The following is a 72,089-nucleotide window of genomic DNA, read 5'->3' as shown; positions in this document are numbered from 1 at the left end:
GCAAACATATAATTGATCAGAAAATAACCTTAAATACTTCATTTTCAATCATCTATTTGTTTCTCGTTAAAATACTGAGTAAGATATTTAAAAGGGGAGAAGTTCTGTTTTTATTGCATATATCGACGTTTCAGCCGGATTAGAACGGTTTTTCGTGTACATCTTCCATCGGTAATATAAACCGAAAACCAGGAACATTTTAGTTAATTTTAATGAAAACACATTGATTTTTATCATTTGTATTGGAAGCAACAACTTTATACGTCTTTTCAAGGGTCTAAAAAACACGAAACCTCGCTTTATGATTCGAAGTTAAAATCCTCAAATTTGGCATAATAATGACTTTTTCACGTTTTTCATGTAGTTTGATATTACGTATATATATATTCATTTTTACCAATATTTCGATACTATTTCATGTAGTATCACGATATGTGATTTGGCCTTCAAATCTCAGATTTTCGCATAATATTGCATTTTAAGCAAGTTTTCTTGCATTTTGCTTCGTACTAAAAATCATCGAATTCAGCAATAGTTTGACGTTTATCATCCCCTTTTCCTTTATGTGATATAAACAAAATATCATCGAATTAGGCAATATTTTGCTCTTTTTCCACGTTTTTGTGAATTTTCAGTTTATTGGTATTAATTCATTAAATATACGATAAAAATGATGCAAACACATAATTGATTAGATAATATCCTTAAATACTTCATTTTCAATCAACTTTTTGTTTCTCGTTAAAATCCTGAGTAAGATATTGAAAAGGAGAGAAGTTCGGTTTTTATTGCATATATCGACGTTTCAGCCGGAATAGAGCGGTTTTACGTGTACATCTTCCTTCGGTAATATAAACGGAAAATCAGGAACATTTTATTTAATTCTAATGAAAACACATTGATTTTTATCATTTGTATTTGAGACCTTAAACACCTTCATTTTCAATCAACTATTTGTTTCTCGTGAAAATACAGAGTAAGATATCATATATCATATATCTTTTCTTGGATCTAAATAACACGAAACCTCGCTCAATGATTTGAAGTCAAAAACCTCAAATATGAAAATATAGTGACTTTTTTCACGTTATTCATGTAGTGTGATTTTACGTATATATATTCGTTTTTACCAATATTTCGATATTACTTCATGTTTTCTCACGATATGTGATTTGGCCATCAAATCTCAGAATTTCACAAATTATGCATTTTTAAGCAAGTTTTCTTGCATTTTGTTTTGTACTAAAAATCATCGAATTTAGCAATATTTTGACCTTTAGAATCCACTTTTCCTTTATGTGATTTAAACAAAATATCATCGAATTAGGCAATAATTTGCCGTTTTTCTACGTTTTTGTGAATTTTCAGTTTATTGTTACTAATTCATAAATATACGATAAAAATTATGCAAACACATAATTAATCAGAAAATAACCTTAAATACTGCATTTTCAATCATCTATTTGTTTCTCGTGAAAATACAGAGTAAGATATTGAAAAGGGGAGAAGTTCTGTTTTTATTGCATATATCGACGTTTCAGCCGGATTAGAACGGTTTTACGTGCACATCTTCCATCGGTAATATAAACCGAAAATCAGGAACATTTTAGTTAATTCTAATGAATCACATTGATTTTTATCATTTGTATTGGAAACACCATTGTCAAGTGTCTTCTCTTGGATCTAAATAATACGAAACCTCGCTTTATGATTCGAAGTTAAAATCCTAAAATTTGGTATAATAGTGACTTTTTCACGTTTTCCTAGTAGTTTGATATTACGTAAATATATTCATTTTTACCTATATATCGATACTATTTTATGTAGTATAACGGTATGTGATTTGGCCTTCAAATCTCAGATTTTCGCATAATACTGCATTTGAAGCAAGTTTTCTTGCATTTTGTTTCGTACTAAAAATCATCGAATTCAGCAATATTTTGACGTTTATCATCCCCTTTTCCTTTATGTGATATAAACAAAATCTCATCGAATTAGGCAATATTTTGCTGTTTTTCTACGTTTTTGTGAATTATCAGTTTATTGCTATCAATTCATTGTAATAATGGAAAGGGGAGAAGTTCTGTTTTTATTGCATATATCGACGTTTCAGCCGGATTAGAGCGGTTTTACGTGTACATCTTCCATCGGTAATATAAACGAAAAATCAGGAACATTTTAGTTAATTCTAATGAAAACACATTGATTTTTATCATTTGTATTTGAAACAACAGTGTCATATGTCTTTTCTTGAATCTAAATAATACGAAACCTCGCTCAATGATTTGAAGTTAAAATCCTCAAATATGGTAATATAGTGACTTTTTTCACGTTATTCATGTACTGTGATTTTACGTATATATATTCGTTTTTACCAATATTTCGATACTACTTCATGTTTTCTCACGATATGTGATTTGGCCTTCAAATCTCAGAATTTAACAAATTTTGAATTTTTAAGCAAGTTTTCTTGCATTTTGTTTTGTACTAAAAATCATCGAATTTAGCAATATTTTGACCTTTATCATCCATATTTCCTTTATGTTATTTAAACAAAATATCATCGAATTAGGCAATATTTTGCTGTTTTTCCACGTTTTTGTTTAATTTTCAGTTTATTGCTATTAATTCATTAAATATACGATAAAAATTATGCAAACACATAATTGATCAGAAAATAACCTTAAATACTTCATTTTCAATCATCTATTTGTTTCTCGTTAAAATACAGAGTAAGACATTGAAAGGGGAGAAGTTCTGTTTTTATTGCATATATCGACGTTTCAGCCGGATTAGAACGGTTTTACGTGCACATCTTCCATCGGTAATATAAACCGAAAATCAGGAACATTTTAGTTAATTTGAATGAAATCACATTGATTTTTATCATTTGTATTGGAAGCAACATCTTTATACGTCTTTTTTAGGGTCTAAAAAATAACGAAACGTCGCTTTATGATTCGAAGGTAAAATCCTCAAATTTGGCATAATAATGACTTTTTCACGTTTTTCATGTAGTTTGATATTACGTAAATATATTCATTTTAACCAATATTTCGATACTATTTCATGTAGTATCACGATATGTGATTTGGCCTTCATATCTCAGATTTTCGCATAATATTGCATTTTAAGTAAGTTTTCTTGCATTTTGTTTCGTACTAAAAATCATCGAATTCAGCAATAGTTTGACGTTTATCATCTCCTTTTCCTTTATGTGATATAAACAAAATATCATCGAATTAGGCAATATTTTGCTGTTTTTCCACGTTTTTGTGGATATTCAGTTTAATGTTATTAATTCATTAAATATACGATAAAAATTATGCAAACACATAATTGATTAGATAATATCCTTAAATACTTCATTTTCAATCATCTATTTGTTCTAGTTAAAATCCTGAGTAAGATATTGAAAAGGAGAGAAGTTCGGTTTTTATTGCATATATCGACGTTTCAGCAGGAATAGAGCGGTTTTACGTGTACATCTTCCATCGGTAATATAAACGGAAAATCAGGAACATTTTAGGTAATTCTAATGAAACACATTGATTTTTATCATTTGTATTGGAAACAACATTGCCAAATGTCTTTTTTGGATCTAAATAATACGAAACCTCGCTTCATGATTCGAAGTTAAAATCCTCAAATTTGGTATAATAGTGACTTTTTCACATTTTTCATGAAGTTTGATATTACGTAAATATATTCGTTTTTACCAATATTTCGATACTATTTAAAGTATTATCACGATATGTGATTTGGCCTTCATATCTCAGAATTTCGCAAATTTTGCATTTTTAAGCAAAGTTTCTTACATTTTGTTTTGAACTAAAAATCATCGAATTTAGCAATATTTTGAACTTTATCATCCCCTTTTACTTTTTGTGATTTAAACAAAATATCCTCGAATTAGGCAATATTTAGCTGTTTTTTCACGTTTTTGTGAATATACAGTTTATTGTTATTAATTCATTAAATATACGATAAAAATGATGCAAACACATAATTTATTAGATAATATCATTAAATACTTCATTTTCAATCAACTATTTGTTTCTCGTTAAAATCCTGAGTAAGATATTGAAAAGGAGAGAAGTTCGGTTTTTATTGCATATATCGATGTTTCAGCCGGAATAGAGCGGTTTTACGTGTACATCTTCCATCGGTAATATAACCTGAAAATCAGGAACATTTTAGTTAATTTTATTGAAAACACATTGATTTTTATCATTTGTATAGGAAGCAACATTTTTATACGTCTTTTCTAGGGTCTAAAAATTACGAAACCTCGCTTTATGATTCGAAGTTAAACTCCTCAAATTTGGCATAATAATGACTTTTTCATGTTTTTCATGTAGTTTGATATTACGTAAATATATTCGTTTTTACCAATATTTTGATACTATTTAATGTATTATCACGATATGTGATTTGGCCTTCATATCTCAGATTTTCGCATAATATTGCATTTTAAGTAAGTTTTCTTGCATTTTGTTTCGTACTAAAAATCATCGAATTCAGCAATAGTTTGACGTTTATCATCTCCTTTTCCTTTATGTGATATAAACAAAATATCATCGAATTAGGCAATATTTTGCTGTTTTTCCACGTTTTTGTGGATATTCAGTTTAATGTTATTAATTCATTAAATATACGATAAAAATTATGCAAACACATAATTGATTAGATAATATCCTTAAATACTTCATTTTCAATCATCTATTTGTTCTAGTTAAAATCCTGAGTAAGATATTGAAAAGGAGAGAAGTTCGGTTTTTATTGCATATATCGACGTTTCAGCAGGAATAGAGCGGTTTTACGTGTACATCTTCCATCGGTAATATAAACGGAAAATCAGGAACATTTTAGGTAATTCTAATGAAACACATTGATTTTTATCATTTGTATTGGAAACAACATTGCCAAATGTCTTTTTTGGATCTAAATAATACGAAACCTCGCTTCATGATTCGAAGTTAAAATCCTCAAATTTGGTATAATAGTGACTTTTTCACATTTTTCATGAAGTTTGATATTACGTAAATATATTCGTTTTTACCAATATTTCGATACTATTTAAAGTATTATCACGATATGTGATTTGGCCTTCATATCTCAGAATTTCGCAAATTTTGCATTTTTAAGCAAAGTTTCTTACATTTTGTTTTGAACTAAAAATCATCGAATTTAGCAATATTTTGAACTTTATCATCCCCTTTTCCTTTATGTGATTTAAACAAAATATCCTCGAATTAGGCAATATTTAGCTGTTTTTTCACGTTTTTGTGAATATTCAGTTTATTGTTATTAATTCATTAAATATACGATAAAAATGATGCAAACACATAATTTATTAGATAATATCCTTAAATACTTCATTTTCAATCAACTATTTGTTTCTCGTTAAAATCCTGAGTAAGATATTGAAAAGGAGAGAAGTTCGGTTTTTATTGCATATATCGACGTTTCAGCCGGAATAGAGCTGTTTTACGTGTACATCTTCCATCGGTAATATAAACGGAAATTCAGGAACATTTTAGTTAATTCTAATGAAACACATTGATTTTTTTCATTTGTATTGGAAACAACATTTTTAAATGTCTTTTCTTGGATCTAAATAATACGAAACCTCGCTTTATGATTCGAAGTTAAAATCCTCAAATTTGGCATAATAATGACTTTTTCATGTTGTTTGATATTACGTAAATATATTCATTTTTTCCAATATTTCGATACTATTTCATATAGTATCACGATATGTGATTTGGCCCTCATATCTCAGATTTTCGCATAATATTGCATTTGAAGCAAGTCTTCTTGCATTTTGTTTCGTACTAGAAATCATCGAATTCAGCAATATTTTGACGTTTATCATCCCCTTTTCCTATATGTGATATAAACAAAATATTATCGAATTAGGCAACATTTTGCTGTTTTTCCACGTTTTTGTGAATTTTCAGTTTAATGGTATTAATTCATTAAATATTCGATAAAAATGATGCAAACACATAATTGATTAGAAATTAACCTTAAACACTTCATTTTCAATCAACTATTTTTTTCTCGTGAAAATACTGAGTAAGATATTGGAAAGGGGAGAAATTCTGTTTTTATTGCATATATCAACATTTCAGCCAGATTAGAGCGGTTTTACGTGTACATCTTCCTTCGGTAATATAAACGGAAAATCAGGAACATTTTAGTTGATTCTAATGAAAACACATTGATTTTTATCATTTGTATTTGAAACAACAGTGTCATATGTCTTTTCTTGGATCTAAATAATACGAAACCTCGCTTTATGATTCGAAGTTAAAATCCTCAAGTTTGGTATAATAGTGATTTTTTCACGTTTTTCATGTAGTTTGTTATTACGTAAATATATTCATTGTTACCAATATTTCGATACTGTTTCATGTAGTATCACGGTATGTGATTTGGCCTTCAAATCTCAGATTTTCGAATAATATTGCATTTTTAGCAAGTTTTCTTGCATTTTGTTTCGTACTAAAAATCATCGAAGTCAGCAATATTTTGACGTTTATCATAACCTTTTCCTTTATGTGATATAAACAAAATATCATCGAATTAGGCAACATTTTGCTGTTTTTCCACGTTTTTGTGAATATTCAGTTTATTGTTATTAATTCATTAAATATACGATAAAAATGATGCAAACACATAATTGATTAGATAATATCCTTAAATACTTCTTTTTCAATCAACTATTTGTTTCTCGTTAAAATCCTGAGTAAGATATTGAAAAGAGAGAAGTTCGGTTTTTATTGCATATATCGACGTTTCAGCCGGAATAGAGCGGTTTTACGTGTACATCTTCCTTCGGTAATATAAACGGAAAATCAGGAACATTTTATTTAATTCTAATGAAAACACATTGATTTTTATAATTTGTATTTGAGACCTTAAACACCTTCATTTTAAATCAACTATTTGTTTCTCGTGAAAATACAGAGTAAGATATCATATATCATATATCTTTTCTTGGATCTAAATAATACGAAACCTCGCTCAATGATTTGAAGTCAAAATCCTCAAATATGATAATATAGTGACTTTTTTCACGTTATTCATGTAGTGTGATTTTACGTATATATATTCGTTTTTACCAATATTTCGATACTACTTCATGTTTTCTCACGATATGTGATTTGGCCTTCAATTCTCAGAATTTCACAAATTATGCATTTTTAAGCAAGTTTTCTTGCATTTTGTTTTGTACTAAAAATCATCGAATTTAGCAATATTTTGACCTTTAGAATCCACTTTTCCTTTATGTGATTTCAACAAAATATCATCGAATTAGGCAATATTTTGCGTTTTTTCCACGTTTTTGTGAATTTTCAGTTTATTGTTACTAATTCATAAATATACGATAAAAATTATGCAAACACATAATTGATCAGAAAATAACATTAAATACTGCATTTTCAATCATCTATTTGTTTCTCGTTAAAATACAGAGTAAGATATTGAAAAGGGGAGAAGTTCTGTTTTTATTGCATATATCGACGTTTCAGCCGGATTAGAACGGTTTTACGTGTACATCTTCCATCGGTAATATAAACCGAAAATCATTAACATTTTAGTTAATTTGAATGAAATCACATTGATTTTTATCATTTGTATTGGAAGCAACATCTTTATACATCTTTTTTTAGGGTCTAAAATATAACGAAACGTCGCTTTATGATTCGAAGTTAAAATCCTCAAATTTGGCATAATAATGACTTTTACACGTTTTTCATGTAGTTTGATATTACGTAAATATATTCATTTTTACCAATATTTTGATACTATTTCATGTAGTATCACGATATGTGATTTGGACTTCATATCTCAGATTTTCGCATAATATTGCATTTTAAGCAAGTTTTCTTGCATTTTGTGTCGTACTAAAAATCATCGAATTCAGCAATATTTTGACGTTTATCATCCTCTTTTCCTTTATATGATATAAACAAAATATCCTCGAATTAGGCAATATTTAGCTGTTTTTTCACGTTTTTGTGAATATTCAGTTTATTGTTATTAATTCATTAAATATACGATAAAAATGATGCAAACACATAATTTATTAGATAATATCTTTAAATACTTCATTTTTAATCAACTATTTGTTTCTCGTTAAAATCCTGAGTAAGATATTGAAAAGGAGAGAAGTTCTGTTTTTATTGCATATATCGAAGTTTCAGCCGGATTAGAACGGTTTTACGTGTACATCTTCCATCGGTAATATAAACCGAAAATCATTAACATTTTAGTTAATTTGAATGAAATCACATTGATTTTTATCATTTGTATTGGAAGCAACATCTTTATACATCTTTTTTTAGGGTCTAAAATATAACGAAACGTCGCTTTATGATTCGAAGTTAAAATCCTCAAATTTGGCATAATAATGACTTTTACACGTTTTTCATGTAGTTTGATATTACGTAAATATATTCATTTTTACCAATATTTTGATACTATTTCATGTAGTATCACGATATGTGATTTGGACTTCATATCTCAGATTTTCGCATAATATTGCATTTTAAGCAAGTTTTCTTGCATTTTGTGTCGTACTAAAAATCATCGAATTCAGCAATATTTTGACGTTTATCATCCCCTTTTCCTTTATATGATATAAACAAAATATCCTCGAATTAGGCAATATTTAGCTGTTTTTTCACGTTTTTGTGAATATTCAGTTTATTGTTATTAATTCATTAAATATACGATAAAAATGATGCAAACACATAATTTATTAGATAATATCTTTAAATACTTCATTTTTAATCAACTATTTGTTTCTCGTTAAAATCCTGAGTAAGATATTGAAAAGGAGAGAAGTTCGGTTTTTATTGCATATATCGACGTTTCAGCCGGAATAGAGCTGTTTTACGTGTACATCTTCCATCGGTAATATAAACGGAAATTCAGGAACATTTTAGTTAATTCTAATGAAACACATTGATTTTTATCATTTGTATTGGAAACAACATTTTTAAATGTCTTTTCTTGGATCTAAATAATACGAAACCTCGCTTTATGATTCGAAGTTAAAATCCTCAAATTTGGCATAATAATGACTTTTTCATGTTGTTTGATATTACGTAAATATATTCATTTTTTCCAATATTTCGATACTATTTCATATAGTATCACGATATGTGATTTGGCCCTCATATCTCCGATTTTCGCATAATATTGCATTTGAAGCAAGTTTTCTTGCATTTTGTTTCGTACTAGAAATCATCGAATTCAGCAATATTTTGACGTTTATCATCCCCTTTTCCTTTATGTGATATAAACAAAATATCATCGAATTAGGCAACATTTTGCTGTTTTTCCACGTTTTTGTGAATATTCAGTTTATTGTTATTAATTCATTAAATATACGATAAAAATGATGCAAACACATAATTGATTAGATAATATCCTTAAATACTTCTTTTTCAATCAGCTATTTGTTTCTCGTTAAAATCTTGAGTAAGATATTGAAAAGGAGAGAAGTTCGGTTTTTATTGCATATATCGACGTTTCAGCCGGAATAGAGCGGTTTTACGTGTACATCTTCCTTCGGTAATATAAACGGAAAATCAGGAACATTTTATTTAATTCTAATGTAAACACATTGATTTTTATTATTTGTATTTGAGACCATAAACACCTTCATTTTCAATCAACTATTTGTTTCTCGTGAAAATACAGAGTAAGATATCATATATCATATATCTTTTCTTGGATCTAAATAATACGAAATCTCGCTCAATGATTTGAAGTCAAAAAATCTCAAATATGATAATATAGTGACTTTTTTCACGTTATTCATGTAGTGTGATTTTACGTATATATATTCGTTTTTACCAATATTTCGATACTACTTCATGTTTTCTCACGATATGTGATTTGGCCTTCAAATCTCAGAATTTCACAAATTATGCATTTTTAAGCAAGTTTTCTTGCATTTTGTTTTGTACTAAAAATCATCGAATTCAGCAATATTTTGACGTTTATCATCCCCTTTTCCTTTATGTGATATAAACAAAATCTCATCGAATTAGGCAATATTTTGCTGTTTTTCCACGTTTTTGTGAATTATCAGTTTATTGCTATTAATTCATTATAATAATGGAAAGGGGAGAAGTTCTGTTTTTATTGCATATATCGACGTTTCAGCCGGATTAGAGCGGTTTTACGTGTACATCTTCCATCGGTAATATAAACGAAAAATCAGGAACATTTTAGTTAATTCTAATGAAAACACATTGATTTTTATCATTTGTATTTGAAACATCAGTGTCATATGTCTTTTCTTGGATCTAAATAATACGAAACCTCGCTCAATGATTTGAAGTTAAAATCCTCAAATATGGTAATATAGTGACTTTTTTCACGTTATTCATGTACTGTGATTTTACGTATATATATTCGTTTTTACCAATATTTCGATACTACTTCATGTTTTCTCACGATATGTAATTTGGCCTTCAAATCTCAGAATTTCACAAATTTTGAATTTTTAAGCAAGTTTTCTTGCATTTTGTTTTGTACTAAAAATCATCGAATTTAGCAATATTTTGACCTTTATCATCCATATTTCCTTTATGTGATTTAAACAAAATGTCATCGAATTAGGCAATATTTTGCTGTTTTTCCACGTTTTTGTTTAATTTTCAGTTTATTGCTATTAATTCATTAAATATACGATAAAAATTATGCAAACACATAATTGATCAGGAAATAACCTTAAATACTTCATTTTCAATCATCTATTTGTTTCTCGTTAAAATACAGAGTAAGACATTGAAAAGGGGAGGGGTTCTGTTTTTATTGCATATATCGACGTTTCAGCCGGATAAGAACGGTTTTACGTGCACATCTTCCATCGGTAATATAAACCGAAAATCAGGAACATTTTAGTTAATATGAATGAAATCACATTGATTTTTATCATTTGTTTTGGAAGCAACATCTTTATACGTCTTTTTTTAGGGTCTAAAAAATAACGAAACGTCGCTTTATGATTCGAAGGTAAAATCCTCAAATTTGGCATAATAATGACTTTTTTCACGTTTTTCAAGTAGTTTGATATTACGTAAATATATTCATTTTTACCAATATTTCGATACAATTTCATGTAGTATCACGATATGTGATTTGGCCTTCATATCTCAGATTTTCGCATAATATTGCATTTTAAGCAAGTTTTCTTGCATTTTGTTTCGTACTAGAAATCATCGAATTCAGCAATATTTTGACGTTTATCATCCCCGTTTCCTTTATGTGATATAAACAAAATATCCTCGAATTTGGCAATATATAGCTGTTTTTTCACGTTTTTGTAAATACACAGTTTATTGTTATTAATTCATTAAATATACGATAAAAATGATGCAAACACATAATTTATTAGATAATATCCTTAAACACTTCATTTTCAATCAACTATTTGTTTCTCGTTAAAATCCTGAGTAAGATATTGAAAAGGAGAGAAGTTCGGTTTTTATTGCATATATCGACGTTTCAGCCGGAATAGAGCGGTTTTACGTGTACATTTTCCATCGGTAATATAAACGGAAATTCAGGAACATTTTAGTTAATTCTAATGAAACACATTGATTTTTATCAGTTGCATTGGAAACAATATTGTCAAATGTCTTTTCCTGGATCTAAATAATACGAAACCTCGCTTTATGATTCGAAGTTAAAATCCTCAAATTTGGTATAATAGTGACTTTTTCACGTTTTTCATGTAGTTTGATATTACGTAAATATATTCATTTTTACCAATATTTTGATACTATTTTATGTAGTATCACGGTATGTGATTTGGCCTTCAAATCTCAGATTTTCGCATAATACGGCATTTTAAGCAAGTTTTCTTGCATTTTGTTTCGTACTAGAAATCATCGAATTTAGTAATATTTTGACGTTTATCATCCCCCATTTTCTTTATGTGATTTAAACAAAATATCATCGAATTAGGCAATATTTTGCTGTTTTTCCACGTTTTTGTGAATTTTCAGTTTATTGGTATTAATTCATTAAATATACGATAAAAATTTTGCAAACACATAATTGATCAGAAAATAACCTTAAATACTTCATTTTCAATCAACTATTTGTTTCTCGTTAAAATACTGAGTAAGATATTGAAAACGGGAGAAGTTCTGTTTTTATTGCAAATATCGACGTTTCAGCCGGATTAGAACGGTTTTACGTGTACATCTTCCATCGGTAATATTAACCGAAAATCAGGAACATTTTAGTTAATTTTAATAAAAACACATTGATTTTTATCACTTGTATTGGAAACAACATTGTCATATGTCTTTTGGAGCCAAATTCTTATTTGGCTCCAAATATTAATATTTATTTATATTCTTATAAATTCAAATATTTATTTATATTCTTATAAATTCTCCAAATTAAATTTTGGAGCCAAATTCTGGCTCTCTGCAGGTATTCGCAGTTTGTAACTACGACTTTTTATACCGAAAATATGCCAATAACTAAAAGCGGCGATGGATCACATTTTGCCCAAACCCTCCCAGCAGTTTTCAAAATATTCCAAACATCCCAAATTCGATCCTTGAGCCATATTTTGGAGCCAAATTCTGGCTCTCTGTACATATTCGCAGGTTGAAATTACGACATTTTATACCGAAAATATGCCAAATACTGAAAGCGGTGATGGATGACATGTTGCCCAACCTGCAGTTTTCAAAATATCCAAAAAATCCCAAATTCGACACTTGAGCCATATTTTGAAGTCAAATTCTGCCTCTCTGCAAGCATTCGCAATTTGAAACTACGATTTTTTACCCAAAATATGCCAATTACTAAGAGAAGCTATGGATCACATTTTGCCCAAACCCTCCCTGCAGTTGTCAAAATATCCCAAACATCCAAAATTCGACCTTTGAGCCAAATTCATGCTCTCTGCACATATTCGCAGGTTGAAATTACGACATTTTATACCGAAAATATGCCAATTACTGAAAGCAGCGATAAGTCACAATTTGCCCAAACCCCCCTGCAGTTTTTAAAATATCCCCAACATCCCAGTTCGACTCATGAGTTATATTTTGTAGACAAATTCTCGCTCTCTGCACGTATTCGCAGTTTGAAATTGCGACTTTTTATAACGAAAATATGCCAATTACTGTGAGCGGTGATGGATCACATTTTGCCCAAACCCTCCCTGCAGTTTTCAAAATATCGCAAACATCCCAAATTCGACCCTTGAGCCATATTTTGGAGCCAAATTCTGGCTTTCTGCACGTATTCGCAGTTTGAAATTACGACTTTTTATACCGAAAATATGCCAATTACTGAGAGCAGCGATAGGTCACATTTTGCCCAAACCCCCCCTGCAGTTTTCAAAATATCCCAAACATCCCAATTTGACGCTTGAGCCATATTTTGGAGCCAAATTCGGGCTCTCTGCTTGTATTCGCAGTTTGAAATTACGTTTTTTATACCGAAAAATGCCAACTACTGAGAGCGGCGATGGGTCACATTTTGCCAAAACTCTCCCTGTAGGTTTCAAAATATCCCAAACATCTCAAATTCGTTGCGTGAGCCATATTTTGGAGGCAAATTCTGGCTCTCTGCACGTATTCGCTGTTTAAAATTACTAATTTTATACCGAAAATATGCCAATTACTTAGAGCGGCGATGGGTCATATTTTGCCCAAAACCCCCTGCAGTTTTCAAAATATCCCAAATATCCAAAATTCCATTTTTGAGCCATATTTTGGAGGCAAATTCTGGCTCTCTGCACGTATTCGCAGTTTTAAATTAGGACTTTTTTTACCTAAAATATTCCAATTACAGAGAGCGGCGATGGATCACATTTTGCCCAAACCATCCCTGCAGTTTTCAAAATATCCAAAACATCCCAAATTCGACGCTTGAGCCATATTTTGGAGCCAAATTCTGGTTTTCTGCACGAATTCGCAGTTTGAAATTTCGACTTTTTATGCCGAAAATATGCCAATTACTGAAAGCGGCGATGGATCACATTCTACCCAAACCCTTTTCGCAGTTTTAAAAATATCCGAAACATCACAAATTCGTCCCTTGAGCCTTATTTTGGAGCCAAATTCTGGCTCTCTCTACGTATTCGCAGTTCGAAATTACGACTTTTATACCGTAAATATAACAATGACTGAAAGCGGATAAGAATAACATTTTGCCCAAACCCTCCCATCAGTTTTCAAAATATCCCAAACATCCCAAATTCGACCCTTGGGCCATATTTTGGAGACAAATTCTGGCTCTCTGCACATATTCGCAGGTTTAAATTACATGTTATACCGAAAATATGCCAATTACTGAAATCGGCGATGGATGACATTTTGCACAAACCCTCCCTGCAGTTCTCAAAATATCCCAAAGATCCCAAATTCGACACTTGAGCCATATTTTGAAGCCAAATTCTGGCTCTCTGCACGTATTCGCAATTTGAAACTACGATTTTTATACCAAAAATATGCCAATTACTAAGAGAAGCTATGGATCACATTTTGCCCAAACCCTCCCTGCAGTTCTCAAAATATCCCAAACATCCAAAATTCGACCGTTGAGCCATACTTTGTAGCCAAATTCTCGCTCTCTGCACGTATTCGCAGTTTGAAATTGCGACTTTTTTATACCGAAAATATGCCAATTACTGTGAGCGGCGATGGATCACATTTTGCCCAAACCCTCCCAGCAGTTTTCAAAATATACCAAACATCCCAAATTCGACCCTTGAGCCATATTTTGAAGCCAAATTCTGGCTCTCTGCACGTACTCGCAGTTTGAAATTACGACTTTTTATACCGAAAATATGCCAATTACTGAGAGCAGCGATAGGTCACATTTTGCCCAAACCCCCTCCCCTGAAGTTTTCAAAATATCCCAAACATCCAAAATTCGACCTTTGAGCCATACTTTGGAGCCAAATTCGGGTTCTCTGCTTGTATTCGCAGTTTGAAATTACGTCTTTTTATACCGAAAAATGCCAATTATTGAGAGCGGCGATGGGTCACATTTTGCCAAAACTCTCCCTGTAGGTTTCAAAATATCCCAAACATCTCAAATTCGTTGCGTGAGCCATATTTTGGAGGCAAATTCTGGCTCTCTGCACGAATTCGCAGTTTGAAATTACTAATTTTATACCGAAAATATGCCAATTACTTAGAGCGGCGATGGGTCATATTTTGCCCAAAACCCCCTGCAGTTTTCAAAATATCCCAAATATCCCAAATTCCATTTTTGAGCCATATTTTGGAGGCAAATTCTGGCTCTCTGCACGTATTCGCAGTTTTAAATTAAGACTTTTTTTACGTAAAATATGCCAATTACAGAGAGCGGCGATGAATCACATTTTGCCCAAACCCTCCCTGCAGTTTTCAAAATATCCAAAACATCCCAAATTCGACGCTTGAGCCACATTTTGGAGCCAAATTCTGGTTTTCTGCACGTATTCGCAGTTTGAAATTTCGACTTTTTATGCCGAAAATATGCCAATTACTGAAAGCGGCGATGGATCACATTCTACCCAAACCCTTTTCGCAGTTTTCAAAATATCCGAAACATCACAAATTCGTCCCTTGAGCCTTATTTTGGAGCCAAATTCTGGCTCTCTCTACGTATTCGCAGTTCGAAATTACGACTTTTTATACCGAAAATATGCCAATTACTAAGAGAAGCTATGGGTCACAATTTGCCCAAACCCTCCCTGCAAATTGTGACCCATAGCTTAAAATTTCCCAAACATCCAAAATTCGACCCTTGAGCCATATTTTGGAGCCAAGTTCGGGCTCTCTGCTTGTATTCGCAGTTTGAAATTACGTCTTTTTATACCGAAAAATGACAATTATTGAGAGCGGCGAAGGGTCACATTTTGCCAAAACCCTCACTGAAGTTTTCAAAATATCCCAAACATCCCAAATTCGTTGCGTGAGCCATATTTTGGAGGCAAATTCTGGCTTTCTGCACGTATTCGCCGTTTGAAATTACGAATTTTATACCGAAAATATGCCAATTACTATGAGCGGCAATGGTCACATTTTGCCCAAAACCCCCTGCAGTTTTCAAAATATCCCTAACATCCCAAATTCCATCCTTGAGCCATATTTTGAAGCCAAATTCTGGCTCTCTGTACATATTCGCAGGTTGAAATTACGACATTTTATACCGAAAATATGCCAAATACTGAAAGCAACGATGGATGACATTTTGCCCAAACCCTCCGTGCAGTTTTCAAAATATCCCAAAAATCCCAAATTCGACACTTGAGCCATATTTTGAAGCCAAATTCTGGCTCTCTGCAAGCATTCGCAATTTGAAACTACGATTTTTATACCGAAAATATGCCAATTACTAAGAGAAGCTATGGATCACATTTTGCCCAAACCCTCCTTGCAGTTGTCAAAATATCCCAAACATCTAAAATTCGACCTTTGAACCATATTTTGGAGCCAAATACTGGCTCTCTGCACATATTCGCAGGTTGAAATTACGACAATTTATACCGAAAATATGCCAATTACTGAAAGCAGCGATGGGTCACAATTTGCCCAAACCCCCCTGCAGTTCTTAAAATATCCCAAACATCCCAAATTCGACTCATGAGTTATATTTTGTAGCCAAATTCTCGCTCTCAGCATGTATTCGCAGTTTGAAATTGCGAATTTTTATACCAAAAATATGCCAATTACTGTGAGCGGCGATGGATCACATTTTGCGCAAACCCTCCCTGCAGTTTTCAAAATATCGCAAACATCCCAAATTCGACCCCTGAGCCATATTTTGGAGCCAAATTCTGGCTTTCTGCACGTATTCGCAGTTTGAAATTACGACTTTTTATACCGAAAATATGCCAATTACTGAGAGCAGCGATAGGTCACATTTTGCCCAAACCCTCCCTGCAGTTTTCAAAATATCGCAAACGTCCCAAATTCGACCCCTGAGCCATATTTTGGAGCCAAATTTTGGCTTTCTGCACGTATTCGCAGTTTGAAATTACGTCTTTTTATACCGAAAAATGCCAATTACTGAGAGCGGCGAAGGGTCACATTTTGCCAAAACTCTCCCTGTAGGTTTCAAAATATCCCAAACATCTCAAATTCGTTGCGTGAGCCATATTTTGGAGGCAAATTCTGGCTCTCTGCACGTATTCGCTTTTTGAAATTACTAATTTTATACCGAAAATATGCCAATTACATAGAGCGGCGATACGTCATATTTTGCCCAAAACCCCCTGCAGTTTTCAAAATATCCCAAATATCCCAAATTTCATTTTTGAGCCATATTTTGGAGGCAAATTCTGGCTCTCTGCACGTTCTCGCAGTTTTAATTTAAGACTTTTTTTACCTAAAATATGCCAATTACAGAGAGCGGCGATGGATCACATTTTGCCCAAACCCTCCCTGCAGTTTTCAAAATATCCAAAACATCCCAAATTCGACGCTTGAGCCACATTTTGGATCCAAATTCTGGTTTTCTGCACGTATTCGCAGTTTGAAATTTCGACTTTTTATGCCGAAAATATGCCAATTACTGAAAGCGGCGATGGATCACATTCTACCCAAACCCTTTTCGCAGTTTTCAAAATATCCGAAACATCACAAATTCGTCCCTTGAGCCTTATTTTGGAGCCAAATTCTGGCTCTCTCTACGTATTCGCAGTTCGAAATTACGACTTTTTATACCGAAAATATGCCAATTACTAAGAGAAGCTATGGGTCACAATTTGCCCAAACCCTCCCTGCAAATTGTGACCCATAGCTTAAAATTTCCCAAACATCCAAAATTCGACCCTTGAGCCATATTTTGGAGCCAAGTTCGGGCTCTCTGCTTGTATTCGCTGTTTTAAATTAGGACTTTTTATACCGAAAATATGCTAATTACTGAGAGCGGCGATAGATCTCATTTTGCCCAAACCCTCCTTGCAGTTCTCAAAATATCCAAAACATCCCAAATTCGACGCTTGAGCCATATTTTGGAGCCAAATTCTGGTTCTCTGCACGTATTAGCAGTTTGAAATTTCGAATTTTTATGCCGAAAATATGCCAATTACTTAAAGCGGCGATGGATTACATTCTACCCAAACCCTCCCTGCAGTTTTCAAAATTTCCGAAACATCACAAATTCGACGCTTGAGCCATATTTTGCAGCCAAATTCGGGCTCTCTGCACGTATTCGCAGTTTGAAATTACGTTAATTTATACCGAAAATATGCCAATAACTAAAAGCGGCGATGGATCACATTTTGCCCAAACCCTCCCTGCAGTTTTTAAAATATGCCAAACATCCCAAATTTAACGCTTGAGCCATATTTTGGAGCCAAATTCTGGCTCTCTGCGCGTATTCTCTGTTTGAAATTACGACTTTTTGAACCGAAAATATGCTAATTACTGAGAGCGGCGATGGATCACATTTTGCCCAAAATCTCCCAGCAGTTTTCAAAATATCCCAAGCATCTCAAATTCGACCCTTGAGCCGTATTTTGGAGCCAAATTCTGGCCCTTTCTACGTATTCACAGTTCGAAATTACGACTTTTTATACCGAAAATATGCCAATTACTGAAAGTGGCGATGGATAATATTTTGCCCAAACCCTCCCAGCAGTTTTCAAAATATCCCAAACATCCCAAATTCGATCCTTGAGCCATATTTTGGAGCCAAATTCTGGCTCTCTGCACATATTCGCTGGTTGAAATTACGACATTTTATACCGAAAATATGCCAATTACTGAGAGCGGCGATGGGTCACATTTTTCCCAAACACCCCCTGCAGTTTTCAAAATATTCCAAACATGCCAAATTCGACGTTTGAGCCATATTTTGCAGCCAAATTCTGGCTCTCTGCACGTATTCGCTCTCTGAAATTACGACTTTTTATATTGAAAATATGCCAATTACTGAAAGCGGCGATGGATCACATTTTGCCCAAACCCCCCTGCAGTTTTCAAAATATCCCAAAAGTCCCAAATTCGACGCTTGAGCCATTTTTTGGAGCCAAATTCTGGTTCTCTGCACGTATTCGCAGTTTGAAATTACGACTTTTTTTACCGAAAATATGCCAATTACTGAAAGCGGCGGTGGATCACATTTTGCCCAAACCCTCCCTGCAGTTTTCAAAATATCCCAAAAATCCCAAATTCGACGCTTGAGCCATATTTTGGAGCCAAATTCTGGCTCTCTGCACGAATTCGCAATTTGATATTACGATTTTTTATACCAAAAATATGCCAATTACTAAGAGAAGCTATGGATCACATTTTGCCCAAACCCTCCCTGCAGTTGTCAAAATATCCCAAACATCCAATATTCGACCCTTGAGCCATATTTTGGAGCCACTTCTACATGGGTACCATCGAGCAAAAAGTCTTAGTCGACATGAACTTGAAACCGGCCATATACTGCAGGTATGTTGACGACATTTTTACACAAGTACCTGGTGTCAGACATCTGCAGGAGCTGAAGGAGGCATTTGAGCAGAGTTCCATGCTGCGTTTCACTTACGAGATGGAAAAGGATGGGAAGTTGCCCTTTCTAGATGTAACAGTCATGGAAAAGAGCGGAGGTTTCAACACTGCAGTCTACACTAAGGAAACAGACATAGGAATGTGCCTAAATGCCAACAGTGACTGCCCAGACAGGTACAAAAGGAGTGTTGTTAACGCTTATGTTGACCGTGCTCTCAGCCACCGCTCAGAATGTAAGCAAGTCGACGAAGAACTCTGTAGGGTAAGGCAGGTCCTAGTCAACAACGGCTTCTCCAATGGTTTCGTCGAAGACATCATAAGAAGGAAAGTGAAACGCCATGCAACCTCTGAAGAAACAACTAACACAACACCTATACCCCCTATTAAACTATTTTACAGGAACTTCTTTCTCACAACTCATAAAACGGAGGAAAGGGTCCAGAAAGATATTGTTAATAGAAACGTTATCCCTACAGACAAAAATCAGAAGATACAACTGACGATTTACTATAAAACCAGAAAAACGGCCAGCCTACTCATGAGAAACTCTCCAGACTCAAAGCAGAACGCTTTAAAAGAGACAAACGTCGTCTATGCCTTCAAATGCCCTCTTGGGGACTGTAAGCCTCAAAAAACCCAGTATATAGGCAAGACAACAACATCTCTTTCCAGGCGTTTAACGATGCATAAGCAACAGGGCTCCATTAAGGAACATATAATCTCTTCCCACGACCAAACCATCACCAGAGAAATCTTAGCAAACAACACTGAAATCATCGATAGATACAGCGATAGCAGGCGGCTTGACATCTGCGAGGCACTACACATCAAGAAGTCAACACCAGCAATCAACAGCCAATTAATGCACAACTATATTCTACCCACTTCAAGACTCCGCTCCAATATAGAAGCATCAAGAAATATAGACCAATAGGCTTTCTACAATTACTTCCATTCAATACCCATTGTTTCGTGTTCTGTCTTGTGTTTGAATTTAATACCCATTCAATACCCATTGTTGAAAGTTTGTTTTCACCTCATCCACCTCACCCAAATGTAGATATAAAATCGAAGAAGTGTAAGCTCTATTCAGTTTCAGTTGTGTGTTTGTAAACTAAAGTCTTTGAAAATGTAATAAGTTTTACGAAACGCGCTCAAGTGTCGCGTCAGACTAGAAATAAAAATGAATTTTGGAGAATTGATCTTTGAATTACCATCAACAGTGAAAAGAAACGTAAGAAAGATCGAGAAAATTCGTGTTAGAATTATTAATCTTACTTTTTCGGTCATATTTAATAATATATGTCTACAGGAAAGACTGCTACCAAAATATACTAATATATATATATATATATATATATATATATATATATATATATAGATATATATATATATATATATATATATATATATATATATATATATATATATATATATATATATATATATATATATATATATATATATATAAAAATATATAAATAAAAGGGAAGGGAGTACCACCTCTGGCTGGAAGAAGGGGGACCATAGCCTCGGAGGAAACCACACATAACGCATTGGAGGGAATGTAGGTCCCCTCCAATACAGTTTCTGTGTGCTTTTCTCCTACCACCCACTTCCATTTTTTTTCCTTTATTGTGTATTTAAAGGTTACAAAACATACAAGACAAAAGCCTAAAGGTTATGGATCTCTTGAAGCTCATCCGCTTCTGGACAGGAACCGAGGACGCAGCAAGCATTTCCCCTCTGGATCGCCACACTGAGGCACTGAAACAAAAAAGATATATTATATATCTATATATATTATATATAAGATATAATATATATATATATATATATATATATATATATATATATATATATATATACATATATATATATATAAATATATATATATATATATATATATATATATATATATATATATATATATATATATATATATATATATATATATATATATATATATATATATGTCGTACCTAATAGCCAGAATGCACTTCTCAGCCTACTATGCAAGGCCCAATTTGCCTAATAAGCCAAGTTTTCATGAATTAATTGTTTTTCGACTACGTAACCTACCTAACCTAACCTAACCTAAACTTTTCTGCTACCTAACCTAACCTAACCTATAGAGATAGGTTAGGATAGGTTAGGTAGGGTTGGTTAGATTCGGTCATATATCTACGTTAATTTTAACTCCAATAAAAATTTTTTTACCTCATACATAATGAAATGGGTAGCTTTATCATTTCATAAGAAAAAAATTAGAGAAAATATATTAATTTATAATATTTATATATAACACACCAGGAAGCAGCCCGTGACAGCTGACTAACTCCCAGGTACCTATTTACTGCTAGGTAACAGGGGCATTCAGGGTGAAAGAAACTTTGGCCATTTGTTTCTGCCTCGTGCGGGAATCGAACCCGCGCCACAGAATTACGAGTCCTGCGCGCTATCCACCAGGCTACGAGGCCCCTTTGTGTGTGTGTGTGTGTGTGTGTGTGTGTGTGTGTGTGTGTGTGTGTGTGTGTGTGTGTGTGTGTGGTGTTTTATCCTTGTATCTACTATATGTATCTGCAGAATCGAGTTATTAGCTCTTGGACCCCGCCTATCAAATAAATGTATTTATCCTCTTTTATATCTACTACATCTATTTCTCTCTAACTAACACACACACAAACACACACACACACATACACGCACACACACACACAAACTGGAGGCCTAGCGTCTAAATGGAGAGAGTTCGATGGTAATAATCCTAATGGTCCCCGATCGAATCCCGGTTGATGCAATAGCAAATCGAAAGATATTCTTTAACCTGATTCGACTGTTCACCTAGCACAAATGTATCCATCAATGTATCCATCTATCTATCTACTTACATCTGTCAATCCATCAATCTATCTTCCCATTAAATCAACCATTTATCGTTATATACATCTATCTATCCATGTATCCGTCCATCAACTCATCTTTCTATCCATCCATCTAGTCATCTGTCTTTCCGTCCATCAACTCATCTGTGCATCCGTCTATCCGTCAATATATATATTTAGCAATCAATGTATCCATCCATCTATCTACCTATATAAATTTTCCATTAATCTATCCATTTATCATAACCATCTATCATCACCCTCCCCACTCCCTCTCCTATTTTACTGCCAAACTACCTCCTCTCGATCTGGCACCTTCTCCTTCCCTTTTCCTCCCTCTCATAAACCTGCTCATCCTCCATCCTTCTGCCCTTCCCACTCCCGCCCCTATCCCATCCCGCCCTTCCCATCGTCTTCCCTCTCGCCGCAGATCCATCCCTTCGTTCTCATTCCTTCAAATGCAGGAATGAGGGATGATGAAACAAAATGCAAGAAAACTTCCTTCAAATGCAGTATTATGCGAAAATCTGAGATATGAAGGCCAAATCACATATCGTGATACTACATGAAATAGTATCGAAATACTGGTAAAAATTAACATATTTACGTATTATCAAACTACATGAAAAACGTGAAAAAGTCACTATTATACCAAATTTGAGGATTTTAACTTCGAATCATAAAGCGACGTTTCGTTATTTTTTAGACCCTAAAAAAAGACGTATAAAGATGTTGCTTCCTATACAAATGATAAAAATCAATGTATTTTCATTAAAATTAACTAAAATGTTCCTGATTTTCGGTTTATATTACTGATGGAAGATGTGCACGTAAAACCGTTCTAATCCGGCTGAAACGTCGATATATGCAATAAAAACAGAACTTCTCCCCTTTTTAATATCTTACTCTGTATTTTAACGAGAAACCAATAGATGATTGAAAATGCAGTATTTAAGGTTATTTTCTGATCAGTTATGTGTTTGCATAATTTTTATCGTATATTTATGAATTAATAACAATAAACTGAAAATTCACAAAAACGTGGAAAAACGGCAAAATATTGCCTAATTCCATGATATTTTGTTTAAATTACATGAAGGAAAAGTGGATTCTAAAGGTCAAAATATTGCTAAATTCGATGATTTTTAGTACAAAACAAAATGCAAGAAAACTTGCTTAAAAATGCATAATTTGTGAAATTCTGAGATTTGAAGGCCAAATCACATATCGTGAGAAAACATGAAGTAGTATCGAAATATTAGTAAAAACGAATATATATACGTAAAATCACACTACATGAATAACGTGAAAAAAGTCACTATATTATCATATTTGAGGATTTTGACTTCAAATCATTGAGCGAGGTTTCGTCTTATTTAGATCCAAGAAAAGATATATGATATATGATATCTTACTCTGTATTTTCACGAGAAACAAATAGTTGATTGAAAATGAAGGTGTTTAAGGTCTCAAATACAAATGATAAAAATCAATGTGTTTTCATTAGAATTAAATAAAATGTTCCTGATTTTAAGTTTATATTACCGAAGGAAGATGTACACGTAAAACCGCTCTATTCCGGCTGAAACGTCGATATATAAACGATCCCTCTCTTGAGCCTCTGCATCACTCTCGTAAGCCTCTGCATCACTCTCTTGAGCCTTTGCATAACTCTCTTCAGCCTCTGCAACACTCTCTTCAGCCTCTGCATCACTCTCTTAACCCTCTGAATCCCTCTCTTGAACCTTTGAATCAATCTTTTGAGCCTCTGCATAACTCTCTCGAGCCTCTGCATCCCTCTCATGAGCCTCTGCATCCCACTCTTGAGCCTTTGCATCACTCACCTAAGCCTCTGCATCCCTCTCATGAGCCTCTGCATCACTCTCAAAAGCCTCTGCATCCCTCTCTTGTGCCTCTGCATCCCACACTTGAGCCTCTGCATCTCTCTCTTGAGCCTCAGCATTCCTCTCTTGAGTCTCTGCATCCCTCTCTTGAGCCTCTGCATCCCTCTCTTAAGCCTCTGCATCATTCTCTTAAGCCTCTACATCACTCTCGTAAGCCTCTGAATCACTCTCATGAGCACCTGCATCCCTCTTTTCAGCCTCTGCATCACACTATTGAGCCTCTGCATCACCCTTTTAAGCCTCTGCATCCCTCTTTTTACCCTTTGCATCACTTTCTTACGAATCTGCATCCCTCTCTTGAGCCTCTGCATCCCTCTCTTGAATTACTGCATCCCTCTCATGAGCCTCTGCGTTCCTCTCTTGAGCCTTTGCACCACCCTCTTAAGCCTCTGCATCCCTCTCTTGAGACCCTGCATCCCTCTCTTAAGCCTCTGCATCACTCTTTTAAGGTTCTGCATCACTCTCGAAAGCCTCTGAATCACTCTCTTGAGCCTCTGCATACCTCTCTTGAGCCTCTGCATCACTGTCTTGAGCCTCGTCATCCATCTCTTAAGCCTCTGCATCACTCTTTTGAGCCTCTGCATCACTCTGTTAAGCCTCTGCATCCCTCTCTTGAGCCTCTGCATCACTCTCGTCAGCCTCTGCATCCCTCTCTTCAGCCTCTGCATCATTCTCTAAGGCCTCGTAAGCCTCTGAATCACTCTCATGAGCACCTGCATCCCTCTTTTCAGCCTCTGCATCACTCTCTTGAGCCTCTGCATCACCCTTTTAAGCCTCTGCATCCCTCTTTTTAGCATTTGCATCACTTTCTTACGAATCTGCATCCCTCTCTTGAGCTTCTGCATCCCTCTGCATCTCAGAAAATGATGCAGAGGCTTAAGAGAGTGATGGAGAGGCTCAGGAGAATGATGCAGAGTTCAAGAGAGGGATGCAGAGGGTGAGGAGAGTGATGCAAAGACTCGAGAGAGTGATGCAGAGGCTCAGGAAAATGATGCAGAGACTTAAAAGAGGGATGGAGAGGCTCAGGAGAATGATGCAGAGGCTTAGGAGACAGATGCAGAGGCTCAAGAGAATGATGCAGATGCTCAAGAGAGTGCTGCAGAGGCTCAAGAGGGGGATGCTGAGGCTCCAGAGAGGGATGCAGAGGCTTAAGAGAGTGATGCAGAGGCTGAGGAGAGGGATGCAGAAGCTCGACAGAGTGATGAAGAAGCTCGAGAGAGTGATGCAGAGGCTCTAGAGAGGGATTCAGAGGCTCAAGAGAGGGATGCAGGGGCTCAAGACAGGGATGCAGAGGCTCAAGAGAGGGATGCAGAGGCTTTTGAGAGGGATGCAGAGGCTAAAGAGAGTGATGGAAAGGCTCAAGAGAGGGATGCAGAGGCTCATGAGAGGGATGCAAAGGCTTAAGAGAGGGATGCAGAGGCTCAAGAGAGTGATGCAGAGATTTAAGAGAGGGATGCAGATGCTAATGTGAGTGATGCAGAGGATCAAGAGAAGGATGTAGAGGCTTAAGAGAGTGAAGAAGAGGCCGAAGAGAGTGATGCCGAGGCTTAAGAGAGTGATGCAGAGGCTGAGGAAAGTGTTGCAGAGGCTCAAGAGAGTGATGCAGAGGCCGAAGATAGTGATGCAGAGGCTCAAGAGAGTGATGCAGAGGCTAAAAAGAGTTATGCAGACGCTCAGGAGAGTGATGCAGAGGCTCAAGAGAGGGATGTAGAGACTCAAGAGAGTGATGCAGAAGCTCAATAGAGTGATGTAGAGGCTTAAGAAAGTGATGCAGAGGCTTAATAAAGGGGATGCAGAGGCTCAGGAGAGGTTGAAGAGAGTGATGCAGAGATTTAAAAGAGGGATGCAGATGCTCATGTGAGTGATGCAGAGGATCAAGAGAAGGATGTAGAGGCTTAAGAGAGTGAAGAAGAGGCCGAAGAGAGTGATGCAGAGGCTTAAGAGAGTGATGCAGAGGCTCAAGAGAGTGATGCAGAGGCTCAAGAGAGTGATGCTGAGGCTCAAGAGAGTGATGCAGAGGCTTAAGAGAGGGATGCAGAGGCTCAAAAGAGTGATGCAGAGGCTCAAGATAGTGATGCAGAGGCTCAAGAGAGTGATGCAGAGGCTCAAGAGAGTGATGCATAGGCTCAAGAGAGGGATGCAGAGGCTCAAGAGAGTGATGCAGAGATTTAAAAGAGGGATGCAGTTGCTCATGTGAGTGATGCAGAGGATCAAGAGAAGGATGTAGAGGCTTAAGAGAGTGAAGAAGAGGCCGAAGAGAGTGATGCAGAGGCTTAAGAGAGTGATGCAGAGGCTCAAGAGAGTGATGCAGAGGCTCAAGAGAGTGATGCTGAGGCTCAAGAGAGTGATGCAGAGGCTTAAGAGAGGGATGCAGAGGCTCAAAAGAGTGATGCAGAGGCTCAAGATAGTGATGCAGAGGCTCAAGAGAGTGATGCAGAGGCTCAAGAGAGTGATGCATAGGCTCAAGAGAGGGATGCAGAGGCTGAAGAGAGTGTTGCAGAGGCTCAAGAGAGTGATGCAGAGGCCGAAGAAAGTGATGCAGAGGCTCAAGAGAGTGATGCAGAGGCTAAAAAGAGTTATGCAGAGGCTCAGGAGCGTGATGCAGAGGCAAAAGAGAAGGATGTAGAGACTCAAGAGAGTGATGCAGAGATTTACGAGAGGAATGCAGAGGCTCAAGAGATGGATGTAGAGGCTCAAGAGAGTGATGCAGAAGCTCAATAGAGTGATGTAGAGGCTTAAGAAAAAGATGCAGAGGCTTAATAAAGGGGATGCAGAGGCTCAAGAGAGGTTGAAGAAAGTGATGCAAAGGCTTAAGAGAGTGATGCAAGGCTCAAGAGAGGGATGCAGAGGCGCATGAGAGGCATGCAGGAGTTCAAGTGAGGGATGCAGAGGCTCAAGAAAGGGATGCAGAGGCTTAAGAAATGATGCAGAGGCTCAAAATAGGGATACAGAGGCTTAAGAGGGTGATGCAGAGGCTCAGGAGAGGGATGCAGAGGCTCAAGAGAGTGATGCAGAGACTCAAGAGAGTTATGCAGAGGCTCAATAGAGTGATGCAGAGGCTTACGAGAGTGATGCAGAGGCTCAAGAGAGTGATTCAAACTCTATTGACACCCTCCTTATAACTCTCTTGAGTCTCTGCATCACTCTGCATCACTGCATATCACTCTCTTGAGCCTCTACATCACTCTCTTGAGCCTCTGCATCACTCTCTTGATCCTCTGCATCACTCTCTTGAGCCTCTACATCACTCTTATGAGCCTCTGCATCACTCTCTTGATCCTCTGCATCACTCTCTTGAGCCTCTGAATCACTCTCTTGATCCTCTGCATCACTCTCTTGAGCCTCTGCATCATTCTCTTGAGCCTCTGCTTCCCTCTCTTAAAACTCTACATCACTCTCTTGAGCCTCTGCATCACTCTCTTGAGCCTCTGCATCACTCTCTTGAGCCTCTGCATCACTCGCTTGAGCCTCTGCATCACTCTCATAAGCCTCTGCTTCCCTCTCTTGATCTTCTACATCACTCTCTAGAGCGTCCACATCACTCTCTTGATCCTCTGCATCACTCTCTTGAGCCTCTACATCACTCTCTTGAGCCTCTGCATCAATCTCTTGATCCTCTGCATCACTTTCTTGAGCCTCTGAATCACTCTCTTGATCCTCTGCATCACTCTCTTGAGCCTCTGCATCACTCTCTTGAGCCTCTGCATCACTCTCTTGAGCCTCTGCATCACTCTCATAAGCATCTGCTTCCCTCTCTTGATCTTCTACATCACTCTCTAGACCGTCCACATCACTCTCTTGATCCTCTGCATCACTCTCTTGAGCCTCTGCATCACTCTCTTGAGCCTCTGCATCACTCTCTTGAGCCTCTGCATCACTCTCTTGAGCCTCTGCACCTCTGCCTTGAGCCTCTGCATCACTCTCTTATGCCTCTGCATCCCTCTTTTGATCCTCTGCATCACTCTCTTGAGCCTCTTCATCACTCTCTGTAGCCTCTGAATCTCTCTCTGGATCCTCAGCATCCCTCACTTGAGCCTCTGCACCATTCTCTTGAGCCACTGCATCACTCTCTTAAGGCTCCGCATCCCTCTTTTGATCATCTGCATCACTCTCTTGAGCCTCTGCATCACTCTCTTGAGTCTCTGCATCACTCCTCTCTTGATCCTCTGCATCACTCTCTTGAGCCTCTGCATCACTCTCTTGAGTCTCTGCATCACTCTCTTGAGCCTCTGTATCACTTTCTTAACCCTCTGCTTCACTCTCTTGAGCCTCTGTATCACTTTCGTAAGCCTCTGCATCCCTTTTTTGATCCTCTGCATCACTCTCTTGAGCCTCTGCATCACTCTCTTGAGCCTCTGCATCACTCTCTTGAGCCTCTGCATCACTCTTTTGAGCCTCTGCATCACTCTCATCAGCCTCTGCTTCCCTCTCTTGATCCTCTGCATCACTCTTGAGTGTCTGCATCACTCTCTTGATCCTCTGCATCAAGAGAACCTCTGCACCACTGTCTTGAGCCTCTGCATCACTCTTTTAAGCCTCTGCATCCCTATTTTGATCCTCTGCGTCACTCTCTTGAGCCTCTGCATCACTCTCTTGAGCATCTGCATCTCTCTATTAAGCCTCTACATCACTCTCTGGAGCCTCTGAATTCCTCTCTTGAGCCTCTTCATCATTCTCCTGAGCCTCTGAATCCCTCTCTTAGGCCTCTGCATCCCTCTCTTAAGCCTCTGCATCACTCTCTTGAGCCTCTGCATCCCTCTCTTTAACTCCTGCATCCCTCTCATGAGCCTCTGCATCCCTCTCTTGAGGCTTTGCATCACTCTCTTAAGCCTCTGCACCCCTCTCATGAGCCTCTGCATCACTCTCAAGAGCCTCTGCATCCCTCACTTGAGCCTCTGCTTCCCTCTCTTAAACCTCTCCACCACTCTCTTGAGCCTCTGCATCACCCTTTTATTCTTCTGCATCCCTCTCCTGAGCCTCTGCATCCCTGTCTTGAGGCTTTGCATCATTCTCTTAAGCCTCTGCATCACTCTCCTGAGCCTCTGCATCACTCTCTTGAGCCTCTGCATCAATTTCTTGAGCCTCTGCATCACTCTCAAGAGCCTCTGCATCCCTCTCTTGTCCCTCTGCATCCCTCACTTGAGCCTCTGACTCCCTCTCTTCAGCCTCTGCATCCCTCTCTTGAGCCTCTGCATCCCTCTCTTGAGCCTCTACATCACTCTCTGGATTCTCTGAATCTCTCTCTGGAGCCTCAGCATCCCTCTCTTTAGCCTCTGCAGCACTCTCTTGAGCCTCTTCATTATTCTTCTGAGCATCTGAATCCCTCTCTTAAGCCTCTGCATCCCTCTCTTAAGCCTCTGCATCACTCACTTGAGCCTCTGCATCCCTCTCTTGAACTCCTTCATCCATCTCATGAGCCTCTGCATCCCTCTCTTGAGCCTCTGCACCCCTCTCTTAAGCCTCTGCATCACTCTCTTATGCCTCTGCATCCCTCTCTTGAGCCACTGCATCACTCTATTGAGCCCCTGCATACCTCGCTTGAACCTCTGCACCACTCTCTTCAGCCTCTGCATCACCCATTTAAGCTTCTGCATCCCTCTTTTGAGCCTTTGCATCACTTTCCTAAACCTCTGCATCCCTCTATTGAGCCTCTGCATCCCTCTTTTGAGGCTTTGCATTACTCTCTTAAGCCTCTGCATCCCTCTCATGAGCCTCTGCATCACTCTCAAGAGCCTCTGCATCCCTCTCTTGAGCCCTTGCATTGCTCTCTTGAGCCTCTGTATCACTCTCGTAAACCTCTGCATCACTCTCTTTAGCCTCTGCATCACTCTCCTGAGCCTTGCATCACAAGAAAGGCTCAGAGAAAGGCTCAAGGTTTGCTCAAGGCAGAGGCTCAAGAAAGTAATGCAGAGGCTCAAAAGAGTGATGCAGAGGCTTAAGAGAGAGAGGACGAGGCTCAAGAGTGTGATGCAGAGGCTCAGGAGAGGGATGTAGAGGCTCAAGAGAGTGATGCAGAGGCTCAAGAGAGTGATGCATAGGCCTTGGAGAATAATGCAAAGGCTCAAGAGAGTGATGCAGAGGCTCAAGAGAGGGATGCAGAGGCTCATGAGATGGATGCAGGAGTTCAAGAAAGTGATGCAAAGGCTCAAAAGAGGGATGCAGAGGCATGAAAGGGTGATGCAGAGGCTCAAGAGAGTGATGCAGAGGCTTAAGAGAGTGATGCACTGACTCAAGAAACGGATGCAGAGGCTCAAGAGAGTGATGCAGAGGCTCAAGAGAGTGATGCAGATGCTCAAGAGAGTAATGCAGAGGCAGAAGAGAGTGATGCAGAGGATAGAGAAAGTGATGCTGAGGCTCAAGAGAGTGATGCAGAGGCTTAAGAGAGGGATGCAGAGGCTCAGGAGAGTGATGCAGAGGCTCAAGATAGTGATGCAGAGGCTCATGGGAGTGATGCAGAGGCTCAAGAGAGTGATACAGAGGCTCAAGAGAGGGATGCAGAGGCTTAACAGAGTGATGCAGAGGCTCAAAAGAGTGATGCATAGGCTTAAAAGAGGGATGACGAGGCTCAAGAGAGTGACGCAGAGGCTCAAGAGAGGGATGTAGAGGCTCAAGAGAGTGATGCAGAGGCTAAAGAGATGATGCAGAGGCCTTGGAGAATGATGCAGAGGCTCAAGAGAGGGATGCAGAGGCTGAAGCGAGTGATGCAGAGGCTCAAGAGTGGGATGCAGAGGCTCAAGAGAGTAATTCAGAGGCTTTCGAGAGTGATGCAGAGCCTTAAGAGAGTGATGCAGAAGCCTAAGAGAGGGATGCAGGGGCTCAAGAGAGGGATGCAGAGGCTTAAGAGGGTAGTGCAAAGGCTCAAGAGAGGGATGCAGAGGCTCATGAGAGGGATGCAGGAGTTCAAGAGAGGGATGCAGAGGCTCAAGAGAGGGAGGCAGATTCGTAAGAAAGTGATGCAAAGGCTCAAAAGAGGGATGCAGAGGCTTAAAAGGGTGATGCAGAGGCTCAAGAGAGTGGTGCAGAGGCTCAAAAGATGGATGCAGGTCCTCATGAGAGTGATTCAGAGGCTTACGAGAGAGATGCAGAGGCTTTAGAGAATGATGAAGATGCTTAAGAGAAGGATGCAGAGGCTCAAGAGAGGGATGCAGAGACTCAAGAGAGGGATGCAGAGTCTCATGAGAGAGATGCAGAGCCTCAAGTGAGGGATGCAGAGGCACAGGAGAGGGATGCAGAGGCTTTTGAGAGTGATGCAGAGGCTCATGAGAGGGATGCAGAGGCTTAGGAGAGTGATGCAAAGGCTCAAGAGGGGGATGCAGAGGCTCATGAGAGGGATGCATAGGCTCGAGAGAGTGATGCAGAAGTTCAAAAGAGGGATTCAGAGGCTCAAGAGCGGGATTCAGAGGGTTAAGAGAGTGATGCAGAGGCTGAAGAGAGTGTTGCAGAGGCTGAAGAGAGTTATGCAGAGGCTCAAGAGAGTGATGCAGAGGCTTACGAGACTGATGCAGAGGCTGAAGAGAGGGATGCAGAGGCTTAAGAGAGTGATGCAACGGCTGAAGAGAGGGATGCATAGGCTCATGAGAGGGATGCAGGAGTTCAAGAGAGGGATGCAGAGGGTGAAGAGAGTGATGCAAAAGATCGAGAGAATGATGCCAAGGCTCAAGATAATGATGCAGAGGCTTATGAGAGGGATGCAGAGTCTTAACAGAGTGATGCAGAGGCTCAAAAGAGTGATGCATAGGCTTAAAAGAGGGATGACGAGGCTCAAGAGAGTGATGCAGAGGCTCAAAAGAGGGATGTAGAGGCTCAAGAGAGTGATGCAGAGGCTAAAGAGATGATGCAGAGGCCTTGGAGAATGATGCAGAGGCTCAAGAGAGGGATGCAGAGGCTGAAGCGAGTGATGCAGAGGCTCAAGAGAGGGATGCAGAGGCTCAAGAGAGTGATTCAGAGGCTTTCGAGAGTTATGCAGAGCCTTAAGAGAGTGATGCAGAAGCTTAAGAGAGGGATGCAGGGGCTCAAGAGAGGGATGCAGAGGCTTAAGAGGGTACCTACCTTGAGGTGCTTCCGGGGCTTAGTGTCCCCGCGGCCCGGTCGTCGACCAGGCCTCCTGGTTGCTGGACTGATCAACCAGTTAACCAGGGTAGTGCGAAGGCTTAAGAGAGGGATGCAGAGGCTCATGAGAGGGATGCAGGAGTTCAAGAGAGGGATGCAGAGGCTCAAGAGAGGGATGCAGGAGTTCAAGAGAAGGTTGTTCAAGTTGAGGTAGATCAGTCAACCTGATCAACCAGGGTAGTGCAAAGGATTAAGAGAGGGATGCAGAGGCTTATGAGAGGGATGCAGGAGTTCAAGAGAGGGATGCAGAGGCTCAAGAGAGGGAGGCAGATTCGTAAGAAAGTGATGCAAAGGCTCAAAAGAGGGATGCAGAGGCTTAAAAGGGTGATGCGGAGGCTCAAGAGAGTGATTCAGAGGCTTTCGAGAGTTATGCAGAGCCTTAAGAGAGTGATGCAGAAGCTTAAGAGAGGGATGCAGGGGCTCAAGAGAGGGATGCAGAGGCTTAAGAGGGTACCTACCTTGAGGTGCTTCCGGGGCTTAGTGTCCCCGCGGCCCGGTCGTCGACCAGGCCTCCTGGTTGCTGGACTGATCAACCAGTTAACCAGGGTAGTGCGAAGGCTTAAGAGAGGGATGCAGAGGCTCATGAGAGGGATGCAGAGGCTTAGGAGAGTGATGCAAAGGCTCAAGAGGGGGATGCAGAGGCTCATGAGAGGGATGCATAGGCTCGAGAGAGTGATGCAGAAGTTCAAAAGAGGGATTCAGAGGCTCAAGAGCGGGATTCAGAGGGTTAAGAGAGTGATGCAGAGGCTGAAGAGAGTGTTGCAGAGGCTGAAGAGAGTTATGCAGAGGCTCAAGAGAGTGATGCAGAGGCTTACGAGACTGATGCAGAGGCTGAAGAGAGGGATGCAGAGGCTTAAGAGAGTGATGCAACGGCTGAAGAGAGGGATGCATAGGCTCATGAGAGGGATGCAGGAGTTCAAGAGAGGGATGCAGAGGGTGAAGAGAGTGATGCAAAAGATCGAGAGAATGATGCCAAGGCTCAAGATAATGATGCAGAGGCTTATGAGAGGGATGCAGAGTCTTAACAGAGTGATGCAGAGGCTCAAAAGAGTGATGCATAGGCTTAAAAGAGGGATGACGAGGCTCAAGAGAGTGATGCAGAGGCTCAAAAGAGGGATGTAGAGGCTCAAGAGAGTGATGCAGAGGCTAAAGAGATGATGCAGAGGCCTTGGAGAATGATGCAGAGGCTCAAGAGAGGGATGCAGAGGCTGAAGCGAGTGATGCAGAGGCTCAAGAGAGGGATGCAGAGGCTCAAGAGAGTGATTCAGAGGCTTTCGAGAGTTATGCAGAGCCTTAAGAGAGTGATGCAGAAGCTTAAGAGAGGGATGCAGGGGCTCAAGAGAGGGATGCAGAGGCTTAAGAGGGTACCTACCTTGAGGTGCTTCCGGGGCTTAGTGTCCCCGCGGCCCGGTCGTCGACCAGGCCTCCTGGTTGCTGGACTGATCAACCAGTTAACCAGGGTAGTGCGAAGGCTTAAGAGAGGGATGCAGAGGCTCATGAGAGGGATGCAGGAGTTCAAGAGAGGGATGCAGAGGCTCAAGAGAGGGATGCAGGAGTTCAAGAGAAGGTTGTTCAAGTTGAGGTAGATCAGTCAACCTGATCAACCAGGGTAGTGCAAAGGATTAAGAGAGGGATGCAGAGGCTTATGAGAGGGATGCAGGAGTTCAAGAGAGGGATGCAGAGGCTCAAGAGAGGGAGGCAGATTCGTAAGAAAGTGATGCAAAGGCTCAAAAGAGGGATGCAGAGGCTTAAAAGGGTGATGCGGAGGCTCAAGAGAGTGGTGCAGAGGCTCAAAAGATGGATGCAGGCCCTCATGAGAGTGATTCAGAGGCTTACGAGAGTGATGCAGAGGCTTTAGAGAATGATGCAGATGCTTAAGAGAGGGATGCAGAGGCTCAAGAGAGGGATGCAGAGACTCAAGAGAGGGATGCAGAGGCTCATGAGAGAGATGCAGAGGCTTTTGAGAGTGATGCAGAGGCTCATGAGAGGGATGCAGAGGCTTAGGAGAGTGATGCAAAGCTCAAGAGGGGGATGCAGAGGCTCATGAGAGGGATGCAGAGGCTCGAGAGAGTTATGCAGAGGCTCAAGAAAGTGATGCAGAGGATTACGAGTGATGCAGAGGCTGAAGAGAGGGATGCAGAGGCTTAAGAGAGTGATGCAAAGGCTGAAGAGAGGGATGCATAGGCTCATGAGAGGGATTCAGGAGTTCAAGAGAGGGATGCAAAGGATCGAGAGAATGATGCCAAGGCTCAAGAGAATGATGCAGAGGCTTAAGAGAGGGATGCAGAGGCTCAAAAGAATGATGCAGAGGCTCAATAGAGGGATGCTGAGGTTTAAGAAAGAAATGCAGAGGGTCAAAATAGGGATGCAGAGGATCAAGAGAGGCATGCAGAGGCTTAAGAGAGTGATGCAGAGGCAGGGATGCAGAGGATGCAGGGATGCAGAGGCTCATGAGAGGGATGCAGGAGTTCAAGAGAGGGATGCAGAGAATGAAGAGAGTGATGCAAAGACTCGAGAGAGTGATGCAGAGGCTCAAGAAAATGATGCAGAGGCTTAAGAGAGGGATGCAGAGGCTCAGGAGAATGATGCAGAGGCTTAAGAGACAGATGCAGAGGCTCAAGAGAATGATGCAGATTCTCAAGAGAGTGCTGCAGAGGCTCAAGAGAAGGATGCTGATATAAACAAAATATAATCGAATTAGGCAACATTTTGCTGTTTTTCCACGTTTTTGTGAATATTCAGTTTATTGTTATTAATTCATTAAATATGCGATAAAAATGATGCAAACACATAATTGATTAGATAATATCCTTAAATACTTCATTTTCAATCAACTATTTGTTTCTCGTTAAAATCCTGAGTAAGATATTGAAAAGGAGAGAAGTTCGTTTTTTTTTGCATATATCGACGTTTCAGCCGGAATAGAGCGGTTTTACGTGTACATCTTCCTTCGGTAATATAAACGGAAAATCAGGAACATTTTATTTAATTCTAATGAAAACACATTGATTTTTATCATTTGTATTTGAGACCTTAAACACCTTCATTTTCAATCAACTATTTGTTTCTCGTGAAAATACAGAGTAAGATATCATATATCATATATCTTTTCTTGGATCTAAATAATACGAAACCTCGCTCAATGATTTGAAGTCAAAATCCTCAAATATGATAATATAGTGACTTTTTTCACGTTATTCATGTAGTGTGATTTTACGTATATATATTCGTTTTTACCAATATTTCGATACTACTTCATGTTTTCTCACGATATGTGATTTGGCCTTCAAATCTCAGAATTTCACAAATTATGCATTTTTAAGCAAGTTTTCTTGCATTTTGTTTTGTACTAAAAATCATCGAATTTAGCAATATTTTGACCTTTAGAATCCACTTTTCCCTTTAGGTGATTTAAACAAAATATCATCGGATTAGGCAATATTTTGCCGTTTTTCCACGTTTTTTGAATTTTCAGTTCATTGTTATTAATTCATAAATATACGATAAAAATTATGCAAACACATAATTGATCAGAAAATAACCTTAAATACTGCATTTTCAATCATCTATTTGTTTCTCGTTAAAATACAGAGTAAGATATTAAAAAGGGGAGAAATTCTGTTTTTATTGCATATATCGACGTTTCAGCCGGATTAGAACGGTTTTACGTGCACATCTTCCATCGGTAATATAAAACGAAAATCAGGAACATTTTAGTTAATTTTAATGAAAACACATTGATTTTTATCATTTGTATAGGAAGCAACATCTTTATACGTCTTTTTTTAGTCTAAAAAATAACGAAACGTCGCTTTATGATTCGAAGTTAAAATACTCAAATTTGGCATAATAATGACTTTTTCACGATTTTTCATGTAGTTTGATATTACGTAAATATATTCATTTTTACCAATATTTCGATACTATTTCATGTAGTATCACGATATGTGATTTGGCTTTCATATCTCAGATTTTCGCATAATATTGCATTTTAAGCAAGTTTTCTTGCATTTGGTTCGTACTTAAAATCATCGAATTCAGCAATATTTTGACGTTTATCATCCCCTTTTCCTTTATGTGATATAAACAAAATATCATCGAATTAGGCAATATTTTGCTGTTTTTCCTCGTTTTTGTGAATATTCAGTTTATTGTTATTAATTCATTAAATATACCATAAAAATGATGCAAACACATAATTGATTAGATAATATCCTTAAATACTTCATTTTCAATCAACTATTTGTTTCTCTTTAAAATCCTGAGTAAGATATTAAAAAGGAGAGAAGTTCGGTTTTTATTGCATATATCGACGTTTCAGCCGGAATAGAGCGGTTTTACGTGTACATCTTCCATCGGTAATATAAACCGAAAATCAGGAACATTTTAGTTAATTCTAATGAAACACATTGATTTTTATCATTTGTATTGGAAACACCATTGTCAAATGTCTTCTCTTGGATCTAAATAATACGAAACCTCGCTTTATGATTCGAAGTTAAAATCCTCAAATTTGGTATAATAGTGACTTTTTCACGTTTTCCAAGTAGTTTGATATTACGTAAATATATTCATTTTTACCAATATATCGATACTATTTCATGTAGTATCACTCTCTTGAGCCTCTGCATCACTATATTTGGCCTCTGCATTACTCTCTTGAGCCTCTGCAACACTCTCTTCAGCCTCTGCATCACTCTCTTAAGCTTCTGCATCACTCTCTTCGGCCTCTTCATCACTCTCTTAAGCCTCTACATCCCTCTCTTGATCCTCTGCATCACTCACATGATCATCTTCATCCCTCTCCTGCATCCCTCTCTTGAACTCCTGCATCCCTCTCATGAGCCTCTGCATCCCTCGCTTGAGCCTTTGCATCACTCTCTTAAGCTTCTGCATCCCTCTCTTGAGCCTCTGCATCCCTCTCTTGTGCCTCTGCATCTCTCTCTTCAGCCTCTGCATCCGTCTCTTAAGCCTCTGCATCACTCTCTTACGCCTCTGCATCACTCTCGAAAGCCTCTGAATCACTCTCTTGAGCCTCTGCATCACTCTCTTGAGCCCCTGCATCCCTCTCTTTAGACTCTGCATCACTCTCTTGAGCCTCTGCATCACCCTTTTAAGCCTCTGCATCCCTCTTTAGAGCCTCTGCATCACTTTCTTAAGCCTCTGCATCACTCTCTTAAGCCTCTGCATCACTCTCGTAAACCTCTGAATCACTCTCTTGAGCCTCTGCATCATTCTCTTGAGCCTCTTCAACTCTCTCTTCAGCCTCTGCATCCCTCACTCTCTTTCTCACTCCTCTGCATCCCTCACTCAACCACACACACACCTACATCTTCCTTCGGTAATATAAACGGAAAATCAGGAACATTTTATTTAATTCTAATGAAAACACATTGATTTTTATCATTTGTATTTGAGACCTTAAACACCTTCATTTTCAATCAACTATTTGTTTCTCGTGAAAATACAGAGTAAGATATCATATATCATATATCTTTTCTTGGATCTAAATAAGACGAAACCTCGCTCAATGATTTGAAGTCAAAATCCTCAAATATGATAATATAGTGACTTTTTTCACGTTATTCATGTAGTGTGATTTTACGAATATATATTCGTTTTTACCAATATTTCGATACTACTTCATGTTTTCTCACGATATGTGATTTGGCCTTCAAATCTCAGAATTTCACAAATTATGCATTTTTAAGCAAGTTTTCTTGCATTTTGTTTTGTACTAAAAATCATCGAATTTAGCAATATTTTGACCTTTAGAATCCACTTTTCCTTTATGTGATTTAAACAAAATATCATCGAATTAGGCAATATTTTGCCGTTTTTCCACGTTTTTGTGAATTTTCAGTTTATTGTTATTAATTCATAAATATACGATAAAAATTATGCAAACACATAATTGATCAGAAAATAACCTTAAATACTGCATTTTCAATCATCTATTTGTTTCTCGTTAAAATACAGAGTAAGATATTGAAAAGGGGAGAATTTCTGTTTTTATTGCCTATATCGACGTATCAGCCGGATTAGAACGGTTTTACGTGCACATCTTCCATCGGTAATATAAACCGAAAATCCGGAACATTTTTAGTTACTTTTAATGAAAACACATTGATTTTTATCATTTGTATAGGAAGCAACATCTTTATACGTCTTTTTTTAGGGTCTAAAAAATAACGAAACATCGCTTTATGATTCGAAGTTAAAATCCTCAAATATGGTATAATAGTGACTTTTTCACGTTTTTCATGTAGTTTGGTATTACGTAAATATGTTCATTTTTACCAATATTTCGATACTATTTCATGTAGTATCACGATATGTGATTTGGCCTTCATATCTCAGATTTTCGCATAATACTGCATTTGAAGGAAGTTTTCTTGCATTTTGTTTCATCATCCCTCATTCCTGCATTTGAAGGAATGAGAACGAAGGGATGGATCTGCGGCGAGAGGGAAGACGATGGGAAGGGCGGGATGGGATAGGGGCGGGAGTGGGAAGGGCAGAAGGATGGAGGATGAGCAGGTTTATGAGAGGGAGGAAAAGGGAAGGAGAAGGTGCCAGAACGAGAGGAGGGAGTTTGGTAGTAAAATAGGAGAGGGAGTGGGGAGGGTGATGATAGATGGTTATGATAAATGGATAGATTAATGGAAAATTTATATAGGTAGATAGATGGATGGATACATTGATTGCTAAATATATATATTGACGGATAGACGGATGCACAGATGAGTTGATGGACGGAAAGACAGATGACTAGATGGATGGATAGAAAGATTAGTTGATGGACGGATACATGGATAGATAGATGTACATAATGATAAATGGTTGATTTAATGGGAAGATAGATTTATCATCCCTCTCTTGAGCCTCTGCATCCCTCTCTTAAGCATCTGCATCATTCTCTAAAGCCTCTGCATCACTCTTGTAAGCCTCTGAATCACTCTCATGAGGACCTGCATCCATCTTTTGAGCCTCTACACCACTCTCTTGAGCCTCCGCATCACCCTTTTAAGCCTCTGCATCCCTCTTTTGAGCCTTTGCATCACTTTCTTACGAATCTGCCTCCCTCTCTTGAGCCTCTGCATCCCTCTCTTGAACTCCTGCATCCCTCTCATGAGCCTCTGCATCCCTCTCTTGAGCCTTTGCACTACCCTCTTAAGCCTCTGCATCCCTCTCTTGAGCCCCTGCATCCCTCTCTTAAGCTTCTGCATCACTCTCTTAAAGCTCTGCATCACTCTCGAAAGCCTCTGAATCACTCTCTTGAGCCTCTGCATCACTCGCTTCAGCCTCTGCATCCCTCTCTTGAGCCTCTGCATCATCCTCCAAGGCCTCTGCATCATCTCTTTAGCCTCTGCATCACTCTCTTGAGCCTCTAGATACCTCTCTTGAGCCTCTGCATCACTCTCTTGAGCCTCGTCATCCCTCTTTTAAGCCTATGCATCACTCTTTTGAGCCTCTGCATCACTCTGTTAAGCCTCTGCATCCCTCTCTTGAACCTCTGTATCACTCTCTTGAGCCTCTGCATCACTCTCTTGAGCCTCTGCATCACTATCTTGAGCCTCTCCATCACTCTCCTGAGCCTCTGCATCCCTCTCTTAAGCCTCTGCATCCCTCTCTTAAGCCTCTGCATCACTCTCTTGAGCCTCAGCATCACTCTCTCTATCCTCTGCATCACTCTCTTCTGCCTCTGCATTACTCTCTTGAGCATCTGCATCACTCTCTTGAGCCTCTGCATCACTCTCTTGAGCCTCTGCATCCGTCTCTTGAGTCAGTGCATCACTCTCTTAAGCCTCTGCATCACTCTCTTGAGCCTCTGCATCACCCTTTCATGCCTCTGAATCCCTCTTTTGAGCCTTTGCATCACTTTCTTGAACTCCTGCATCCCTCTCATGAGCCTCTGCATCCCTCTCTTGAGCCTGTGCATCATTCTCCAAGGCCTATGCATCACTCTCTTGAGACACTGCATCACTCTCTTGAGCCTCTACATCCCTCTCCTGAGCCTCTGCATCACTCTCTTGAGCCTCGTCCTCTTTCTCTTAAGCCTCTGCATCACTCTTTTGAGCCTCTGCATTACTTTCTTGAGCCTCTGCAACATTCTCTTCAGCCTTTGCATCACTCTCTTAAGCCTCTGCATCACTCTCTTCGGCCTCATTATCACTCTCTTGAGCTTCTACATCTCTCTCTTGATCCTCTGCATCACTCACATGATGATCTGCATCCCTCTCTTAAATCTCTGCATCACTCTCTTGAGCCTCTGCATCCCTCTCTTAAGCCTTTGAATCACTCTCTTGAGCCTCTGCATCCCTCTCTTGAACTCCTGCATCCCTCTCATGAGCCTCTGCATCCCTCTCTTGAGCTTTTCCAACACTCTCTTAAGCCTCTGCATCCCTCTCTTGTGCCTCTGCATCCCTCACTTGAGCCTCTGCATCTCTCTCATGAGCCTCTGCATCCCTCTCTTGAGTCTCTGCATCCCTCTCTTGAGCCTCTGCATCCCTCTCTTAAGCATCTGCATCATTCTCTAAAGCCTCTGCATCACTCTCGTAAGCCTCTGAATCACTCTCATGAGGACCTGCATCCATCTTTTGAGCCTCTGCACCACTGTCTTGAGCCTCCGCATCACCCTTTTAAGCCTCTGCATCCCTCTTTTGAGCCTTTGCATCACTTTCTTACGAATCTGCCTCCCTCTCTTGAGCCTCTGCATCCCTCTCTTGAGCTCCTGCATCCCTCACATGAGACTCTGCATCCCTCTCTTGAGCCTTTGCACCACCCTCTTAAGCCTCTGCATCCCTCTCTTGAGCCCCTGCATCCTTCTCTTAAGCTTCTGCATCACTCTCTTAAAGCTCTGCATCACTCTCGAAAGCCTCTGAATCACTCTCTTTAGCCTCTGCATCACTCGCTTCAGCCTCTGCATCCCTCTTTTGAGCCTCTGCACCATTCTCCAAGGCCTCTGCATCATCTCTTTAGCCTCTGCATCACTCTCTTGAGCCTCTAGATACCTCTCTTGAGCCCCTGCATCCCTCTCTTGAGCCTTTTAATCCCTCTCTAGAACCTCTGCATCACTCTCTCGAGCTTCTGCATCACTCTTTCGAGCTTACGCAATATTATTCGAAAATCTGAGATATGAGGGCCAAATCACATATCGTGATACTATATGAAATAGTATCGAAATATTGGAAAAAATGAATATATTTACGTAATATCAAACTACATGAAAAACATGAAAAAGTCATTATTATGCCAAATTTGAGGATTTTAACTTCGAATCATAAAGCGACGTTTCGTATTATTTAGATCCAAGAAAAGACATTTAAAAATGTTGTTTCCAATACAAATGATAAAAATCAATGTGTTTCATTAGAATTAACTAAAATGTTCCTGAATTTCCGTTTATATTACCGATGGAAGATGTACACGTAAAACAGCTCTATTCCGGCTGAAACGTCGATATATGCAATAAAAACCGAACTTCTCTCCTTTTCAATATCTTACTCAGGATTTTAACGAGAAACAAATAGTTGATTGAAAATGAAGTATTTAAAGATATTATCTAATAATTTATGTGTTTGCATCATTTTTATCGTATATTTAATGAATTATTAAAAATAAACTGAAAATTCACAAAACGTGGAAAAACAGCAAAATATTGCGTAATTCGATGATATTTGGTTTATATCACGTGAAGGAATAGATGGATGATAAACGTCAAAACATTACTAAATTCGATGATTTATAGTACGAAAGAAAATGCAAGAAAACTTGCTTAAAATGCAATATTATGCGAAAATCTGAGATTTGAAGGCCAAATCACATACCCTGATACTACATGAAATAGTATCGATATATTGGTAAAAATGAATATATTTACGTAATATCAAACTACTTGGAAAACGTGAAAAAGTCACTATTATACCAAATTTGAGGATTTTAACTTCGAATCATAAAGCGAGGTTTCGTATTATTTAGATCCAAGAGAAAACATTTGACAATGGTGTTTCCAATACAAATGATAAAAATCAATGTGTTTCATTAGAATTAACTAAAATGTTCCTGATTTTCGGTTTATATTACCGATGGAAGATGTGCACGTAAAACCGTTCTAATCCGGCTGAAACGTCGATATATGCAATAAAAACAGAACTTCTCCCCTTTTCAATATCTTACTCTGTATTTTAACGAGAAACAAATAGATGATTGAAAATGCAGTATTTAAGGTTATTTTCTGATCAATTATGTGTTTGCATAATTTTTATCGTATATTTATGAATTAGTAACAATAAACTGAAAATTCACAAAAACGTGGAAAAACGGCAAAATATTGCCTAATTCGATGATATTTTGTTTAAATCACATAAAGGAAAAGTGGATTCTAAAGGTCAAAATATTGCTAAATTCGATGATTTTTAGTACAAAACAAAATGCAAGAAAACTTGCTTAAAAATGCATAATTTGTGAAATTCTGAGAATTGAAGGCCAAATCACATATCGTGAGAAAACATGAAGTAGTATCGAAATATTGGTAAAAACGAATATATATACGTAAAATCACACTACATGAATAACGTGAAAAAAGTCACTATATTATCATATTTGAGGATTTTGACTTCAAATCATTGAGCGAGGTTTCGTATTATTTAGATCCAAGAAAAGATATATGATATATGATATCTTACTCTGTATTTTCACGAGAAACAAATAGTTGATTGAAAATGAAGGTGTTTAAGGTCTCAAATACAAATGATAAAAATCAATGTGTTTTCATTAGAATTAAATAAAATGTTCCTGATTTTCCGTTTATATTACCGAAGGAAGATGTACACGTAAAACCGCTCTATTCCGGCTGAAACGTCGATATATGCAATAAAAACCGAACTTCTCTCTTTTCAATATCTTACTCAGGATTTTAACGAGAAACAAATAGTTGATTGAAAAAGAAGTATTTAAGGATATTATCTAATCAATTATGTGTTTGCATCATTTTTATCGTATATTTAATGAATTAATAACAATAAACTGAATATTCACAAAAACGTGGAAAAACATCAAAATGTTGCCTAATTCGATGATATTTTGTTTATATCACATAAAGGAAAAGGTTATGATAAACGTCAAAATATTGCTGACTTCGATGATTTTTAGTACGAAACACAGATGCAAGAAAACTTGCTAAAAATGCAATATTATTCGAAAATCTGAGATTTGAAGGCCAAATCACATACCGTGATACTACATGAAACAGTATCGAAATATTGGTAACAATGAATATATTTACGTAATAACAAACTACATGAAAAACGTGAAAAAGTCACTATTATACCAAACTTGAGGATTTTAACTTCGAATCATAAAGCGAGGTTTCGTATTATTTAGATCCAAGAAAAGACATATGACACTGTTGTTTCAAATACAAATGATAAAAATCAATGTGTTTTCATTAGAATCAACTAAAATGTTCCTGATTTTCCGTTTATATTACCGAAGGAAGATGTACACGTAAAACCGCTCTAATCCGGCTGAAACGTTGATATATGCAATAAAAACAGAACTTCTCCCCTTTCCAATATCTTACTCAGTATTTTCACGAGAAACAAATAGTTGATTGAAAATGAAGTGTTTAAGGTTAATTTCTAATCAATTATGTGTTTGCATCATTTTTATCGAATATTTAATGAATTAATAGCATTAAACTGAAAATTCACAAAAACGTGGAAAAACAGCAAAATGTTGCCTAATTCGATAATATTTTGTTTATATCACATAAAGGAAAAGGGGATGATAAACGTCAAAATATTGCTGAATTCGATGATATCTAGTACGAAACAAAATGCAAGAAGACTTGCTTCAAACGCAATATTATGCGAAAATCTGAGATATGAGGGCCAAATCACATATCGTGATACTATATGAAATAGTATCGAAATATTGGAAAAAATGAATATATTTACGTAATATCAAACAACATGAAAAAGTCATTATTATGCCAAATTTGAGGATTTTAACTTCGAATCATAAAGCGAGGTTTCGTATTATTTAGATCCAAGAAAAGACATTTAAAAATGTTGTTTCCAATACAAATGATAAAAATCAATGTGTTTCATTAGAATTAACTAAAATGTTCCTGAATTTCCGTTTATATTACCGATGGAAGATGTACACGTAAAACAGCTCTATTCCGGCTGAAACGTCGATATATGCAATAAAAACCGAACTTCTCTCCTTTTCAATATCTTACTCAGGATTTTAACGAGAAACAAATAGTTGATTAAAAATGAAGTATTTAAATATATTATCTAATAAATTATGTGTTTGCATCATTTTTATCGTATATTTAATGAATTAATAACAATAAACTGAATATTCACAAAAACGTCAAAAAACAGCTAAATATTGCCTAATTCGAGGATATTTTGTTTATATCATATAGTACGAAAAGGGGATGATAAACGTCAAAATATTGCTGAATTCGATGATTTTTAGTACGAAACAAAATGCAAGAAAACTTGCTTAAAATGCAATATTATGCGAAAATCTGAGATTTGAAGGCCAAATCACATACCGTGATAATACATGAAATAGTATCGAAATATTGGTAAAAATGAATATATTTACGTAATATCAAACTACATGAAAAACGTGAAAAAGTCACTATTATACCAAATTTGAGGATTATAACTTCGAATCATAAAGCGAGGTTTCGTATTATTTAGATCCAAGAAAAGACATTTGACAATGTTGTTTCCAATACAAATGATAAAAATCAATGTGTTTCATTAGAATTAACTAAAATGTTCCTGATTTTCCGTTTATATTACCGATGGAAGATGTGCACGTAAAACCGCTCAATTCAGGGTGAAACGTCGATATATGCAATAAAAACCGAACTTCTCTCCTTTTCAATATCTTACTCAGGATTTTAACGAGAAACAAATAGTTGATTGAAAATGAAGTATTTGAGGATATTGTCTAATCAATTATGTGTTTGCATAATTTTTATAGTATATTTAATGAATTAATAACAATAAACTGAATATTCACAAAAACGTGGAAAAACAGCAAAATTTTGCCTAATTCGATGATATTTTGTTTATATTACATAAAGGAAAAGGGGATGATAAACGTCAAAATATTGCTGAATTCGATGATTTCTAGTACGAAACAAAATGCAAGAAAACTTGCTTCAAATGCATTATTATGCGAAAATCTGAGATATGAGGGCCAAATCACATATCGTGATACTATATGAAATAGTATCAAAATATTGGAAAAAATGAATATATTTACGTAATATCAAACTACATGAAAAACATGAAAAAGTCATTATTATGCCAAATTTGAGGATTTTAACTTCGAATCATAAAGCGAGGTTTCGTATTTTTTAGACCCTAGAAAAGACGTATAAAAATGTTGCTTCCAATACAAATGATAAAAATCAATGTGTTTTCATTAAAATTAACTAAAATGTTCCTGATTTTCAGGTTATATTACCGATGGAAGATGTACACGTAAAACCGCTCTATTCCGGCTGAAACATCGATATATGCAATAAAAACCGAACTTCTCTCCTTTTCAATATCTTACTCAGGATTTTCACGAGAAACAAATAGTTGATTGAAAATGAAGTATTTAAGGATATTATCTAATCAATAATGTGTTTGCATCATTTTTATAGTATATTTAATGAATTAATAACAATAAACTGAATATTCACAAAAACGTGGAAAAACAGCAAAATTTTGCCTAATTCGATGATATTTTGTTTATATCACATAAAGGAAAAGGGGATGATAAACGTCAAAATATTGCTGAATACGATGATTTCTAGTACGAAACAAAATGCAAGAAAACTTCCTTCAAAAGCAATATTATGCGAAAATCTGAGATATGAAGGCCAAATCACATATCGTGATACTACATGAAATAGTATCGAAATATTGGTTAAAACGAATATATTTACGTAATATCAAACTACATGAAAAACGTAAAAAAGTCACTATTATACCAAAATTGAGGATTTTAACTTCGAATCATAGAGCGAGGTTTCGTATTATTTAGAGCTAAGAAAAGACATTTGACAATATTGTTTCCAATACAAATAATAAAAATCAATGTGTTTCATTAGAATTAACTAAAATGTTCCTGAATTTCCGTTTATATTACAGATGGAAGATGAACACGTAAAACCGCTCTATTCCGGCTGAAACGTCGATATATGCAATATAAACAGAACTTCTCTCCTTTTCAATATCTTACTCAGTATTTTAACGAGAAACAAATGTATGATTGAAAATGAAGTATTTAAGGTTATTTTCTGATCAATTATGTTTTTGCATAATTTTTATCGTATATTTAATGAATTAATACCAATAAACTGAAAATTCACAAAAACGTGGAAAAACGGGAAAATTTTGCCTAATTCGATGATATTTTGTTTAAATCACCTAAAGGAAAATGGGATGATAACGGTCAAAATATTGCTAGATTCGATGATTTTTAGTACAAAACAAAATGCAAGAAAACTTGCTTAAAAATGCAAAATTTGCGAATTTCTGAGATTTGAAGGCCAAATCACATACCGTGATACTACATGAAATAGTATCGAAATATTGGTAAAAATGAATATATTTACGTAATATCAAACTACATGAAAAACGTGAAAAAGTCACTATTATAACAAATTTGAGGATTTTAACTTCGAATCATAAAGCGAGGTTTCGTATTATTTAGATCCAAGAAAAGACATTTGAAAATGTTGTTTCCAATGCAAATGATAAAAATCAATGTGTTTCATTAGAATTAACTAAAATGTTCCTGATTTTCCGTTTATATTACCGATGGAAGATGTACACGTAAAACCGTTCTAATCCGGCTGAAACGTCGATATATGCAATAAAAACAGAACTTCTCCCGTTTTCAATATCATACTCAGTATTTTAACGAGAAACAAATAGTTGATTGAAAATGAAGTATTTAAGGTTATTTTCTGATTAATTATGTGTTTGCATCATTTTTATCGTATATTTAATGAATTAATAACAATAAACTGAAAATTCACAAAACGTGGAAAAACAGCTAAATATTGCGTAATTCGATGATATTTTGTTTATATCACATGAAGGAAAAAGAGGATGACAAACGTCAAAACATTACTAAATTCGATGATTTATAGTACGAAACAAAATGCAAGAAAACTTGCTTAAAATGCAGTATTAGGTGAAAATCTGAGATTTGAAGGCCAAATCATATACCGTGATACGACATGAAATAGTATCAAAATATTGGTAAAAATGAATATATTTAAGTAATATCAAACTACATGAAAAACGTGAAAAAGTCACTATTATACCAAATTTGAGGATTTTAACTTCGAATCATAAAGCGAGGTTTCGTATTATTTAGATCCAAGAAAAGACATATGACAATGTTGTTTCCAATACAAATGATAAAAATCAATGTGTTTTTATTAAAATTAACTAAAATGTTCCTGATTTTCGGTTTATATTACCGATGGAAGATGTACACGTAAAACCGTTCTAATCCGGCTGAAACGTCGATATATGCAATAAAAACCGAACTTCTCTCCTTTTCAATATCTTACTCAGGATTTTAACGAGAAACAAATAGTTGATTGAAAATGAAGTATTTAAGGATATTATCTAATCAATTATGTGTTTGCATCATTTTTATAGTATATTTAATGAATTAATAACAATAAACTGAATATTCACAAAAACGTGGAAAAAAAGCAAAATTTTGCCTAATTCGATGATATTTTGTTTATATCACATAAAGGAAACGGGGATGATAAACGTCAAAATATTGCTGAATTCGATGATTTCTAGTACGAAACAAAATGCAAGAAAACTTGCTTCAAATGCAATATTATGCGAAAATCTGAGATATGAGGGCCAAATCACATATCGTGATACTATATGAAATAGTATCAAAATATTGGAAAAAATGAATATATTTACGTAATATCAAACTTCATGAAAAACATGAAAAAGTCATTATTATGCCAAATTTGAGGATTTTAACTTCGAATCATAAAGCGAGGTTTCGTAATTTTTAGACCCTAGAAAAGACGTATAAAGATGTTGCTTCCAATACAAATGATAAAAATCAATGTGTTTTTCATTAAAATTAACTAAAATGTTCCTGATTTTCGGGTTATATTACCGATGGAAGATGTACACGTAAAACCGTTCTAATCCGGCTGAAACGTCGATATATGCAATAAAAACAGAACTTCTCCCCTTTTCAATATCTTACCCAGGATTTTAACGAGAAACAAATAGATGATTGAAAATGAAGTATTTAAGGTTATTTTCTGATCAATTATGTGTTTGCATCATTTTTATCGTATATTTAATGAATTAATAACAATAAACTGAATATTCACAAAAACGTGGAAAAACAGCAAAATTTTGCCTAATTCGATGATATTTTGTTTATATCACATAAAGGAAAAGGGGATGATAAACGTCAAAATATTGCTGAATACGATGATTTCTAGTACGAAACAAAATGCAAGAAAACTTCCTTCAAAAGCAATATTATGCGAAAATCTGAGATATGAAGGCCAAATCACATATCGTGATACTAAATGAAATAGTATCGAAATATTGGTTAAAACGAATATATTTACGTAATATCAAACTACATGAAAAACGTAAAAAAGTCACTATTATACCAAAATTGAGGATTTTAACTTCGAATCATAGAGCGAGGTTTCGTATTATTTAGAGCTAAGAAAAGACATTTGACAATATTGTTTCCAATACAAATGATAAAAATCAATGTGTTTCATTAGAATTAACTAAAATGTTCCTGAATTTCCGTTTATATTACAGATGGAAGATGAACACGTAAAACCGCTCTATTCCGGCTGAAACGTCGATATATGCAATATAAACAGAACTTCTCTCCTTTTCAATATCTTACTCAGTATTTTAACGAGAAACAAATGTATGATTGAAAATGAAGTATTTAAGGTTATTTTCTGATCAATTATGTTTTTGCATAATTTTTATCGTATATTTAATGAATTAATACCAATAAACTGAAAATTCACAAAAACGTGGAAAAACGGGAAAATTTTGCCTAATTCGATGATATTTTGTTTAAATCACCTAAAGGAAAATGGGATGATAACGGTCAAAATATTGCTAGATTCGATGATTTTTAGTACAAAACAAAATGCAAGAAAACTTGCTTAAAAATGCAAAATTTGCGAATTTCTGAGATTTGAAGGCCAAATCACATACCGTGATACTACATGAAATAGTATCGAAATATTGGTAAAAATGAATATATTTACGTAATATCAAACTACATGAAAAACGTGAAAAAGTCACTATTATAACAAATTTGAGGATTTTAACTTCGAATCATAAAGCGAGGTTTCGTATTATTTAGATCCAAGAAAAGACATTTGAAAATGTTGTTTCCAATGCAAATGATAAAAATCAATGTGTTTCATTAGAATTAACTAAAATGTTCCTGATTTTCCGTTTATATTACCGATGGAAGATGTACACGTAAAACCGTTCTAATCCGGCTGAAACGTCGATATATGCAATAAAAACAGAACTTCTCCCGTTTTCAATATCATACTCAGTATTTTAACGAGAAACAAAAAGTTGATTGAAAATGAAGTATTTAAGGTTATTTTCTGATTAATTATGTGTTTGCATCATTTTTATCGTATATTTAATGAATTAATAACAATAAACTGAAAATTCACAAAACGTGGAAAAACAGCTAAATATTGCGTAATTCGATGATATTTTGTTTATATCACATGAAGGAAAAAGAGGATGACAAACGTCAAAACATTACTAAATTCGATGATTTATAGTACGAAACAAAATGCAAGAAAACTTGCTTAAAATGCAGTATTAGGTGAAAATCTGAGATTTGAAGGCCAAATCATATACCGTGATACGACATGAAATAGTATCAAAATATTGGTAAAAATGAATATATTTACGTAATATCAAACTACATGAAAAACGTGAAAAAGTCACTATTATACCAAATTTGAGGATTTTAACTTCGAATCATAAAGCGAGGTTTCGTATTATTTAGATCCAAGAAAAGACATATGACAATGTTGTTTCCAATACAAATGATAAAAATCAATGTGTTTTTATTAAAATTAACTAAAATGTTCCTGATTTTCGGTTTATATTACCGATGGAAGATGTACACGTAAAACCGTTCTAATCCGGCTGAAACGTCGATATATGCAATAAAAACCGAACTTCTCTCCTTTTCAATATCTTACTCAGGATTTTAACGAGAAACAAATAGTTGATTGAAAATGAAGTATTTAAGGATATTATCTAATCAATTATGTGTTTGCATCATTTTTATAGTATATTTAATGAATTAATAACAATAAACTGAATATTCACAAAAACGTGGAAAAAAAGCAAAATTTTGCCTAATTCGATGATATTTTGTTTATATCACATAAAGGAAACGGGGATGATAAACGTCAAAATATTGCTGAATTCGATGATTTCTAGTACGAAACAAAATGCAAGAAAACTTGCTTCAAATGCAATATTATGCGAAAATCTGAGATATGAGGGCCAAATCACATATCGTGATACTATATGAAATAGTATCAAAATATTGGAAAAAATGAATATATTTACGTAATATCAAACTTCATGAAAAACATGAAAAAGTCATTATTATGCCAAATTTGAGGATTTTAACTTCGAATCATAAAGCGAGGTTTCGTAATTTTTAGACCCTAGAAAAGACGTATAAAGATGTTGCTTCCAATACAAATGATAAAAATCAATGTGTTTTTCATTAAAATTAACTAAAATGTTCCTGATTTTCGGGTTATATTACCGATGGAAGATGTACACGTAAAACCGTTCTAATCCGGCTGAAACGTCGATATATGCAATAAAAACAGAACTTCTCCCCTTTTCAATATCTTACCCAGGATTTTAACGAGAAACAAATAGATGATTGAAAATGAAGTATTTAAGGTTATTTTCTGATCAATTATGTGTTTGCATCATTTTTATCGTATATTTAATGAATTAATAACAATAAACTGAAAAGTCACAAAAAGTGGAAAAACAGCAAAATATTGCGTAATTCGATGATATTTTGTTTATATCACATAGAGGAAAAGGGGGATGATAAACGTCAAAACATTACTAAATTCGATGATTTATAGTACGAAACAAAATGCAAAAAAAACTTGCTTAAAATGCAGTATAATGCGAAAATCTGAGATTTGAAGGCCAAATCACATACCGTGATACTACATGAAATAGTGTCAAAATATTGGTAAAAATGAATATGTTTACGTAATATCAAACTACATGAAAAACGTGAAAAAGTCACTATTATACCAAATTTGAGGATTTTAACTTCGAATCATAAAGCGAGGTTTCGTATTATTTACATCCAAGAAAAGACATTTAAAAATGTTGTTTCCAATACAAATGATAAAAATCAATGTGTTTCATTAGAATTAACTAAAATGTTCCTGATTTTCCGTTTATATTACCGATGGAAGATGTGCACGTAAAACCGTTCTAATCCGGCTGAAACGTCGATATATGCAATAAAAACAGAACTTCTCCCCTTTTCAATGTCTTACTCTGTATTTTAACGTGAAACAAATAGATGATTGAAAATGAAGTATTTAAGGTTATTTTCTGATCAATTATGTGTTTGCAACATTTTTTTCGTATATTTAATGAATTAATAGCAATAAACTGAAAATTAAACAAAAACGTGGAAAAACAGCAAAATATTGCCTAATTCGTTGATATTTTGTTTAAATCACATAAAGGAAATATGGATGATAAAGGTCAAAATATTGCTAAATTCGATAATTTTTAGTACAAAACAAAATGCAAGAAAACTTGCTTAAAAATTCAAAATTTGTGAAATTCTGAGATTTGAAGGCCAAATCACATATCGTGAGAAAACATGAAGTAGTATCGAAATATTGGTAAAAACGAATATATATATACGTAAAATCACAGTACATGAATAACGTGAAAAAAGTCACTATATTACCACTCTCTTGAGCCTCTGCATCACTCTCTTGATCCTCTGCATCACTCTCTTGAGCCTCTACATCACTCTTATGAGCCTCTGCATCACTCTCTTGATCCTCTGCATCACTCTCTTGAGCCTCTGAATCACTCTCTTGATCCTCTGCATCACTCTCTTGAGCCTCTGCATCACTCTCTTGATCCTCTGCATCACTCTCTTGAGCCTCTGCATCACTCTCTTGAGCCTCTGCATCACTCTCATAAGCCTCTGCTTCCCTCTCTTGATCTTCTACATCACTCTCTAGAGCGTCCACATCACTCTCTTGATCCTCTGCATCACTCTCTTGAGCCTCTGAATCACTCTCTTGATCCTCTGCATCACTCTCTTGAGCCTCTGCATCACTCTCTTGAGCCTCTGCATCACTCTCATAAGCATCTGCTTCCCTCTCTTGATCTTCTACATCACTCTCTAGAGCGTCCACATCACTCTCTTGATCATCTGCATCACTCTCTTGAGCCTCTGCATCACTCTCTTGAGCCTCTGCATCACTCTCTTGAGCCTCTGCACCTCTGCCTTGAGCCTCTGCATTACTCTCTTATGCCTCTGCATCCCTCTTTTGATCCTCTACATCACTCTCTTGAGCCTCTTCATCACTCTCTGTAGCCTCTGAATCTCTCTCTGGATCCACAGCATCCCTCACTTGAGCCTCTGCACCACTCTCTTGAGCCTCTGCATCACTCTCTTAAGGCTCCGCATCCCTCTTTTGATCCTCTGCATCACTCTCTTGAGCCTCTGCATCACTCTCTTGAGTCTCTGCATCACTCCTCTCTTGATCCTCTGCATCACTCTCTTGAGCCTCTGCATCACTCTCTTGAGTCTCTGCATCACTCTCTTGAGCCTCTGTATCACTTTCTTAACCCTCTGCATCACTCTCTTGAGCCTCTGTATCACTTTCTTAAGCCTCTGCATCCCTCTTTTGATCCTCTGCATCACTCTCTTGAGCCTCTGCATCACTCTCTTGAGCCTCTGCATCACTCTCTTTAGCCTCTGCATCACTCTTTTGAGCCTCTGCATCACTCTCATAAGCCTCTGCTTCCCTCTCTTGATCCTCTGCATCACTTTTGAGTGTCTGCATCACTCTCTTGATCCTCTGCATCAAGAGAGCCTCTGCACCACTGTCTTGAGCCTCTGCATCACTCTCTTAAGCCTCTGCATCCCTATTTTGATCCTCTGCATCACTCTCTTGAGCATCTGCATCCCTCTCTTAAGCCTCTACATCACTCTCTGGAGCCTCTGAATTGCTCTCTTGAGCCTCTTCATCATTCTCCTGAGCCTCTGAATCCCTCTCTTAGGCCTCTGCATCCCTCTCTTAAGCCTCTGCATCACTCTCTTGAGCCTCTGCATCCCTCTCTTGAACTCCTGCATCCCTCTCATGAGCCTCTGCATCCCTCTCTTGAGGCTTTGCATCACTCTCTTAAGCCTCTGCACCCCTCTCATGAGCCTCTGCATCACTCTCAAGAGCCTCTGCATCCCTCTCTTGAGCCTCTGCATCCCTCTCTTAAGCCTCTGCATCACTCTCTTAAGCCTCTGCATAACTCTCGTAAGCCTCTGAATCACTCTCTTGAGCCTCTGCATCTCTCTATTGAGCCCCTGCTTCCCTCTCTTAAACCTCTGCACCACTCTCTTGAGCCTCTGCATCACCCTTTTAAGCTTCTGCATCCCTCTCTTGAGCCTCTGAATCCCTCTCTTGAGGCTTTGCATCATTCTCTTAAGCCTCTGCATCACTCTCCTGAGCCTCTCCATCACTCTCTTGAGCCTCTGCATCAATTTCTTGAGCCTCTGCATCACTCTCAAGAGCCTCTGCATCCCTCTCTTGTCCCTCTGCATCCCTCACTTGAGCCTCTGACTCCCTCTCTTCAGCCTCTGCATCCCTCTCTTGAGCCTCTGCATCCCTCTCTGGAGCCTCTACATCACTCTCTGGAGCCTCTGAATCTCTCTCTGGAGCCTCAGCATCCCTCTCTTGAGCCTCTGCAGCACTCTCTTGAGCCTCTTCATTATTCTTCTGAGCATCTGAATCCCTCTCTTAAGCCTCTGCATCCCTCTCTTAAGCCTCTGCATCACTCACTTGAGCCTCTGCATCCCTCTCTTGAACTCCTTCATCCATCTCATGAGCCTCTGCATCCCTCTCTTGAGCCTCTGCATCACTCTATTGAGCCCCTGCATACCTCGCTTGAACCTCTGCACCCCTCTCTTCAGCCTCTGCATCACCCTTTTAAGCTTCTGCATCCCTCTTTTGAGCCTTTGCATCACTTTCCTAAACCTCTGCATCCCTCTATTGAGCCTCTGCATCCCTCTTTTGAGGCTTTGCATTACTCTCTTAAGCCTCTGCATCCCTCTCATGAGCCTCTGCATCACTCTCAAGAGCCTCTGCATCCCTCTCTTGTGCTCTTGCATTGCTGTCTCGAGCCTCTGTATCACTCTCGTAAACATCTGCATCACTCTCTTTAGCCTCTGCATCACTCTCCTGAGCCTCTGCATCACTCTCTTGAGCCTCTGCATCACTCTCAAGAGCCTCTGCATCACTCTCTTGTCCCTCTGCATCCCTCACTTGAGCCTCTGAATCCCTCACTTCAGCCACTGCATCCCTCTCTTGAGCCTCTGCATCCCTCTCTGGAGCCTAGGCATCTTTCTCTTGAGCCTCTGCAGCACTCTCTTGAGCTTCTGCATCATTCACTTGAGCCTCTGCATCCCTCTCTTAAGCCTCTGCATCCATCTTTGGATCCTTTGCATCACTCTCAGAGCCCCTGCATCATTCTCTTGAGCCTCTGCATCCCTCTCTTAAGCCTCTACATCACTCTCTGGAGCCTCTGAATCTCTTTCTGGAGCCTCAGCATCCCTCTCTTGAGCCTCTGCAGCACTCTCTTGAGCCTCTTCATCATTCTCTTGAGCCTCTGCATCCCTCTCTTAAGCCTCTGCATCATTCTCTTAAGCCTCTGCATCCCTCTCTTAAGCCTCTGCATCACTCTCTTGAGCCTCTGCATCCCTCTCTTGAACTCCTGCATCCCTCTCATGAGCCTCTGCATCCCTCTGCATCACTTTTTTCGGCCTCTGCATCACTCTCGTGAGCCTCTGCAACACTCTCTTCAGCCTCTGCATCACTCTCTTAAGCCTCTGCATCACTCTCTTCGGCCTCTTCATCACTCTCTTAAGCCTCTACATCCCTCTCTTGATCCTCTGCATCACTCACATGAGCATCTGCATCCCTCTCTTAAGCCTCTGCATCACTCTCTTGAGCCTCTGCATCCCTCTCTTGAACTCCTGCATCCCTCTCATGAGCCTCTGCATCCCTCTGCATCACTTTTTTCGGCCTCTGCATCACTCTCGTGAGCCTCTGCAACACTCTCTTCAGCCTCTGCATCACTCTCTTAAGCCTCTGCATCACTCTCTTCGGCCTCTTCATCACTCTCTTAAGCCTCTACATCCCTCTCTTGATCCTCTGCATCACTCACATGAGCCTTTCCATCACTCTCGTAAGCCTCTGCATCCCTCTCAAGAGCCTCCGCATCCCTCTCTTGAGCCTCTGCATCCCTCTCTTGAGCCCCTGCATCCCTCTCTTAAGCCTCTGAATCCCTCTCTAGAGCCTCTGCATCACTCTCTCGAGCTTCTGCATCAATTTTCTGATGCAGAGGGATGCAGAGGCTCAGGAGAATGATGCAGAGGCTTAAGAGACGGATGCAGAGGCTCAAGAGAATGATGCAGATGCTCAAGAGAGTGCTGCAGAGGCTCAAGAGAGGGATGCAGATGCTTAAGAGAATGATGCAGAGGCTGAAGAGTGAGGTGCAGAGGCTCAAGCAAGGGATGCAGAAGCTCGACAGAGTGATGCACAAGCTCGACAGAGTGATGCAGAGGCTCTAGACAGGGATTCCGAGGCTCAAGAGAGGGATACAGGGGCTCAAGAGAGGTATGCAGAGGCTCAAGAGAGTGATGTAGAGGCTCAAGAGAATGATGTAGAGGCTTAAGAGAGGGATGCAGAGGCTCAGGAGAATGATGCAGAGGCTTACGAGAGTGATGCAGAGGCTTAAGAGAGTGATGCAGAGGCTGAAGGGAGTGTTGCAGAGGCTCAAGAGAGATGCAGAGGCTCAAGACAGTGATGCAGAGGCTAAAAAGAGTTATGCAGAGGCTCAAGAGAGTGATGCAGAGGCTTTCGAGAGTGATGCAGAGGATCAAGAGAGGGATGCAGAGGCTTAAGAGAGTGATGCAGAGGCTGAAGAGAGTGTTGCAAAGGCTTAAGGCTGTACTTTAGTTTTGTACTAAAAATCATCGAATTTAGCAATATTTTGACCTTTATCATCCCCTTTTTCTTTATGTGATTTAAACAAAATATCATCGAATTAGGCAATATTTTGCCGTTTTTCCACGTTTTTGTGAATTTTCAGTTTATTGGTATTAATTCATGAAATATACGATAAAAATTATGCAAACACATAATTGATCAGAAAATAACCTTAAATACTTCATTTTCAATCATCTATTTGTTTCTCGTTAAAATACTGAGTAAGATATTGAAAAGGGGAGAAGTTCTGTTTTTATTGCATATATCAACGTTTCAGCCGGATTAGAACGGTTTTACGTGTACATCTTCCATCGGCAATATAAACCGAAAATCAGGAACATTTTAGTTAATTTTAATGAAAACACATTGATTTTTATCATTTGTATTGGAAGCAACATCTTTATACGTCTTTTCTAGGGTCTAAAAAATACGAAACCTCGCTTCATGATTCGAAGTTAAAATCCTCAAATTTGGCATAATAATGACTTTTTCACGCTTTTCATGTAGTTTGATATAAATATATTCATTTTTACCAATATTTCGATACTATTTCATGTAGTATCACGATATGTGATTTGGCCTTCATATCTCAGATTTTCGCATAATATTGCATTTTAAGCAAGTTTTCTTGCATTTTGTTTCGTACTAAAATTCATCGAATTCAGCAATATTTTGAACTTTATCATCCCCTTTTCCTTTATGTGATATAAACAAAATATCATCGAATTAGGCAATATTTTGCCGTTTTTCCACGTTTTTGTGAATTTTCAGTTTATTGGTATTAATTTAATAAATATACGATAAAAATGATGCAAACACATAATTGATTAGATAATATCCTTAAATATTTCATTTTCAATCACCATTTTGTTTCTCGTTAAAATCCTGAGTAAAATATTGAAAAGGAGAGAAGTACGGTTTTTATTGCATATATCGACGTTTCAGCCGGAATAGAGCGGTTTTACGTGTATATCTTCCATCGGTAATATAAACGGAAAATCAGGAACATTTTAGTTAATTCTAATGAAAACACATTGATTTTTATCATTTGTATTTGAGACCTTAAACACCTTCATTTTCAATCAACTATTTGTTTCTCGTGAAAATACTGAGTAAGATATTGGAAAGGGGAGAAGTTCTGTTTTTATTGCATATATCGACGTTTCAGCCGGATTAGAGCGGTTTTACATGTACATCTTTCTTCGGTAATATAAACGGAAAATCAGGAACATTTTAGTTAATTCTAATGAAACTCATTGATTTTTATCATTTGTATTGGAAAAAATATTGACAAATGTCTTTTCTTGGATCTAAATAATACGAAAACTCGCTTTATGATTCGATGTTAAAATCCTCAAATTTGGTATAATAGTGACTTTTTCACGTTTTTCATGATGTTTGATATTACGTAAATATATTCGTTTTAACAATATTTCGATACTATTTCATGTAGTATCACGATATGTGATTTGGCCTTCAAATCTCAGAATTTCGCAAATTTTGCATTTTTAAGCAAGTTTTCTTACATTTTGTTTTGTACTAAAAATCATCGAATTTAGCTATATTTTGACCTTTATCATCCCCTTTTTCTTTATGTGATTTAAACAAAATATCATCGAATTAGGCAATATTTTGCCGTTTTTCCACGTTTTTCTGAATTTTCAGTTTATTGTTATTAATTCATGAAATATACGATAAAAATTATGCAAACACATAATTGATCAGAAAATAACCTTAAATACTTCATTTTCAATCATCTATTTGTTTCTCGTTAAAATACTGAGTAAGATATTAAAAAGGGGAGAAGTTCTGTTTTTATTGCATATATCGACGTTTCAACCGGATTAGAACGGTTTTACGTGTACATCTTCCATCGGTAATATAAACCGAAAATCAGGAACATTTTAGTTAATTTTAATGAAAACACATTGATTTTTATCATTTGTATTGGAAGCAACATCTTTATACGTCTTTTCTAGGGTCTAAAAAATACGAAACCTCGCTTTATCATTCGAAGTTAAAATCCTCAAATTTGGAGTAATAATGACTTTTTCACGTTTTTCATGTAGTTTGATATTACGTAAATATATTCATTTTTACCAATATTTCGATACTATTTCATGTAGTATCACGATATGTGATTTGGCCTTCAAATCTCAGATTTTCGCATAATATTGCATTTTAAGCAAGTTTTCTTGCATTTTGTTTCGTACTAAAAATCATCGAATTCAGCAATATTTTGACGTTTATCATCCCCTTTTCCTTTATGTGATATAAACAAAATATCATCGAATTAGGCAATATTTTGCTCTTTTTCCACGTTTTTGTGAATTTTCAGTTTATTGGTATTAATTCAATAAATATACGATAAAAATGATGCAAACACATAATTGATTAGATAATATCCTTAAATACTTCATTTTCAATCACTTTTTTGTTTCTCGTTAAAATCCTGAGTAAGATATTGAAAAGGAGAGAAGTACGGTTTTTATTGCATATATCGACGTTTCAGCCGGAATTGAGCGGTTTTACGTGTACATCTTCCATCGGTAATATAAACGGAAAATCAGGAACATTTTAGTTAATTCTAATGAAACACATTGATTTTTATCATTTGTGTTGGAAAAAACATTGTCAAAAGTCTTTTCTTGGATCTAAATAATACGAAACCTCACTTTCTGATTCGAAGTTAAAATCTTCAAATTTGGCATAATAATGACTTTTTCACGTTTTTCATGTAGTTTGATATTACGTAAATATATTCATTTTTACCAATATTTCGATACTATTTCATGTAGTATCACGATATGTGATTTGGCCTTCAAATCTCAGATTTTCGCATAATATTGCATTTTAAGCAAGTTTTCTTGCATTTTGTTTCGTACTAAAAATCATCGAATTCAGCAATATTTTGACGTTTATCATCCCCTTTTCCTGTATGTGATATAAACAAAATATCATCGAATTATGCAATATTTTGCTGTTTTTGCACGTTTTTGTGAATATTGAGTTTATTGTTATTAATTCATTAAATATACGATAAAAATGATGCAAACACATAATTGATTAGATAATATCCTTAAATACTTCATTTTCAATCAACTATTTGTTTCTCGTGAAAATACTGAGTAAGATATTGGAAAGGGGAGAAGTTTTGTTTTTATTGCATATATCGACGTTTCAGCCGGATTACAGCGGTTTTACATGTACATCTTTCTTCGGTAATATAAACGGAAAATCAGGAACATTTTAGTTAATTCTAATGAAAACACATTGATTTTTATCATTTGTATTTGAGACCTTAAACACCTTCATTTTCAATCAACTATTTGTTTCTCGTGAAAATACTGAGTAAGATATTGGAAAGGGGAGAAGTTCTGTTTTTATTGCATATATCGACGTTTCAGCCGGATTAGAGCGGTTTTACATGTACATCTTTCTTCGGTAATATAAACGGAAAATCAGGAACATTTTAGTTAATTCTAATGAAACTCATTGATTTTTATCATTTGTATTGGAAAAAATATTGACAAATGTCTTTTCTTGGATCTAAATAATACGAAAACTCGCTTTATGATTCGATGTTAAAATCCTCAAATTTGGTATAATAGTGACTTTTTCACGTTTTTCATGATGTTTGATATTACGTAAATATATTCGTTTTAACAATATTTCGATACTATTTCATGTAGTATCACGATATGTGATTTGGCCTTCAAATCTCAGAATTTCGCAAATTTTGCATTTTTAAGCAAGTTTTCTTACATTTTGTTTTGTACTAAAAATCATCGAATTTAGCTATATTTTGACCTTTATCATCCCCTTTTTCTTTATGTGATTTAAACAAAATATCATCGAATTAGGCAATATTTTGCCGTTTTTCCACGTTTTTCTGAATTTTCAGTTTATTGTTATTAATTCATGAAATATACGATAAAAATTATGCAAACACATAATTGATCAGAAAATAACCTTAAATACTTCATTTTCAATCATCTATTTGTTTCTCGTTAAAATACTGAGTAAGATATTAAAAAGGGGAGAAGTTCTGTTTTTATTGCATATATCGACGTTTCAACCGGATTAGAACGGTTTTACGTGTACATCTTCCATCGGTAATATAAACCGAAAATCAGGAACATTTTAGTTAATTTTAATGAAAACACATTGATTTTTATCATTTGTATTGGAAGCAACATCTTTATACGTCTTTTCTAGGGTCTAAAAAATACGAAACCTCGCTTTATCATTCGAAATTAAAATCCTCAAATTTGGAATAATAATGACTTTTTCACGTTTTTCATGTAGTTTGATATTACGTAAATATATTCATTTTTACCAATATTTCGATACTATTTCATGTAGTATCACGATATGTGATTTGGCCTTCAAATCTCAGATTTTCGCATAATATTGCATTTTAAGCAAGTTTTCTTGCATTTTGTTTCGTACTAAAAATCGTCGAATTCAGCAATATTTTGACGTTTATCATCCCCTTTTCCTTTATGTGATATAAACAAAATATCATCGAATTAGGCAATATTTTGCTCTTTTTCCACGTTTTTGTGAATTTTCAGTTTATTGGTATTAATTCAATAAATATACGATAAAAATGATGCAAACACATAATTGATTAGATAATATCTTTAAATACTTCATTTTCAATCACTTATTTGTTTCTCGTTAAAATCCTGAGTAAGATATTGAAAAGGAGAGAAGTACGGTTTTTATTGCATATATCGACGTTTTAGCCGGAATTGAGCGGTTTTACGTGTACATCTTCCATCGGTAATATAAACGGAAAATCAGGAACATTTTAGTTAATTCTAATGAAACACATTGATTTTTATCATTTGTGTTGGAAAAACATTGTCAAATGTCTTTTCTTGGATCTAAATAATACGAAACCTCGCTTTATGATTCGAAGTTAAAATCCTCAAATTTGGCATAATAATGACTTTTTCACGTTTTTCATGTAGTTTGATATTACGTAAATATATTCATTTTTACCAATATTTCGATACTATTTCATGTAGTATCATGATATGTGATTTGGCCTTCAAATCTCAGATTTTCGCATAATATTGCATTTTAAGCAAGTTTTCTTGCATTTTGTTTCGTACTAAAAATCATCGAATTCAGCAATATTTTGACGTTTATCATCCCCTTTTCCTGTATGTGATATAAACAAAATATCATCGAATTATGCAATATTTTGCTGTTTTTGCACGTTTTTGTGAATATTGAGTTTATTGTTATTAATTCATTAAATATACGATAAAAATGATGCAAACACATAATTGATTAGATAATATCCTTAAATACTTCATTTTCAATCAACTATTTGTTTCTCGTGAAAATACTGAGTAAGATATTGGAAAGGGGAGAAGTTCTGTTTTTATTGCATATATCGACGTTTCAGCCGGATTAGAGCGGTTTTAAATGTACATCTTTCTTCGGTAATATAAACGGAAAATCAGGAACATTTTAGTTAATTCTAATGAAAACACATTGATTTTTATCATTTGTATTTGAGACCTTAAACACCTTCATTTTCAATCAACTATTTGTTTCTCGTGAAAATACTGAGTAAGAAATCATATATCATATATCTTTTCTTTGATCTAAATAATACGAAACATCGCTCAATGATTTGAAGTCAAAATCCTCAAATATGATAATATAGTGACTTTTTTCACGTTATTCATGTAGTGTGTTTTTTTACGTATATATATTCGTTTTTACCAATATTTCGATGCTACTTCATGTTTTCTCACGATATGTGATTTGGCCTTCAAATATCAGAATTTCACAAATTTTGCATTTTTAAGCAAGTTTTCTTGCATTTTGTTTTGTACTAAAAATCATCGAATTTAGCAATATTTTGACCATTAAATTCCACTTTTCCTTTATGTGATTTAAACAAAATATCATGGAATTAGGCAATATTTTGCCGTTTTTCCACGTTTTTGTGAATTTTCAGTTTATTGTTATTAATTCATTAAATATACGATAAAAATGATGCAAACACATAATTGATCAGAAAATAACCTTAAATACTTCATTTTTAATCATCTATTTGTTTCTCGTTAAAATACAGAGTAAGATATTGAAAAGGGGAGAAGTTCTGTTTTTATTGCATATATCGACGTTTCAGCCGGATTAGAACGGTTTTACGTGTGCATCTTCCATCGGTAATATAAACGGAAAATCAGGAACATTTTAGTTAATTCTAATGAAAACACATTGATTTTTATCATTTGTATTTGAGACCTTAAACACCTTCATTTTCAATCAACTATTTGTTTCTCGTGAAAATACTGAGTAAGATATCATATATCATATATCATATATCTTTTCTTTGATCTAAATAATACGAAACATCGCTCAATGATTTGAAGTCAAAATCCTCAAATATGATAATATAGTGACTTTTTTCACGTTATTCATGTAGTGTGTTTTTACGTATATATATTCGTTTTTACCAATATTTCGATGCTACTTCATGTTTTCTCACGATATGTGATTTGGCCTTCAAATATCAGAATTTCACAAATTTTGCATTTTTAAGCAAGTTTTCTTGCATTTTGTTTTGTACTAAAAATCATCGAATTTAGCAATATTTTGACCATTAGATTCCACTTTTCCTTTATGTGATTTAAACAAAATATCATGGAATTAGGCAATATTTTGCCGTTTTTCCACGTTTTTGTGAATTTTCAGTTTATTGTTATTAATTCATAAATATACGATAAAAATTATGCAAACACATAATTGATCAGAAAATAACCTTAAATACTTCATTTTCAATCATCTATTTGTTTCTCGTTAAAATACAGAGTAAGATATTGAAAAGGGGAGAAGTTCTGTTTTTATTGCATATATCGACGTTTCAGCCGGATTAGAACGGTTTTACGTGTACATCTTCCATCGGTAATATAAACGGAAAATCTGGAACATTTTAGTTAATTTTAATGAAAACACATTGATTTTTTTCATTTGTATTGGAAGCAACATCTTTATACGTTTTTTTTTAGGGTCTAAAAAATAACGAAACGTCGCTTTATGATTCGAAGTTAAAATCCTCAAATTTGGCATAATAATGACTTTTTCACGTTTTTCATGTAGTTTGATATTATGTATATATATTCATTTTTACCAATATTTCGATACTATTTCATGTAGTATCACGATATGTGATTTGGCCTTCAAATCTCAGATTTTCGCATAATATTGCATTTTAAGCAAGTTTTCTTGCATTTTGTTTCGTACTAAAAATCATCGAATTCAGCAATATTTTGACGTTTATCATCCCCTTTTCATTTATGTGATATAAACAAAATATCATCGAATTAGGCAATATTTTGCTGTTTTTCCACGTTTTTGTGAATATTCAGTTTATTGTTATTAATTCATTAAATATACGATAAAAATGATGCAAACGCATAATTGATTAGTTAATATCCTTAAATACTTCATTTTCAGTCAACTATTAGTTTCTCGTTAAAATCCTGAGTAAGATATTGAAAAGGAGAGAAGATCGGTTTTTATTACATATATCGACGTTTCAGCCGGAATAGAGCGTTTTTACGTCTACATCTTCCATCGGTAATATAAACGGAAAATCAGGAACATTTTAGTTAATTCTAATGAAACTCATTGATTTTTATCATTTGTATTGGAAACAATATTGTCAAATGTCTTTTCTTGGATCTAAATAATACGAAACCTCGCTTTATGATTCGAAGTTAAAATCCTCAAATTTGGTATAATAGTGACTTTTTCACGTTTTTCATGAAGTTTGATATTACGTAAATATATTCGTTTTTACCAATATTTCAATACTGTTTCAAGTAGTATCACGATATGTGATTTGGCCTTCAAATCTCAGAATTTCGCAAATTTTGCATTTTTAAGCAAGTTTTCTTACATTTTGTTTTGTACTAAAAACATCACTTAAGGCTCAAGAGAGTGATTCAGAGGCTTACGAGAGTGATGCAGAGGCTTAAGAGAGTGATGCAGAGGCTTAACTAAGTGATGCAGAGGCTCAAAAGAGGGATGCAGAGGCTTAAAAGGGTGATGCAGAGGCTCAAGAGAGTGATGCAGACCCAGCAAACACAAATCATCTACACAACGTTCGCCTATCTCTTCCCATAGGTGTGGGAATGATTTGCATTGAGAATGGTGCAGGAGAGCCTTTGAGAAACTTTTACTCAAAAAATCCAAACACAAAGGTTTATTTATAAATTGTTTTTCTACAATTATTTTCTTCCAAATGTAAAACAAATAGTTTTTACATGTTTAAATATAAAATTTATGGTGTTTTTTTGTAAAATTCATTAATAAATTGTGAATGATATATATTGGCTGAGTGAAACCTTTAAAATCCATTTAGTTATAATTTGAACAGAAAAAAGTATTTTTCCAAATTTTCTAAAAATTGCTCTTTTTAACACAATTTGACTCCTTATACATTCCACTAAACACTATATCATGTTTAAATATATAATTTATGTATTATTCTCTAAAATAATTTATATAAATTATATAAGTTGCTGGAAAGTGGTGTTAAAGATTTTGAAAACATTTTGTTGTGTTAATATGTTCTTATTAACTATGTCTCAAGTTCACAGTTTATCAAACAAGAATATTAACATTCGTCAACTCTTAAAATCTTATATGTTATCTTGCTGGTGCAAAAAAGGGTGAATCTTTAGGAACAGCTATAGTATCTATATATCACAAATGGTGTTTTCCCTAACTCAAACAATGTAGGGTTTATTATTCTACACATATTTCTAATGACTCTTAGATGTTTACATTCTCTGAAGTATAATTGTGAAGGCTGTGTCCATCACTCTCAACACAGATTCTTAAACTCGTCTCTGCAGGTTCAACTATATAATTAGTTTCCATTTTGAATCTCCATGGACATTTGTATCCAAAATGAAACCAATGTGGTTTCCTTCAGCGCCTTCAGCCATTTGCTCATTCATTTCCACAGATTCCAACAAGGTAGGGGATTTACAGAAATTTGTATATTCATATTGTTATATATTAAAAATATGAATGCAGTTCAATATGATAAGACAAATACATGAGTTTATGATAAATTCGTTTTCTGTGATATACCATTGATATGCTCTTTTTTTCTTTAAACGGCAGACTAAACTAAAGTGCTCACATCAACAGATTTGATGTATAAATGGTCAACGCTCAACAGAGTTAGTATAAATGTATTAGTATAAATCTTACTTGTCTCATTGTTAATTCACATTCAATGTCAACTTGTGGTTGCATTGTACAAGGCCAACACAGATGATCGAAGGAAACTAACTCTGCTCTAGTTCCATGAAGTTGCTATTTGGTCTTTACTCAATGCATTGTACATGCATTGTACAAGGCCAACACAGATGATCGAAGGAAACTAACTCTGCTCTAGTTCCATGAAGTTGCTATTTGGTCTTTATTGAAATTTGACAAGGCAGAGTGGCCTGCAACAACTACATATCTCCACATCTAGTTCATGCTCCAGACATAAATCATGACACTGGTCCTGTGTATCCTCCTGCTGACCCGTCAACACCTGGCCCGTCGGGTGTGAGGCGCCCTCTCTTCACGTCTACACCTAGTGCTGAAGCTGAATCTGATGAAGATAATTCATATTCCACATTAGTGTTTGAAAACAATAGTGAGAGCGACGATTCAGACAGTAGTTTATTGCCAACCCAGAGACAACAGCGACGTGTTGTTATAGCAGAGACTCGCCTGAACTATAAATTGAAACATGAGCTGGTAAAAATCCCCAAACGTCGCAGGTGTGAAGTGTGTTCAAAGTCGGGTATCAGGAAGGAAACTGGTATAGCGTGCAAGACATGCGATGTTCCACTTTGCGTCATACCTTGTAATTACACCACTTATCACAGGAAAAGGGTGCCAATGTTTTCGCAATAGAATGTTCTATGAGCCCGTAGGTAAAAAAGAGCAACAAAGCGTAAGATAGAATAGCACCATATATAAAACAACGCTGGTACATATCAGTGAGCGTCAAACGCACACGAAATGTGTGTGTTTGATGGTGGTCAAACGATGTTTGATGTGTTTGATCAGGTGATGTCCTGATCCGCCTAATTAAAGTATGAATTATGTTGAGAAAAAATAAGAAAAAAGGGAAAAAACAGGGGTGGGAGAAACATGACAGAAAAAGAGTAAAAATACAATTTGGTCAACAAAACAGCATTGTTTAAAATAAAAGATATGGATTGACATTTTGGGGGTTAGGTTGGTAGGTTACATTGAGTTAATTAGGTAGTACTTAGTGTTTATCTGTTATAGATAGGAGCTGCCTGGTATGGGCCAATAGGCCTTCTGCAGTTACCTTTGTTTTTATGTTTTTGCCCTGTAACCTAAATGGTTAGAGAGGCACATATATGGGCTTAGGGACTGAACCCCACACTACATTTAGCTAAGCTGGTTACAATCTTGATGATATAGTTACAAAATTCTGTATAAGTCGTCACATTATCAATGGGTTCGAGATCAACCACAATTTCCTGAATAGATATAACAAAGGGGATATTAATAGGGTATTAAAATTGTCAACACAAGATAGAACACGGAACAATGGGTATAAATTGGATAAGTTTAGATTTAGGAAAGACTTGGGTAAATACAGGGTCAGTAACAGGGTTGTTGATTTGTGGAATTTTTCTTAACTTATAAATTTATCTTTATTTATCTTAAACTGGTTGGGAGAGGTACAGTTTTTAACATAATTGGGAAGGTCATTCCACATTCGAGGTCTCTTGATTTGTAAAGCATTTCTAGTTTGACTAAGTCGTACTCTTGGAATATCAAATAGGTATTTGTTTCTGGTGTGGTGCTCATGGGATCTGTTACAACCTTCTAGGAAGCTTTTAAGGTCAGGATTGACATTACAGTGCAGCGTTTTATATATATAAAATACACATGAGAGTATGTGCAGGGACTTAATATCTAACATATTCAGAGATTTGAGTAAGGGGTCCATATATACTGCCCGGTTGCCTGAAATGCTATATGCCTACTATAGTGGCTTTAGGTATTGTATGCACTAGCTCTATCTATAAATCCAACATTATGTTTGTAAATCAACTATGTATGTACTTTCCTGAATAAAATTGACTTTACTGTACACTTATATTCTCTGTGGATTTGTTACCCCTATCGTTTGGGAGAAAAAAAATGAATAATACGTTCGGCGAATGACTTTGACTTCAACTTCACTTTGACTTCGTTCATGTCATCGTATTTTCCGTAATATATAAAGGTTATGACAATGCAATTATATTATTGTGTGCAAATAAGTTTGAAATTTCATGTACCCTAAAAATATTAAAATAAAGAATAAGAATAATTAAATAATTGTTGTAGTAAATTGTCACACGTTCATCATACGCAAACGAACACACAGTTTGGAGCGTCAGTACAAGACCGCCGCCATTTTAAAACACGGCTTCGAATGTAAGTAATGTTTTTCTCGTACTAACACTGTGTTATACAATAGATTTGGTCTTGAATTCACAAATTTAGTTGTTACATCTGACAGAGTATGTTAGACGGTGTAATGCTGGTCCATGTTAACGTATTTGTGGGCTTGGTTGGTTTAAATGTGGAGGCGAGGCCTGGCAGTGCTGGTGTATGTGGAGGCGAGGCGAGGCCTGGCAGTGCTGGTGTATGTGGAGGCGAGGCCTGGCTGTGCTGGTGAGTATGTGGAGGCGAGGCCTGGCAGTGCTGGTGTATGTGGAGGCGAGGCCTGGCAGTGCTGGTGTATGTGGAGGCGAGGCCTGGCTGTGCTAGTGTGTATGTGGAGGCGAGGCCTGGCTGTGCTAGTGTGTATGTGGAGGCGAGGCCTGGCTGTGCTGGTGTATGTGGAGGCGAGGCCTGGCTGTGCTAGTGTGTATGTGGAGGTGAGGCCTGGCTGTGCTGGTGTATGTGGAGGCGAGGCCTGGCTGTGCTAGTGTGTATGTGGAGGCGAGGCCTGGCTGTGCTGGTGTATGTGGAGGCGAGGCCTGGCTGTGCTAGTGTGTATGTGGAGGCGAGGCCTGGCTGTGCTAGTGTGTATGTGGAGGCGAGGCCTGGCTGTGCTGGTGTATGTGGAGGCGAGGCCTGGCTGTGCTAGTGTGTATGTGGAGGTGAGGCCTGGCTGTGCTGGTGTATGTGGAGGCGAGGCCTGGCTGTGCTAGTGTGTATGTGGAGGCGAGGCCTGGCTGTGCTGGTGTATGTGGAGGCGAGGCCTGGCTGTGCTAGTGTGTATGTGGAGGCGAGGCCTGGCTGTGCTGGTGTATGTGGAGGCGAGGCCTGGCTGTGCTAGTGTGTATGTGGAGGCGAGGCCTGGCTGTGCTAGTGTGTATGTGGAGGCGAGGCCTGGCTGTGCTAGTGTGTATGTGGAGGCGAGGCCTGGCTGTGCTAGTGTGTATGTGGAGGCGAGGCCTGGCAGTGCTGGTGTATGTGGAGGCGAGGCCTGGCAGTGCTGGTGTATGTGGAGGCGAGGCCTGGCTGTGCTAGTGTGTATGTGGAGGCGAGGCCTGGCTGTGCTAGTGTGTATGTGGAGGCGAGGCCTGGCTGTGCTAGTGTGTATGTGGAGGCGAGGCATGTACAACACTCCCCAATAGGAAGAAAACCCACTGGGTTCTAGGCTAGGTTAGGCTTATCTGTAATAATTGAATTAAGCCTAGCAAAGCCTAGAACCTAGTTCAGTAATTTAAAAAATGTTGTAACTTGAAAAATGCCATTCAATACATTACACAATTTAAATATTTTCAGGCAATCAACACAACCCTCTCATGTTGGCTAACCCTCTCTCATGTTGGTCAATAATTTAATTATTTTTTTTTGGAGTAATCTTTGCTGTTGAAATGTAGTCTTTTTGAGACTACATTTCAAATGTAGTGTGTGTGGAGGCGTGTATGTTAGGTATTACCTAATATACACGGTGTAATATATCTATCTGTGTGAAATAGATTAAATCCATTTATTTGATATTCAGCTAATAGTTCTGTATTTTCTACATTCATCCATGTTTTGGTAAGTGCAATAATATGTATTGTTTCATTGCAGATTAGAGATTCAAGATAGTTCTAGATTTCCGAAGTACTGAAACGCGCGCCATACAGGCTTGGTGGATCTAGGTGCAAGGTAAAATTATTTACATTTACTTGTTTTGTATTTATGTTTTGTATTTATATGCATATATGCATTTATATGCATTATTCTATAGAATAATAGATCTCGTAATAATTTTGCAAAAATAGTGGCATTTACTATTTTTAAAAGATTATTAAAAAATTTACTGATATGGTGCATTCGGAAGGGCGAAGAGGGAGAACGGCCTGTTGACATAGCTCGGGTGCAGGGGGGGGGGGGGGTTGTGTAAAAGCCTGGTTTGTGCCTCGGAGAGGCTATGGGATCCAGTAAGTTCAGTAGAACTTCGGTTTCAACCCTTTTACCCTGTTGTAGCTCAGTCGATTAAGGCAGTGTCTGGGATGCTCCCGGACGCAGGTTCGAATCCTCGTCACGGCCCTTGTGGATTTGTTCATTTGATGCATCACGTTATTGTGATCTGTGTGTGTAATTCTTCACTTGCTACAGCAACAGGAATGTGTGTGTATGTATTTGTGTTGTTGAATATGACCGAAAGTGTAAGATTAATGATTCTAACACAAATCGTCTGAATATTTGTTTTTCTTCACTGTCGAGAGTAGTTAAAAAAATTTACTCGAGTTTATTTTCACACTTTATTTATGGTCCTTAAGTCCCTCTCCTTAATGCTGCTGCTGTTTCTCGCATCTTTGCATCACTTGTATGTTTGGGGGTTTGGCCTCTTGCTATATATTGATTCCATTTGTGTGTGTTTGGGTCTCAGGCCCTCTCGCAATTTCTGTTGAACAAACCCCCTTTTCCTAGTTCTGCATCTCTCCTTTGGTACAAATTTTGTTGTGCTTTTATCATATATTTCACAAAACTTGACATACATTTCATTTACTTCATGTCCTATCAGCAAGTGTTTGTCCAATTCTTTAAGGAAAGTTTATCATCCTGATTGCAGATCTCTAGCGATATTATGTCAACTTCTTGTGGATTCGCAATCATTATTTAATTTACCTTTAGGTGTTCTTTCACCAGCACAGCAACACTGTACCTCTCCCAACCAGTTTAAGATAAAAACTAAGTACTAACTAATTAACTCAATGTAACCTACCTTACCCCCAAAATGACAACCCATGTCTTCTATTTTAAACAATGCTGTTTTGTTGACCAAATTGTATTTTTGTTTTTTTCTGCAATGTTTCCCCCCCCCCCCACCCCTCTACCACCACATTGAGTTTAGTAGCTCTGTGCACGTCAGGTGCTGTTTAATATACAGACCTACTCCTCCATTTGACCTAGTTTCTCTATCACATCTATATCACTTTGTGCTTTAGCCCTGGTGGAGCTTGGTCCACCAGGCTGTTGTTTGGAGTGGCCCGCAGATCCACATACAGTCTGCATATGATATACAGTCTGTTGATCAATTAAACTACAGTAGTTAGTTTTTATCATCCGAATGCACCAATATGTGTTCATTCTTCCCAGATGAAGGAACTAGGTAATATTCATCATCTGAATGCACCATCTGATGCTTTAACACACTCATGATACACGAGAGGTTTAAAAAACTTTTAAAACTTTTAAAACTTTTTGACCTATGTATTTAAAAGCAATTCTAAAGTTAAAAAGTGTAGCATAGGCCCCTCGCAGAATGTTCTTAATATGATCCTCAGGTTATAGTTTTCTATCTAAAACCACCCCTAGATCTCTTTCTTGATCAGAATTCTTTATAGATCTCAGTGGCTCGATCATAGAAACTGCTCTAAATCCTTGTTGGCCTGGATTGTGGAGGTCATTGGTCTCTATAAAACTAGTAATCTGACTCCTGATCACTCTCAAATAATTTTATTATGTGGGATGTTAGTGCAACTGGTCTATAATTCTTTGCCAATGCTTGTGTTGTGTTGTGTTGTTTTGGTAGTGATGTGCAATGTGTTGTTTTGGTAGTGATTCGTCCAGTTCTGGTAGTAGTGCGGTTGTTGTGTAGTGTAGTACTTGTGTGCTTGTTAATGACTTGTATTCCAGTCTTGTGGGTATCTCCTTTCCCCTACGGGCCAACTGCTTTGTTCTTACCTAGCATTTTGCTTTGTTTGGGTATGAATGTTTGTGTGCCGTATATTTTGCAAAATTTGCCATATCTCATTATTTACTCCTCTGCCTAGCAACAAGTCTGTCTAATTAT

This window comes from Procambarus clarkii, chromosome 19 (genome assembly GCF_040958095.1).
Source record: "Procambarus clarkii isolate CNS0578487 chromosome 19, FALCON_Pclarkii_2.0, whole genome shotgun sequence".
In the NCBI taxonomy this organism is placed as follows: Eukaryota; Metazoa; Arthropoda; class Malacostraca; order Decapoda; family Cambaridae; genus Procambarus; species Procambarus clarkii.
The sequence above is the reverse complement of the archived record's forward strand: the minus strand, read 5'-3'. Positions refer to the sequence as shown.